Source organism: Lolium perenne, chromosome 4, assembly GCF_019359855.2.
Source record: "Lolium perenne isolate Kyuss_39 chromosome 4, Kyuss_2.0, whole genome shotgun sequence".
Taxonomy (NCBI): domain Eukaryota; kingdom Viridiplantae; phylum Streptophyta; class Magnoliopsida; order Poales; family Poaceae; genus Lolium; species Lolium perenne.
The window spans coordinates 73,523,893-73,595,981 of NC_067247.2; the positions used below are offsets into that span (position 1 = coordinate 73,523,893).

The 72,089-nt window shown below is 44.6% G+C and overlaps 2 protein-coding genes across 3 annotated transcripts; both read left to right on the forward strand.

Moving 5' to 3' along the window:
- Positions 1-14,851: 14,851 nt before the first annotated feature.
- LOC127293650 (CBS domain-containing protein CBSX3, mitochondrial-like) lies at positions 14,852-21,769 on the forward strand. Its single transcript, XM_051323293.2, has 6 exons — positions 14,852-15,061; positions 19,714-19,977; positions 20,052-20,133; positions 21,051-21,124; positions 21,225-21,285; positions 21,368-21,769. Exons 2-6 carry the CDS (start codon positions 19,720-19,722, stop codon positions 21,508-21,510), a joined length of 618 nt encoding a protein of 205 aa, XP_051179253.1. The 5' UTR covers positions 14,852-15,061; positions 19,714-19,719; the 3' UTR covers positions 21,511-21,769.
- On the forward strand, positions 17,494-29,864 carry LOC127293647 (uncharacterized). 2 transcript variants are annotated; one of them, XM_051323290.2, is made up of 11 exons: positions 17,494-17,776; positions 26,955-27,284; positions 27,373-27,467; positions 27,947-27,989; positions 28,090-28,122; positions 28,205-28,302; positions 28,433-28,539; positions 28,617-28,707; positions 28,850-29,029; positions 29,219-29,346; positions 29,426-29,864. In XM_051323290.2, exons 1-11 carry the CDS (start codon positions 17,548-17,550, stop codon positions 29,532-29,534), a joined length of 1,443 nt encoding a protein of 480 aa, XP_051179250.2. In that variant the 5' UTR covers positions 17,494-17,547; the 3' UTR covers positions 29,535-29,864. The 2 variants fall into 2 exon arrangements, with proteins under 2 accessions (XP_051179250.2, XP_051179251.1); XM_051323291.2 differs by lacking the exon at positions 17,494-17,776 and adding an exon at positions 25,239-25,558.
- Positions 29,865-72,089: the final 42,225 nt, after the last annotated feature.

Here is a 72,089-nt window from a genome sequence, read left to right on the forward strand (position 1 = left end):
CGCCTCTCGCTCTCTCCGAGCATCTTCGGTTTCAACTAACGCCATTTCCCCCTAGTCCTGTAACAAAGAGCGATTACTCATAATTACACCATGCAAATGCTTTCTGAGCTCAACTCATTGCCCAGAACTAGTCACACAATGAAATCAAGAAGCAAATCCAAAGCAAACATTTATTATGTATATACACCGTATATTACATAACTTACACACATATATTACATGTGGTACTTATATAACCACTTATTTGGCTTCAAGCCCAAGCCAACGGAATTTAAAATACGTTCTAGTACAATACCACCTATACTACTTTATTCTTCCTTGGAGCTCTACTCCTCATCGTCTTCGTTCGCCTCCGCATACATTCCTGGGGTCCATCCGGTACAGCGACTCGTCTTCCGAACACCGTCCGGAACAAAGTTCCTTCCAGTAGGTATGTAATCTGAATCGGACGAAGTGCCGAGACAGAGATCAGTCATGCCAAAGTAACTGGACAATGACTCGTATGTATCCCCGGTAGGATACATACCTCCTTCATTGGTCATCCATGAAGGGTTTCGATTCACCTGCCCCCTCATCTTCTTCTTCTTCTTCTTCACTCCGGAGCTTTCACCTTCCTCGTACTGTGATGGTTTTGAGAACCCCATCTCCAAGTCTAAAGAAATGGAATCAGTAGCTTTCTCTTCCTTCCCACAGTGTCGGTTAATATACTGGTTAACCCCGCCACTTTCATCTCCAGTGTCACATGGAATAGGTTCTTCCTCATCTCCAAAAGGTTCCCCGAAACGCCAACCGGTTGAGTTTTCGATTGGTGACTCGGAGCAGTTTAGGTTCCATGAATTATCTCCCCCATATCCGGAATCATATGATGCTGACACATGTGGATAATGTGGGACAAAGTTGGGTGTAAGTGGATCTCTCTGGGTTGCCTGGCCACTCCAATCTACAGGGTTGTTTAGGCTAAAGAAGGGTGTTGTATATTGGGGTTGTGCCCTCAGATCATGCATCCGAGCTTGAACTTTATCAGGGTCCGTGAACTCAGCTAGCATGTGGTCAATCTCACCCACCATCTTCACGTGTAGAAGGTACATCGTAGTCAGTAAAGACTTACAGCTGTCCATGTGCTGCGCTGCAACTTCAGGATGTTTGTTTGCCATCAGCAGATGATTCAGAGCGGGATCCTCATCTTCCTCGGCATGAGGTATATGAGAATACTCCGAACATAGCAGTTCTACTGACTTGTGCTGCCTTATTTCAAGGATTGCCTTGAATATGGCCATGTGAAAGGCTGTGGTAAGGGTTTTGGCTTCTCCGTATGGCATTATACGGCTCATCTCCAGTTGCATAGGTAGTTGAACTGAAACTCTGTATTTGGCTACTATCTCTCCATCATAATAGATGTACTTGAGAACAGGTATCCGAGTTTCACAATGAAGTTCCTTCAGCATCCCACGCAGGAGATCTGTAAGTGGTCCCTCATAATCACCGAGCCAGCCCTCAACCTGCCTCAAAGTCCTCTTGGGAAACGTGTACGCCATTATGGCTATATACAAAAGCAGAAAATTAGTAGTGATAGTGTATAATAATAGCTATAATAAAGAATTATCGCACTAAAATATATGATTTTTCTATTCTCAAGTGAATAAACATCATATTTTTAGAGAATCCTTTACTATTTCAACTTGACTCCTACAGGTTTCTTCCCTATACTAGGTTTTTCCAACCTAAGGTCGCAACATTTGCTCTGATACCAGCTGCGGTGACCCAGCATACCACTGCATGTTGTAGTATACAAGTCGTTGATATGATCTTCATGAAGGGACTTCTTCACAAATATCACATCCCTCAGAGTGGTACAACAGAAACATTGCAGGTCATAACACTCGATAATATATTACAATCATGGTCTTAACAAGTTGGTATTCTCACAGGTCCGATGAGAACACCCTACAACATTAGGTACTATTACAAACCAACATAGATAAGAAAAGAGCTCAGCAACTTATTTAAGTATGCCACTACGCTGCTCGGCTCTATACTACTAAGGTATATCACTACTCCTCCACCTCCATGTCATCGGGTCCGTAGACTATCCCATAGTCTACTCCTTCAACTCCTCCGGTAAGATCAGGTTCCTCGTAGACCAGCTCGTAGCTTCCTTCTGGTGCTCCATCGGTAATGGCCTCCACTTTCGTATCACAGTCTAGCAAGGGTGTCGAAAGAAAGTGAGTACAGGGGTACTCAGCAAGTTCAAAAGAGTAAAAGGTGTTTGATGCACTAGCTACGACCCTCGATCAGAAAATCTTAGGTCAATGCATGTTTCGAAATCATTTCTTCAAAAGGTTTATTTTATTCTGAAAACTATGCCCGTCAGTCTTCACAGGTTGACTAGAACTTCACGGAGTTCCTTTCCTGCCGCGTTCGCAGTTCCCTTCCCAGAACAGGGAGTGACAGCCACAATTTAATACACTCTGCAGAGGTGCGTTACTTTTCCCATAAGAGATCTCACCCTTTTTGCCATCCGCAGGGACTTGCCCCCGTTCACACTTCCTTGGTGTGAGGCCAGGTATAAAGATCCAAGCCCACACCGCCTTCTCCGCGACCCTGCAAACCCACCCTTTTGTCCATCCGTACACCCCCGGTAGACATCTCCCGATCATACGGCTTTACCCACGGTGTGCGTCGGACAATCCTTCATAGACGGTAGAGCCTCTCATCCAAACGTCCGGATGGGGATTTTAAAGGATTTCCCAACCTACGGCAGTGCCTCCAGCACCCCGCCAGGCTCTATCAAGTCCGTTGGCGTGCAGGAGGGAAAAGATACAGCTGGCTTCCCCAGAGCCATTATAGATCTTATGGTCAACGCGATATGTACGGCGCTAGAATCACTGGACGGCATTGGTACTTAGTCCTAGATGGATAGTACCCTTGCAATGGAACCTCCACCAATCAACACTTACCATGGTTCCATTGCCAGCCACATAGTCATATTCATAATTGGAAAAGTAACATTTCATTTTCAATGCAGGAATGATAAGTCATATAGCTTTGCATTAAATTAATAGAAAATACTCAAATTGACATGAGCAAGGGTGAACTTGCCTGTGGACTGCGAGATAGTGCAGTTCAATGCGTTGGATGGAACCTGGACCTCGGGTTCTGTAAAGAAGCATCATTGTCCGGTAAGGACAATGTTATAAAATCCAAATGATGCATGCATGGATGTATTATTTTATGTTGAATTCCTTTACCCCAATGATTTATTACAATTTAGGGTTGAGTTAAGACTTATGCCTTTGGCAATAATTTGCAATTGTTTTAATGTATAAACCACTTTAATTCACATAAGGTAACATAATTCAAAGTAAAACTACTTTATTTTGGTGATTCATTATTTATTCCAAAATAATTTGAAATAGTAGAGTTGTCTCTATATTTTTGAGAATAAAGAGGAATAGAATATCTTCCTTTGGAAAATACCTTTTTCAAATAGAAATGACTTGGAATAATAGAATTTCATTTTGAAATATTTAAAAATAAGTATTTGAACTTATTTGGGATTTTTCCTTGATTTTTAAATACAAGGAAATAATAGTTTGAAATTCCAAGTAATTATTTTAAATTCTTTAAATCCATAATTTTGAATTTGTTTCTTAAATTTTATTTCATATTTTATTCTGGTTAAGATTTATGTTTCATTCACTAATCCAATTTTTAATGGATTTTTAGAGTTGTATTTTATTTACTAAAAATTGGTGAAATTATGGCCTTTTTCTAAATTGTGAAAAGACTAAAATACCCCCTGGACCCATATTGGGCCCAGCCCAATAACCTAGACCCATGGGACAGCCCACTAAGGCGTGCCCCATAGTGGCTCAGTGGAGCCGAACGGCCCACCGCTCTCACTCACTCGGCCCTCTCTCACTTTTCGTTCCTAACCCTAGCTTCTCTCTCGCGACGCCCTGGCGATGGCGTCGCCGCCGTGGCCGCCGCCTCGCTCCGGCCATCGCCGTGCTCCTCCGCCGTAGCTACCTACCAAACCTGAACCGCCTAGTTTTCCCCTTCTCTTCTTCTCCTGGCGAATCGCCTCCGATCTAGATCTCGTGGAGAATCGCCTCGACGAACTCCGGCGAGATCTCGTCCTCGCCGACGATGGGTACGCGCCTGGAGTTGACCTGGCGCGGGTGCTGCTTGCAGTACTCGTGCCGTCGCCTCAGGTGCTTGCTACGGTGGTGCTGGTTCGTGTCTGGGTTCGCCGGCGTAACGTCGGCGCCTACCCTGGAATTGCAGCTGTTAGGGCCGCGCGAGCACTGCCTCGCCATGCCCTAGCCTCTGCTTCCAGGCGCAAGTAAGTGTTGCATCTCTTCCTTCTCTTCTGTGCGCCTCCCCTTGTTACTGTTCTTCTTCCTCCTCATGCTCTGCTGCTCTCTGGTGATCCTGTGATCACACAGAGCCATGCTATTCCTATGCAATTTGTCTGTGCTTTGATTAATTGCAAGTTCAAGGTGTACTTGTGTTGCATCTGTGACACTTGTGTGTGTGCCAGAGGTGCCTGTGATATGCTTCAGTGCTACCCCTGCAAGCCAATGATCCATTGGATCATTCTTTGCTTGTTGGCTAACCTCTCTGTGTAACTTGGCTTGCTATAATTGATCCATTTGATCAATTGATTGTCAGTGATGGCTTACTGGCTAATATTGTGGCTAAATGATTCAATTATCTGGTGATGCTGATGCTCAAGCATCACTGTGTTGTTGCTTACTTGTGCTGTTTCTTATCTTAGCTACCTAGACTTGCTCTAGTGGCTATAGATTAACTGTGTTGCTCAACAGTGTGCTACTGTCAGTACTTAGCATGGATCTGTGATAAATTCATGCTTGTATTAATTAGATTATGATGAACTGCTTATGCAGTGATGATTTAATTACTTGTTTGTGTCTGAGTTTGTTGTTCATGATCATTTTTACAAGCACTTAGAGTCTGAATCCATTTCTGGATAGTGATGCTTTGTATTTGGCTTTCTCTTAATTGGTGCTAAGTGTGATGTGACCTCAGTAGCCTTGCTACTGACTGGTTGCTCACATGGTTGGTTGGATCTTGTTGGCTACTCATCTTTGCTTGTATATTTGGGGATCATAGTAACTATGAATGCCAATATGCTTGCCTGTGAAGAAATCTAGGGTTTCTGATGGTTGTATGCTTAGGATTTATTGTGTAGTCTTAGCTGCTAATCCTTGCCATCTACTGGTGCTATCTATGCATCAAATCTGGCTAGTGTGTGCATCTGTGCATATGTGCTAGTTTCTGTGTATAAGATCTGTACCTAGATGCTTTCTATTTTAGTGGCTTTTGGCTGGCAGTAATCCTTGGGGAAAACCAGGTGATGATCTACCCATATGAGCATCTGCTCATCCCATGCTTATTTCATGCATATGATGGATTAGATCCATGGGATCTTTTCCAGGAACTAGGTATACCTTGTTCCAGCTCCTAGAAAGAAATGTTTTGTTGATGCAGACTTGGGTTTGTGTCACAGCCCTTCACCTCCAGGTCTTGGATGATCTTCTCAGGTCACCATGATTTCTGGTGGTTGAGTTGGTGTGTATGTGTTGGTTCTGTTCTTGCTCAAGAACTGGATGAACTGAGCTTGTTCTTGCTTCACCCTTACCTGGTGAATCTTTATCTGGTCGACTGGTTATGATTTCTAGGGTTTGTGCCCCTTTTATATAAACCCTGCTTCTATCCTTGCATTGACACACAAGCCTGGCTTGCTTTGGTGACTAAGCTGATGCATGGACTTGCTGTTACTGCCCAACACACTTGAGCTGTGTGCTCTCATATGCTGAAACTTGAGCCCCTGGTGTGTGCTCAGGTTTGGTCTGCTGCTGCCCTTATCTTGTGCTGTCCATGGTTTTGGACCAGCACAAGTGTGCATGACACTTGGTTCTGTCCAAACTGAATTATTTGACTAACACTAACATTCTGGCTAGTGTTGGTGTTTTACTTTGCAGGTTTTTGAAGATGGACATGGCCATGAAGAAATACTTCAAGTCATATAGTCTAGATTTTAGTTTAGGAATAATATTGTAATCTTCATTTTTATTTCTGTTTATTATTCATCAATTCTTGTATCAAGAATTTTGTAAAGACAATGTAATTTGTGTTGTGATATCAATAAAGCCCAAGTTTTTGTTTATGAGCTTTTGATTTATGTAATATTTATTTTCTGGAATAAACATTGTATTTATGATTCACTTTGAAATTCAAAGTTGTTTGAATTCATAAGTTGTGTTTAAATTATGCATTCCTTTTATATTGTTCAATGCTTATTGTTAAATGTATTAACACTTGTCAAATGAAATCAATTCCCCAAATCAACAAGATACAAAAGAGATCATGTCGAAATTTCCCTAACTCACATTGCCTAAACCTAAGTGCAAAATGAGAGAGAACCTCGATCCCTCTTAGGTTTAGTTGCAATAAGGCGCGAAAATTTCCCCATTTTGCGATGAAATGCACATCCCATTTCTAAATCTACCCTTCGTTGTTCCTATGTTCTGGGTTATTACAGTTTATAGCACCATGTTCCCGCGCAACAAGATGCCAGAAACCCTTCCTGCTCTGATGGACAAGTTTCGGGATGCCCCTCGAATCCATGGCTTTGTGCGGGCCCAATTATCTACCGGCGCGAGATTTGCTATGCTTATGATACAAATATGCTATCTGAAGTTAAACATGAGTCGAATTGTTGCCAAGTGCCTGGCCAAAATGTCGAAGAGGAAGAGGAACATTGGCAAAATTGATGATGTTGTGACCCCTGTAGCAGAAGAGATGATGGATGAACTTCTTCGGATGGACGCTGAGTTCTTCGTGAAAGGTAGCTATGCTGAACATAGTACTCGTGCTGTAAATAATGAGCGAGTAAACATATATGATATTCTTGGCAGCGACTGAAAGTTTTTCCTTTATTTTGTCGATTTTATCTCGGTAGTTGCATAATCTATATTGTAAAGCCGCTGGATATATTTTTCTTATTTTTTCTCGTCAAGCCCCCAAGCATTTCGGTAGCTAATGTCTATATTTTTATTTGTGTTTGCGAGGTTTTTTAAACCAAGGCAAATAAATTTTTACTGAGTGTATACTGTATTTGCGGGTGATAGCCCCCGGGCGTATCGTTGACCTGTAGTTATCTTTTGTTTGGCGAACTATTTTTCTGCCGAGGTAAATAACTATATTGCGCAAGAAGTTATATATTTTGTTTATGTGCCCCCCGGGCCTGTCGACGATAAAAATATAGGTCATCGATATCTTTATTATATTGCAGCACCGCGAGCCCGCCTCATTAAAAACCTTTTCAGCCCCACTCGGTGCCCTGAAAAAGAAAAGAGTGCGTCTGGAAGCTCGCGGGCGTTTCAGTACATTGTATGTTTACAAAGAAGACTATATTTCGACTCTAGGCATAGAAACGCCTGAGTTGCGCCACGTTCCAAGAATTTGGCTCGGCGACTCCTGTCTTCTTGTCCTTGATTCTGTATGCTCCTCCTTCGATTACTTCTGTGACGATGTAAGGGTCGAGCCACGGTGACTCGAGTTTCTCATGGCTTTTTTGTGTGAGCCGAAGAACTAAGTCGCCTACCTGGAAGGATCTTGATCGCAAACGTCGACTGTGGTAATTTTTCAAGTCCTGCTGGTACTTGGTGACTCGGGACAGTACTTCGTCGCGAGCTTCATCGAGTGCATCGACATCGTCCTCCAAAGCTTTTATTGAAGCTTCTTCCTCATATTCCGTTACTCTTGGAGAGTTATGCTCTATTTCTATCGGCAGTACGGCCTCAGCTCCATGGACCAGAAAAAACGGATTTTCCTGTGTCGCTGTATTTGGTGTTGTTCGAATACTCCATAACACACTGGGCAACTCTTCTGGCCAGGTGTGTCGAGCTTTTTCCAATGGTGCTAGCAGACGTTTCTTGATACCATTGCATATGGTACCGTTGGCTTTCTCGACTTGACCATTGGTCTGCGGATGCGCAACGGAGGCAAAGTGTAATTTGATGCCTACCTCTGCGCAATATGCCTTGAATTCATTGGATGTGAAATTACTACCATTGTCCGTGACGATGCTGTTAGGGACTCCAAATCGAAAAACGATACTTTTCACGAACTTGACTGCTGATGCCGCATCTGGTGAATTTATTGGCTTTGCTTCTATCCACTTCGTGAACTTGTCGACAGCTACGAGCATATACTCGTATCCTCCTGGCAAAGCTTTGTGCAATTTTCCCACCATATCAAGGCCCCACTGAGCGAAAGGCCATGACAATGGTATTGGCATTAACTCTGCTGCCGGAGAATGAGGTTTGGCGGCAAACCTTTGGCACGCGTCACAAGTGCGTACTATGTCTTTGGCATCCTCAATTGCTGTTAACCAATAGAACCCTGCTCTGAAAATCTTGGCTGCTATAGCTCGACTCCTTGCGTGGTGTCCGCACACTCCTTCGTGTACATCCTTCGGAATTAACCTCCCTTGCTCAGGTGTGACACATCGTTGTAATACTCCCGAGATACTTCGTTTATACAGCTCTCCTTTTACCACAGTAAAGGCTTTGGATCGCCTAATAACTCGCCTTGCTTCAACTGGATGATCGGGTAGTTCCTTTCTCGTAATATATGCTATATACGTCTGCATCCACAGAATCTGTATCATCATCACTACCTCAGGTTCATCCTCTTCTCTTGATAGTATTTCTTTAGCCCCCGAGGGTTTCTCTTCCTTCTCCTTCTTCTGCTGTTTCTTCGGCTTGGTAGATCTCTCAGATATCTCTTCCCAGAATACACCAGGTGGTATTGCGAGACATTGCGACCCAATGTTTGCAAGAACATCGACTTCGTCATTACTTAGCCTGGTGATGTGATTCACCTCACACCCGTCGAACAGCTTCTCGAGCTCGTTATACACCTCCTTGTATGCTATCATACTGTCATTGACTGCGTCGCATTGATTCATGACTTGTTGAGCCACCAATTACGAGTCGCCAAAGATTTTTAATCGAGTTGCGCCACAAGCCTTCGCCATCTTCATCCCATGTATAAGAGCTTCGTATTCTGCCTCGTTGTTAGACGCGTTTGGAAACGTCATCCGTAAAACATACTTCAATTTGTCGCCTTGTGGTGATATCAGTATTACGCCTGCTCCAGCCCCCTCCAATCTCTTGGACCCGTCAAAGTTCATAGTCCAAGTTCTCGATAAATCCGGGGGTCCCGTATTTTGTAGCTCCATCCACTCTGCAATAAAATCTGGTAATATTTGCGACTTTATTGCCTTTCTCTTTTCATATGTGATGTCCCGAGGGGAAAGCTCTATTCCCCAAAGGGAGACACGACCCGTAGCCTCTGGATTGTTTAATATATTGGACAAAGGCGCCTCGTTAACCACGATTATCAGATGCACCAAAAAATAGTGTCGTAGTTTTCTTGCTGTTGTAAACACCCCATATGCTAGCTTCTGGTACTGTGGGTACCGTTGTTTGGAAGGCGATAAAACTTCGCTGACGAAATATACCGGCCGTTGCACTCCATGGAGTTTCCCTTCTTCTTCTCTTTCAACCACAAGCACTGTGCTAACCACCTGAGGTGTGGCTGCAATATATAACAGGAGAGGCTCCTTTTCCTTTGGCGCCACCAAGATTGGTGGTGTCGAGATTGTGCGCTTGAGATCCTCGAAAGCTCTATCCGCTTCTTCGTTCCATTGAAACTTCTCTCCTTGCTTGATCAATGCGTAGAACGGCAATGCCTTTTCTCCTAGCCTAGCGACGAATCTGCTCAAAGCTGCGACTCGCCCAGTCAACTGTTGTATTTCTTTTAACTTTGTTGGCTTCCTCATTGTTACGATGGCTTGGATTTTCTCTAGATTGGCCTCGATCCCTCTTGCTGAAACTAAGAACCCGAGAAGTTCTCCCGCAGGAACACCAAAGGAGCATTTTGTCGGGTTCAACTTAAGGCAGAACTTGTCAAGGTTGTCGAAAGTTTCCTTCAGATCCTCGATCAAAGTTGACCCCTTCTTTGTTGTTATGACGATATCGTCAATGTATACTTGTACGTTTTTACCAATCTGTGTTGCCAAACATTTTTGCATCATCCGCTGATATGTTGCTCCCGTGTTTTTCAGACCAAAAGGCATTGTTCTATAACAGAACACACCATAAGGTGTTATAAAGGCTGTTTTGACCTCGTCATTTTCTTTTAGTCTGATCTGGTTATAACCAGAATATGCGTCCAAGAAGGAAAGACGTTCACATCCTGCCGTGGAGTCGATAATTTGATCGATCCTCGGGAGGGGAAAGTGATCCTTTGGACAATGTTTATTTAGACACGTGAAGTCGACGCACATGCGAAGGACTTTCGTGTTTTTCTTCGGGACCAGTACTGGGTTAGCTACCCATGTGGCCTCCGTGTGCAGTTCTTTGATAAAGCCAGCTTCTCTGAGTCGATTGATTTCTGACAGCATAGCCTTGCGATTTGGTTCCGAAAAATGCCGCAAGGGTTGTTTGACTGGTTTCGCCACTGGATCCAAATTGAGGTGGTGCTCGGCAAGTTCCCTGGGTACTCCTGGCATGTCAGCTGGACACCATGCGAAGATTTCCCAGCGCTCACGGAAGAACTTGACGAGCGCGCTTTCCTATGCGAGATCCATGTTTGTTGCGATGGAGGTTGTTTTCTTGGGGTCTGTCGATGAATCTGGACCTCCTTAGAATCCTTAGTAGTGTCGAAGGTTGGTTCCCTGAGTGGCCTCCCTGTATCTGGCAACACATCATAATCCGTTGTTAACCTTGATGCCATGTATTCTGCCTGCATCCCGAAAGTTTCTGACAGTCGATGAAAGTCCTTGTCGCATTTATCGGCTAGCACAAAACTGCCTTTTACTGTAATTGGTCCCTTGGGTCCAGGGAGCCTCCATAGCAGGTACGTATAGTGTGGTACCGCCATAAACCTGGCATACGCTGGTCGCCCCAATAAAGCGTGATACTGCGACGGGAAATCCACGACTTCGAACTCCAATCTCTCTATCCTGTAGTTTTCTCGGGTTCCAAACTGAACGTCGAGATTGATTTTTCCCAGTGGATAATTTGGCTTATCCGGTGTGATTCCATGGAAACGTGTATCAGTTGGCTTTAAGTTCGCCATGGATATGTTCATCTTCCTTAGTGTATCTGCATACATAAGGTTTAAACTGCTGCCTCCATCTATGAACACTCGAGAAACGTCGAATCCTGCGATCACCGCTGGTAAAATGAGCGTTGATTGCCCTGGTCGAGGAACTTGCTGCGGGTGGTCCGCTATGGTGAAACCAATGTCCTGTCCCGACCAATTTAGGTACTCTATTGTAGGTGGCGGCAACTTCTCTGCCATAAAAACTTGTCGCGAGATCACTTTCTGAGCTCTATTGGATGGCCTAGCCTTCTGAATCATCGAGACCGCGCCGTTGGCGTTGGGATCGATATATGGAGGTGGGTGTGGTGTTGCCGCTATTCTGAGCTGGTGCCGATTTTCGTCCGTAATCGCGGGAGGAGGTGGGAGGTGGATCTCACTCCTTGGCCCCTGGGGGTTTCTATTCGTTGCTTGAGCATTAGCTTGCCCTGCAAATCTCAACATTGCTTGAAAATTTCGACAGTCCTTCCGCAGATGCCCTGACTGTCTCTTCCTGTTGTTATCAAGATAAAATGCATCTGACACGGTCCGTTCATCATATCCCCGGGAGACCACATATGGTCTCTGGAACCTTGGTCCACTATTTTGTCTATTATTACGGGGATCACCTCTGTTGTCGCCTTGCTGTTCGCTACTTCTTTGATAATCATCTCGACGGGTTCCTCCAGTATTTCCTCGGAACCCAGCCGATATTTGGCCAGGAGCGTCATAACTCGAGAACTGTCGAGAGAATCGTCGTCTATTTTGGAAATTTCGACTGTGGTCCTCCTCTGGTGACCGATGTCGCTTGTTGTGAACAACATCTTCTCCATCTGCCCACCTGTTCGCTATTTCCATTAATGCTGATATTGTTCTTGGATTGGTTCTCCCCAAATCTTTGACAAAATCTCTCCGTCGAATTCCTGCCACAAACGCATCTATTGCCCTCTCGTCAGATATGTTTTCTGCCGAGTTTTTGATGATATTCCACCTCTGGATGTATTTTCTCATTGGTTCGTCGTACTTCTGCCTGCAAGCCCTCAACTCCTCTAGTGACGCGGGTTTTTTGCATGTGGATCGGAAATTCTTCACAAAAACATCCTCGAAACTAACCCAACTGTCGATGGACCCCGGAGGTAACTTCTTTATCCATGATCGTGCTGCTCCACTCAAGTGCACTTGGATGCTCTGCATGGCTGTTGCCCTGGTTCCGCCTATCAACTTCACCGTCTCGAGGTAATCAACGAGCCAATCTTCAGGATCCTGTAGACCATCAATTTTTTTGAAATTGTCGGGTAACTTAAACCCTGACAGGACTCGAGTTTTTCGAACTCGTCTCGTGAAACACGGAAGTCCACACATATCTTCCTCATCGACTTCTGGTGAATGCCGATGTTCTCTTCTGTCCTATCGCGCTCTATCCACCCTTGCCCGAGTCGCTGAATCTCTTGCTCCACTTGCTCTCGGTGGATCCTGCACTGCTGCGGTAGGTCGCGGACTATTTTGCCTTGCAGCTCCTTCGGGAGGTGTAGTTGTGAACGCTGTTCCCATGGCTCCAACTCCTGCCATTGCCATGTTATACAACGCTTCTCTCGGATCCTCAGGAGGTGGTCTGGACGCGAGGATGAAAGCTTGCGTTGCCATGTACCCAGCTTCCGGTGTTTTGGGAATAATATTTCCCCTTGTGTCGATTGACATGAAAGACATGTCGAGGTTTTGAACTAAATTCTCCCTCTCTGCTTCAGGTATATTTTGCAGCCGAGACCTTGCTCTCCTTCGAGCTTCTCTGTGACTATCTCCCGAATTTCCTGATTGTCGACTTAAATCTGCCCTTCGCCTGCTTGACGCGGAAGCTGCCTCCTTTTTCTATTTAGTGCAGCTGTCTGTTTTTCTAACTCTCTGCTAACACGAGCGAGTCTGTATTGGTAAGCTTGCAATTCTTCTACCGTAGCAGTTGTGGTCATTGGTTCTGTACCATCCATGGCTCTTGCGGCTCTGTCCCACGCTTCTTACGGGAGTTGAACCCTTACACGCGGTGTAAGCCCAACATATTTAGTGCCCAAACCTCGCCTGAGATCAGCGGGATCGACATATGGGTTTCCCACATCGTCGAAAGCCTCTGACGTCTCCGGCTCTGCTCGGTTTGTTTCTTCAATTGCATAGATCTGATGATATTTTGAATTTTGATTTTTGTCAGGATTGGTGACACCATCGTATAGATTGGTGAAGACCTTTCCAATAACAATAGATCTGTCGATGAAATTGAAGCTGTCGACGCTGTTTGAGTCGCTGCTTATATCAGAGTCCGCAGACGACTCGAAGGACATGTCGCTGAAGATCTTGGCGAGCTTTTCGCTTGCCATGGTGTTGATGAAGCGTGACGACGAAATCTCCTCTTCGCCTGACGAAAAGTCGGAATCGACCGCTGATAATCCCGACGAGATCGGAACTTTTAGACGATACGATCCTTTTTTCTCGACACAGAATCGGAACTTTCCGAACGTCATCTCCATGGGCTCCTCCAGATACGCATATGCATCCAAACGGGAGGGCGGGTGAGGAACAAAATCAACTAGATCAGTTTCGATCTGTTTACCTCGATCCATCGCGTTGCTTGCTACCGACGAAGTCGACGATCTTGAACGTGCCATCGAGATCAGCTCCTTGTCTCCTCTAATCCCCACGGTCCCGCCAATTGACAAGGTATTAACTTGTCAATGCCTACGTATTGTAGACTAGGGTTTGGTTGGAAGTAGAGGGCAAGTAGATCTCGAAGGTTTCAGCCGAAAAGTACTCGACGATTAAGAAACTAGGGTTATGTTGACAATGGATTCGATCCTCTCTTTGTCCCTCGTCTCCCCCTTATATAGGAGGCGGAGCCGAGGGATTCATAATACACAAGTTACAGAGTCCGGGAGGGTTTCTAACCCGTCCTGTAGAATTACAAGTCTCTATATTTCCTAATACAACTCTAACTTTCCTTAACATTAACTGGGCTTCCGAACTTCATATTCTTCGACTCGTGGGCCTTCAGTAAACCCTGGGTACCATCTTCGGTAGGCCCATTGGGGATACCTATGTCACCAGCCGCCGCTTGTAGCGGGCGGGGGGAACTGGGGAAGAGACGGCGAGCCCCCACCTATCCCACATCCACTGGAGCCGGAGGAAGGAGGCAGGCGAGGGCACTCTCCTCCCCTCACCCAAGGAGTCTGGAGGAAGCAGCGGTGCCGGGCGTACCTGGAGGAAGCAGTGGCGCCGCGTCGGGGTGATGCCGCCGCTGGAGCTGGAGGAAGCAGCGGCTCCGGCGAGGCGTCCGCGCCGGGATGGCACGACACGGCCGGCTGGAGGAGCCTTCGGCGGCCGCGTGCCTTGCTCCGGCGCTGCGACGGCTGGAGGTGCCGACGCGGCCGGGCGCTCCGACGAGCCATCCGTGCCGGCGTGGCACGACACGTTGGGCGGGCTGTCAATCCGGACCCGATTAAAACACTCCAAAATACTTAAAAACACTTGTGGGCCGTTCGGTGGACCGGTTTCGGCCGAGTAAGAGCCCAGAAAACACCCGGAAACCGGTCGGGCCGGAGTGGAATCGAGACGCCCCACCCCCCTCGCGTTTTCCTGATTTCCTCGCTGCGACGAAAGGCGAGCGACTCCTGTTCGCCACCGCTGCCGACGCCCGAATCCGCCGCCGCGACTCCCGTTCGTCGCCGCTGCCGACGCCTAAATCCGCCGCCGCTGCTGCCGACGCCGTTCCGCAGCAAGCGACCCACACGGAGCTCGTTCCGCCGCCGACCCGGAGATCCTTCTGCCGCCGGAGCTCCTTCCACCGCCTACACGGAGCTCCTCTCGCCGCCCCTCTTCTCCGGCCAAGCTGAATTCCTTTGTGAGTATGCACTACCCACCTTACCGCCCCCTCTCTCCTTGTATTGCTAGATGCGCATGATGTGAGATCTATGGTTCTTGATGTGACATTTAGGGTTCTTGGTTCATTCCAGTAAGTTTCTTGATTGCCCAATCTTGTTAGTTAGTAATTTTGTGGCTGCGATGCTCTAGCAATACTTGCAATTCTGTGTGTGTGTGGTCTTCCCTGACATGTGGATGGTGGAGACTTGGACTCACTCGGGTAGTCCAGAACGGGTGAACTATTACTTGTTAGTTGTTACACATGTATGCATCAGTTCAGTGTGCATGCACTTTTACCTAATGTATTGCGTATCTGAACCAAGAGTAAGTATCAACTACAGATGGAACAATACTGCTAATTTGAAACATCGAATACAGTAGCATGGTGCACATATGCATTCTAGATATGATTTATTGCAAAACCAAGTTTAATAGCATTTGTTTCAGCTGATTGTTTTGATCGTTCAAAATTCTCTGAAGTTAATCTCAATTACAAGGAGAACAATATGTCCCATCGATACACTGGCACGTACTGTATTGTGCCAAGCATGTTAATTCGAAAATTCAGGTTTGTCCTGTTCATGGTTTGCGAGTCGTTCTGAGCCAGCGACTCGTAGACTAGTCTACAGTAGTCTCGACTCAGCAAGACTCATGTTTAATAAAAATATATAATTTAGGATAAAATCATAGAATGGATCGTAGCCTTCAGTAGCTTCAGCTTCAGCTTGACCTGACCGAATGACTTGGGATATCTCTGGAGGGGCCATGTTGCTTCCTATGAATGAGATGGTGAACAGATCATATCAGTTGTTATCCTAACCGAGCCCTAAACCCCTATGCGGAAGCACTGGAGCAGATCAGAGGAAAAGGGAAGCAGAGAGGAGGAGCTTGTTACCTGGTACCTGCAGCAGCCGTGGAGGAGAGGACCAGCCGACGAGAGTAGACCAGCAGCAGCTGCCGGCGGAGGAGGAGCTCGTGGCGGAGGAGGAGCTGCCGGTGGAGGAGGAGCTCGTGGCGGAGGAGGAGCTGCCGGCGAAGGAGGAGCTCGTGGCCAGGTTCTTGCAGAGGCGGCGGCCAAGGGAGAGGACGCCAAAAGGAAAGGGTCGAGCGGGGTCTCGATCTAGGTTTCACGGGCCAAAAGGAAAGGGTCGAGCGGGGGGGAAATGGGAAGGACAGGAATTTTTTTGGGTCGACCGACTCAAAAATTGCGACTTACCATGACTAGTCTAGACTAGTCCATCGACTCGATCGACTCGTGCCATGAGTCTAGTCGACAGGCTGAGTCGGACTTTGCTGGGCGACTCGTCGACTAGTCGACGACTAGTCGTGACTAGTCGTTCGACTCGAAAACCATGGTCCTGTTTGACATCCCGTGATACTCTTTTACTCGATCAAAAAATTAAACGTCTAAAAAATTCAGTTAAAACTTCAATTAACTCTCTTTTACTCTGTTTTTAGGTTTTAGTTAACTCTTGTTTTTAAGAGACTTTCATTTGTATAGACTTACTGGCACATTGTCTTCAACACTAACCAGGCTACTGTTTACTATTTGCTGTTCAGTTTTGGTATAGTTGTTATATGTTCTTAGTTGGCTGTTAGTAGGTGGCAACTTGAGAAGTTCAGGTTTAGTGGTCGTTGTAGTTGGTCGGGTTTTCAGAATTCTCTTTGTTTTCTAATCTATACTTTGGCCTTCACTTCTTCATCCATTTCTTCTTCATAGTATAACTCGTCCTTGTCCGTGTTCACGAGGAGGAACTCGTGAAGATCCTCGCGTACGAGTCAAGCGGACAAGTGCGGAGGAGGCGACGGGGGGCTGATCCTTTGCACCTCACCATCCCAGGGAGCCCAAGCGGCATAGGTGCCCCGCCCTCCGCGAGGGAGCTGCGTACGGTGACGGCGGACAGCGGACGGCGAGGGACAACCGGGGAGAACGTATGCGTAGGAGACAAACCGAGATCTTTTATTTCAGATTGTAAGGATCCCAATGGAGAAGATTTGAAGTGACGAGGGATTTTTTTGTAAATATGCAGTTGTTTAAACCCTCACGGATGGAGGGAGTTCAAGTTTAGTTTAAACTGTCAAAAAAGATTGTCTTGTTATCCATTTGCGTTGAATATATTTGAATACACTAGTTTGTAAAACCAGTCTTCCAAACAAGTGTTTTGACAAGTGATTTGAGTGAAAGGGGGTTTGTAGTGTTTTGGGTGATTGGTGTTTTCACCCAAAACACCCCTCAAAACACTCCTCAAAACACACAAAAACACTGGCACCGAATGAGGCCGAAAGGTTTCTTTCCCCCCCGCTCTGTATTTCTTCTTGCCCCGCTCTTCTTCGTTGTCGTGAACTCACTTTCTTGGCTTCTCCCTGCCCTCTCTTCTTCTTTCCGATCGATCAGCAATGTCTTGTTCCACTTCTAGTCCTGCTCTGGCGAGCTCTCCGCCGTCTTCTACTGCATTCCCGGCGGAGATGGCCGGAAGCCGGGGAGAGCTGTTTCTACCCTGGCGTCAGGGCATAATCTTGGAGCTGCAGCGACAAGAAGCCCAAGAAGCGACGATGGTCCAGATAGAGGTTTCTGGAGCTTTCTATCCAGACAGGATTCGACACCTTCAGACCATTGGAGGGCTCAAGTTCCAGGGCCCCGTCCACACGGACGAAACCATCACGCAGGCCTCACTTCTCGTCAGAGACGACGCAGGTCAGTTTCTTGCTATCTTTCTTTCGCCCCCAAATGTCACCTCTCCTCTTCTTTCTGTTCTATGCTTCTTGCTGCGGCACAAGCTTGGTTGATTGTACTGGGCGATGCTGCAAGTAGGCTTCCGATGGCTGTACTGGGCGATGCTACATGCTTATTTCTTGGTTCTGTTCTTGCTGAATCTTTGTTCTGCCAGTAACAAACTGAGAATGTCAATTAGGATTCAAGTTCATGAATCTTGCTGCAGCAGCTAGGTTTTGCAGAGACAAAATATGTTAACGTTGCCAATGCCACTGTCTGAATTATTATTACTGAACATACTGTAAGTGTCTTTCTGTTCTGTGTTTCTTGTTGCTGCGCAAGTTTGGTTTGGCAGGACTAAAAGGTCCACTGCAGCCTTCTGATGGCTGCACTGAGCGAAGATGCTACAAGCATATGACGTTCTTGGTTCTGATCTTGCTTAATCTTTGTTTTGTCATTGAAAAATAACTAGTCCAACTTAGAATGTCAATTAGGAGGCAAGTTCATGGAATCTTGCTGCAGCAGCTAGGTTTTCAGGACAAAATATGTTAGTGTTGCCAATGCCACTGTCTGAATTATTATTACTGAACATACTGTAAGTGTATTTCTGTTCTATGTTTCTTGCTTCTGTGCAAGTTTGGTTTGACAGGACAAAAAGGTCCACGGCAGCCTTCTGATGGCCTGCGCTGGGCGATGCTACAAACATATGATCTTCTTGGTTCTGATCTTGCTGAATCTTTGTTTTGCCAGTAAAAAAACTAGTCCAACTTACAATGTCAATTAGGAGGCAAGTTCATGGAATCTTGCTGCAGCAGCTAGGTTTGTCAGGACAACATGTGTTAATGTTGCCAATGCCACTTTATTATTACTGAATTATGATTGTGCATGAAATGCCAGAGCGACTTGTAAGTGAGATATTCTAACCAATATGGCTTATTTACCTGATTTGTCATGCATACTGTAAGTGTCTAGGCTGCCTAGTAGGGTGAAATGTTCATCTAACCTTTTACTATCTCATCTAGTAATCTATCTGGCCTGATTAGAAAAGAAAACATTGTAAGACATGAGATTATCAGTTCCCAGGTTTTTTTGGTCAAGTGCAACAGTACTGTAGATACTAGTCATAATTGTTGAAGATCACATTTTTTGAATGTCTCCAGCGAAGTAGGACTTGTAAACTCACAATATTGTTGACACGGCAAACGATCGTTATCATGTGGTTGGTCAACACCAAACGATCGTTATCATGTGGTTATGAACTCTTGTTGCGGCTGTGTGCATCTTGGTTATGGCTGGGTATAATCGTTAAACCTATTAAGTATAAAGTGCCCTTCATCGAAAAAATTGAGCTAATGTCTTTACTTTGTCTGACAGCATCCTTAGTTTTAGCCAAGCCCACCTTTTGAAGTCATGTAATCTGACTCTAGTTCCCTTGAGGCAAAATGTGTGATGCAAAATAACTTGTGAACACTTCTTTTTTACTGCCACTTAGCTTCCTTCACTCATGGCAGATGTTGGAAAAAACTTGTCGTGTTAGTGTTACCTCCACTGCTATTTCTGCTACTTTCGACAACTCAGTTACATGTCATGAGCATAGCCCTATGTATTTCCGTATCTAGTTTACCTCCTTTTCACATTCTATCCAGTTACTGTTCCCCAATAATGTCGTTACCTGTTACAAGAGTTGATCTACTCAAAAGAACCAATTTCTGATATTATTTACTAGTTAATTTTGGTGTTGATTTTTGTGGATCTATCGAGAATCTAGGTTCGTCTGTATTATTCAAATTTTGAACTTTTATACTATCTGAAAAATCTCCGGTCTAACTGAAAAAATTGTTCTGTTATATAAAAGAAAGTTACAAGTCAATTATTTCCTTCGTTAAAATGAAGTATTTTTTCCATGTATGATCTGACAGAAGAAAATGCAACGCGCAATTCAAGCTATCGGATCACATGGCAGTGTGCTTAAATCTGCTGTTCTGAAACACATCAGTGTTGCAAAGCCTGCTATGCTGCCTGCTGTGTTTCCGCGCTTCATGTCAGTGTCATCTGCTCAAATAGAGGAGAGTGGATTTGAGTGCGGCACTATTGCTGATATTCTGAAGTCTAAAGGGAAGAGTGCTGATGGATCGTGGCTCTGGTGCACCACGGACGATTCTGTCTATGATGCTGTCAAATCGGTATGATTTCTTACTGGCCATATTACTCCCTACATAGGCATTTTTTAGGCTTCGAGTGATGATAGTTTTAACAGATGACTCAACACAATGTGGGAGCTTTGGTGGTGGTTAAACCTGGACAAGATAAATCAATTGCTGGCATCGTCACTGAGAGAGGTAAACTGCTATCTAAACTCCTTGTGATGCAAAAGGACATAATCATGTGCTAAAAGAATAAAAGATAAACATTAATGCTAACTTCCACTTTTACCTGGTTTGTGACATGCATTTTTCTTGGTTAATGTCCCTGTCTTGTTCTACAGTAAAGCTGCAAATGCTTGATAGAAGATAACATCACTTATTTGTCGTTTCTTACATGCATTATAATTCTTGGCAATAAAGAGCCTGAAGACTGACGAGTAAACCTAATATATTTTTATTTAAACGTATCACGCATCAAGAACCTGCAGATTGTGTGGCACATGCCCGCATCAAGTAAGTGGGAAAAAGTATATATGCTATTGTTCATATGCTGAAATTGCAGTGACAAAGTTTACCACGAGTTCACAGTAAAAAATCATTAATTTGGTTTAGGCTGTCCTATGGTGCAATGGAGAGTTCAGGTATAAAAATGAAGTTTGTGCTCTGAACCATTTCTTGTTGTGCCCTTAAATGTTCGAACTCTTATCCTGGACCTCCAGCAACTATAAACGCTCAGAACCAGTTATTAATGTTCCCTTAATGGTTGAATTCTGAATTTCTGACTCGGGACCTCCAGCTACCACAAACAATCCATAACTTCTACGAAGTCATATGAACCATTAAGGTTTGCCAACTTCAGGCCCACCACTCTGACACTCACAAAGTCACAGAGATCTTGGTCATTACCTACTCTGGTTGAGCCATCGTCCTAATGCATAGTATCCACGAATAGTATCAACCAGCATCAGTACCTACTCTGGTAAGATATATGAAGATGCTCCTGAGAACAAAACGAATACACATGATCAAAGAACATGACAGCAAACATGTCTAGCTTGTAAGCAAGATTGACCTATGTGACTAACACTTTATTCTGATACTTGCCTGTTCAGATTATCTCCGGAAAATCATTGTGCAGGGTCGATCCTCCAAGTCAACGAAGGTTGGAGATATCATGACTGAAGAGGTACTTAGTACAGAACCTCTAGTTGCAATTGCAAGCATGTACTCCATTGACAAATCATCATTTGCCGCTGAACTGCATTGACATGTCATCATTTTGACAGAACAAGCTGATCACGGCGAAACCTGACACTAGCGTGCTACAAGCAATGCAGCTGATGACAGGTAACTCATGAGTTCTCTTGTCTGGATACGAGGTGTGTGTAAAGCACTGAACTTAACCAGTCATGCCCATCGCTGTTTGCAGAAAAGCGTATTAGGCACATCCCAGTGATCGACGGCACTGGCATGGTGGGGATGGTCTCCATCGGTGACATCGTCCGCGCGGTGGTCAACGAGCACAAGGAGGAGCTGAACCGGCTCAACGCCTACATCCAGGGAGGATACTAGGACCCTGTCCGGCCAGCGTTCGCTGGGCGTCCCTTTGAACTCTAATAATGATCAGGGTGATGATGACAAAATGTAGGCCGTGTTTTTCTGTAGACAATGGCCGTTGTTGAACTTATATTTGTGTGCGATTTCCCCCGCTTTGTTCATGTTATGTGTATATGGCCGCGACTGTGGATCGATTGGTTCCATAGCCAGCGTGCAGACCATCTCAATCTAGCAGTAAGAGGCACTGAATAAAGTGTTGGAATGTCTCAAGACAGGATACCGAGTTTCATTTCTTTCCGATGTTTGTTGTTCTAGAGATGCAAAATCTTTTCGGTGTATGAACGCTTGTGAACTGGGACAGCATGGTTGCGTATCTGTTCTTGTGAATAAATCGTCGATTGTGCTCGAATGTGTTTTCTGTTCTCTGGTGACGACATCCCAGTTATGTGCTTTTGCCTATGCTTTTCCACCAGAGGACTGAAGAACAGATGAAAGAGTAACACCGCCTGAGCTCTACAGCTTCATCGGCAGGAGGACTCGGAAACGAGCGCATTGTTTGATATTGGTACATGTCGTACATGCACAATGGGGTTTCCCGATTTGCTGGGTGAATGAGCACCACGGAGCAAATATGAATGGCCCCGGAAGCGCAGCAGCCAGCACCAATGGCGCAATGCAGCGGTGCTCAGGTACGAGCCTTAGAGCATCTCTAACAGAACCCGTAAATAACTAAAAACCGAATAATAACGGCTAGTTTGGTGGTTCGGTTCGAAAAGCCGAAAATCGAATAATAACTGCTAGTTTAGTGGTTCGGTTCAAAAAGCGACGCAGATCAGTGAATGTAAACTAGTCAAAACCGAAAACGGGCTGAAACCGAAACCCGAACTTGGTCTGTATTTGTATTTGTAGGGGTCAAACCAGCGAACCGAACACAACCCGAGCGAAACCTCTAGTTTGCGCGCGACAGACATTTCACCTCCTCCCAACTGCCACCGCCGCCGCCGATATGCGCACCCTCATCGTCCCCTGCGCCGCTGTTGCCCGATCTCGCAAGCATGAGTCTTGAATCGACCCCGCCGGCTGCCGGAGCTAGCTCGCAGGCCCTGCCAGCCTATCCCGTGGCCGCTGGAGCTCCCGCCACCCTCGCTGACATCGTGAACCTGGTCGCGTCCACGAGCTTCCTCAAGCGGCGGCGCGCTGCAACGCACGTGGTCCCGCAAGCAGGTGTTGCAGCCACCGGTGCTGTCTCGGTTGTCCCCAACCGGGCCAAAGGGGCTACCGCAGCCAAGCCAACGACGGCGCCGAAGACATCCCGCGCCAAATCGAAGACTTCGGCGCTGAAGAGGACGAAGTCGAATACCACGATGAGCTGTGATGGCCCGGTCCCGCTCCTAGCCCCATGGCCGCCGGCGGGTGCCAACGCGAACGACGCCCACGACGTGCTCGACGACGGGTCAACAAGGTAAAAATGAAATTTCAACTCCAAATCGGTTTAAATTGTGAGCAGAAATTGAGCCCGATTATTGGTAGGAACGGCAACGCCTCGTACATGGAGATGTTAGAGGAGGTTGACATTGCTCCACTCGCTCGGTTCGACGCTGGGATGGACATAGATGGGGAGGAAGACGAGGATGGAGGGAAAGAAGGGGAAGAAGAGAACGAAGGGGAAGAAGATGAAGGTGAGGAAGGTGTGGTTGATGCCGAGGCCAATGGAAAGAAGAAGAAAAGAAGGGCCCACAACTACATGGAAATAGAAGACACAATGTTGTGCCGAGCTTGTGCGGCCGCGGGGATGGATGCAGTCTTGGGCACCGATCAAACCGAGAAGCGGTACTGGCATGTCCTCTAGGACAAATTCCATAAACTGATGCCTCGCGTTCGCCATCCTGTTAATCGCACGTACCGATCCCTCTAAGGTCGTTGGGACGCGATTAAACCAACATGTAGCCGTTGGGCAGCGGCAATGGATCAAGTACAGTGGATTCCTCCTAGCGGCGCAACTGTTGACGAATATGTGAGTGAATTTGCTTACTTTGTGTTTGCACAATTTGTATTTGGTTTGGTGAGCACACATAGACGGTTTCATCTTTGTTTTGCAAATGTAGGACCGCATCGCCGATGCTAGGTTTATAGACATGGCTGGCAGCAAGGGCAATAGCGTCACAATAAGACATTGCTTTGATGTGCTCCAACACCTCCCCAAGCGGCAATTGAGGGATGAAGAAACCACACCCAAGAAAGGTGTAATGGTTGCGTTGGACAATAACCGAGGATGAGAAAAAAAGCCGGAACAATGACAAGCCCGAGGGAAACAAGAAGGCCAAAGAGAGGCTGAAGCTTGAGGGGGAGGCATCATTGTTGAGGGACAAATTTGATCAAATGATGAAGTTGAAGGAGGTGATAGCGACGAAGACTTTGGAGGCAAAACTTGTCATTACCGAGAAGAAGAATGAGGTGAAGTTTGCAAAGATTGAAGCCAGCCGAGAGAAAGCAAGGAACAAGATCAAGTTAGAGGAGATGAAGATTAATGTGAAGAATGTCAAATCAATGAAGCAAATATTGGCCGAAGAGAGGAAGATCATGATGATGAACACAAGACATTAATGAGCAACAAATGGAGTGGTGGAAGGAGGCCTCGGCGGAGATCATGGAGAGACGAAGACTAGCTCATGAAGGGGCAAGTGGTGGTGCATCGGCTACGCATGAAGGTGGTGACGATGATGGTGATGACGGTCCTACCTCCGTTTGATGCAGGTGGCGAGAGGAGATGGTGAGGAGATGCAACACTTTTTGCTATAAACTATGCACGATTTGCTATGATTGTGTCGTGATGATTTGATGTAAAACTATGAACTATGTATTTGGTAGTTTGATATGCCGAATCTGTGAAAAATTCCGCGTTTACGGGTTTGGAAGCTGCTGTCGCGGATTCTGTTTTACAGTTTTGGTTTACGGTATCTGTTCCGCGCTACCTCTTTCTCGACTCATAAATATGAAATCTGTGAACCAAACTCGTCTTTTTCAGTTCGCCTGTTTACGCACTCTGTTAGAGATGCTGTTAGTTCAGTAATAAACAGTACTCATAAGCATCAGCATTTCAGCCGAAACCCTCACCCAAAGGCACAGCAAAAGCAGCAGGCTGACCAGCCGCCGCCTGTAGCGGGGGGAACTGGGGAAGAGACGGCGACCCCCCATCCACTGGAGCCGGAGGAAGGAGGCAGGCGAGGGCACTCTCCTCCCCCTCACCCAAGGGGTCGGGGTGATGCCGCCGCTGGAGCTGGCGGAAGCAGCGGCGCCGGGTCGGGGTGATGCCGCCGCTGGAGCTGGAGGAAGCAGCGGCGCCGGGTCGGGGTGATGCCGCCGCTGGAGCTGGAGGAAGCAGCGGCTCCGGCGAGGCGTCCGCGCCGGGATGGCACGGCACGGCCGGCTGGAGGAGCCTTCGGCGGCCGCGTGCCTTGCTCCGGCGCTGCGGCGGCTGGAGGTGCCGACGCGGCCTGGGCGCTCCGGCGAGCCATCCGTGCCGGCGTGGCACGGCACGTTGGGCGGGCTGTCCCGAGCCCGACGCGGCCCGAAGAATGATGGGCCTTCATGGGCTGAACCGGCCCAAGCCCAGGTAATTTTTCCGTCCCCTCGTTGGGTCCAACCCACGAAAGGTTTCTTTTCCCCCCGCTCTGTATTTCTTCTTCCTCCCCCGCTCTTCTTGCCGTGAACTCACTTTCTTGCCTTCTCCCCTGCCCCTCTCTTCTTCCTTCCGATCGATCAGCGATGTCTTGCTCCACGTCTAGCCCTGCTCCGGCGAGCTCTCCGCCTTCTTCTACCCCATTCACGGCGGAGATGGCCGGAAGACGGGTAGAGCTGTTTCTACCCTGGCGTCAGGGCATACTCTTGGAGCTGCAGCGGCAAGAAGCCCAACAAGCGACGCTGGTCAAGATAGAGGTTTCTGGAGCTTTCTACCCAGACAGGATTCGACACCTTCAGACCATTGGAGGGCTCAAGTTCCAGGGCCCCGTCCACATGGACGAGGCCAGCACGCAGGCCTCACTTCTCGTCAGAGACGACGCAGGTCAGTTTCTTGCTATCTTTCTTTCGCCCCCAAATGTCGCCTCTCCTCTTCTTTCTGTTCTACGTTTCTTGCTGCTGCACAAGCTTGGTTGATTGTACTGGGCGATGCTGCAAGTAGGCTTCCGATGGCTGTACTGGGCGATGCTACAAGTAGGCTTCTGATTGCTGTACTGCGCGATGCTACATGCTTATTTCTTGGTTCTGTTCTTGCTGAATCTTGCTGCAAGTAGGCTTCCGATGGCTGTACTGAGAATGTCAATTAGGATTCAAGTTCATGGAATCTTGCTGCTGCAGCAGCTAGGTTTTTCAGAGACAAAATATGTTAACGTTGCCAATGCCACTGTCTGAATTATTATTACTGAACATACTGTAAGTGTCTTTCTGTTCTGTGTTTCTTGTTGCTGCGCAAGTTTGGTTTGGCAGGACTAAAAGGTCCACTGCAGCCTTCTGATGGCTGCACTGAGCCAAGATGCTACAAGCATATGACGTTCTTGGTTCTGATCTTGCTTAATCTTTGTTTTGCCATTGAAAAAAAACTAGTCCAACTTAGAATGTCAATTAGGAGGCAAGTTCATGGAATCTTGCTGCAGCAGCTAGGTTTTCAGGACAAAATATGTTTGTGTTACCAATGCCACTGTCTGAATTATTATTACTGAACATACTGCAAGTGTATTTCTGTTCTATGTTTCTTGCTGCTGTGCAAGTTTGGTTTGACAGGACAAAAAGGTCCACTGCAGCCTTCTGATGGCCTGCACTGGGCGATGCTACAAACATATGATCTTCTTGGTTCTGATCTTGCTGAATCTTTGTTTTGCCAGTAAAAAAACTAGTCCAACTTACAATGTCAATTAGGAGGCAAGTTCATGGAATCTTGCTGCAGCAGCTAGGTTTGTCAGGACAACATGTGTTAATGTTGCCAATGCCACTTTATTATTACTGAATTATGATTGTGCATGAAATACCAGAGCGACTTGTAAGTGAGATATTCTAACCAATAGGGCTTATTTACCTGATTTGTCATGCATACTGTAAGTGTCTAGGCTGCCTAGTAAGGTGAAATGTTCATCTAACCTTTTACTATTTCATCTAGTAATCTATCTGGCCTGATTAGAAAAGAAAACATTGTAAGACATGAGATTATCAGTTCCCAGGTTCTTTTGGTCAAGTGCAACAGCACTGTAGATACTAGTCATAATTGTTGAAGATCACATTTTTTGAATGTCTCCAGCGAAGTAGGACTTGTAAACTCACAATATTGTTGACACGGCAAAAGTTAAATTCATTTAGATAATCACAGTAAACTTCAAATCATTGCAACCTACCTAAGAACTTTTTTTTGGTGGGACCTACCTAAGAACTTCTGAATTACATTATTTCCTTCTTTTGCTTTTATGTAGTACGGTCTTGCCGCTGTTGCAGTGATATGGACGTCCCAACTCCACCCTTCTCATCGACCATCGAGGGGATGGCAGTCCGTTTCTCCGAGTCAGAGCCCCACACATTTGAGGCGACCATCCTGACAGTAGAGAAGCAGCCCACTCTTAGTGTTGTACACCTTGAGCCAACCAGTGTGCCTCCTTATTCTGCATGCATAGGTGACAGAATTATGCTAAGGTCTGGCTTGATTACTTGGGAAGGAACTGTCATATACTTTGGAGATCACCAAACACCGCCTGATGTAACAGCCTTGGAAAATAGAATATGCATTCATGTGCTAGATCAGCATGGTGAGTCTCCTTTCTTCATTTATTGTGTTTTATTTATCTGTTTGTTTGTTTTCTGCAAGAAAAATGACATTGCATCTCTTTGTGGCAGTGCCTCAAGGACCAAGATGTCTGCCTCACCCTCACTGTTCAGTATTTGTCCGGCCAGCCCAAGGACCTCCAGCTAATATTGCCATCAGCCATCTGGTGAGACAGTTTTTTAGTTCTTATTTCCTGCATGTGTTGTATTATGAATTGGTGGTATGTAGGTTGCTATGTCTAGTATATATCTACTTCAAAGGTTCAAATTTCACTGGTATCAAGGAGAACTTGTGAGTAGTGACACTGGAACGTACCATGCTTGACCAGGAACTTTGCCAGTGTTGGACTTGTATGTTTAGGGGTGTTAAATCTGGTGTCATGTACTATGATTTGGATGCCTGTCTATTTTGTTACGATTGTACAAATAACTAGATAGTGAAGTTGCTTCTTGTGTATCCTGGAAGTGTTTCCCAATTATGCTAACCGTGACACCGATTATTGAATTGCCGTACAATGTACTCAGATAGCTCATAGTCTTAGTGCATTCATGCTCCGAGTCTGATTTTACAACAGATCTTTGTCAAAAAAATTGTTATTGAAGCATACCATTCCAGTTGATTCAATTTCCTAATTTTGACTTATAGGGCAAGGGGCCCCAGAGAAAACGCAAGCAGAAACAAATTGAGGGTAAGCATCGAACTGATAATTCAATAGCATTACTAGCATCATATATGACTCTGATACATATCCCCCTCATCTCCATTTCATTCTGATTCCAATGTTGCAGCGATCCAAAAGAAGATTAAAGTAGCAATAAATGGTAAGCTTCTAGAACTTAGATCATATACTTATTGTGATTAGCTGAGACCTATGAGAGACATATGATAATTTTCTTTTCTCAGGTTACAGTGACATAGGGAGGGCTCTTGCAAGAGTTGCTTTGGACAGTGAAGATGTTGAACTTGTTGCTATCAATGACCCCACAATCACAGATCAATTGGTAAGTATCCTAACATGTGGTGCAAGTTTCCCTTATTTCCTTATATGAATAGATTGCATATCTTCCCTGAAAAAAATGCTGCATGCTAATCGAAATTTTGTGACCACTGCTTACATATACTGGTATGCAGAGTTGTATGTTTAGTGATTCCAAATGTGACTTTGAAGTGAAAAGCGAAAGCCGTAACCCCGGTATTCTTTCCTTTGGTAAAAAGGAGGTCAATTTCTTCGAGGAAAGGTATAGAATAATCTGCACATGTTGTATATTCATTTCTGATATGTTTTATCTAATATTTGGTGTATTGTGTGTTCTAGTGATCCTGGGGCTGTCCCTTGGTACATGGCCAGTACCAAGCTTATTGTGAAAAGTAGGAACTCTAGTCCGGAGGAAGAAGTTTCCTGCAGGGTATAATCTATCCTTCAATATTACTTACTGCAGATTCGTGGCTTTCACAATATCTTTGATTTTATTTTCAATATGGCCCATGTTTCTGTTCTGCCTGCTGTTTTTATCAAATGCTCATGATTTGCGCCAATTTTTTGTTCAGGAGTTTGCTGCTGAGCACGGCCAAGATTTGGACGTTAACCTCTCTGGTCCTCTTGAAGAGATGCTCCACAGTTGCAACCCATTCTGTACCACTCCAAACAGTTCGAGGTTCCCAATTCTCTACATCAGGCCCATCACCCCAATTCTCTACATCAGGCCCATCACCGCAAGTGATGCTAAGGTGTGTCATTTGCTTGATCCGTTGTTGCCTGCTGGGAACTTCCCCCATATTTCTATCAATGTCTTCATGTAACACAACCTCTTAACATTACACCACTGAATCCCCAATCCTTTGCCTGCTGTGCAGTGACAGTTCCTTTTAGCCAGCTTTCATTAGAAATTACTTACTACAGATTTGTGGAAATTACAGGCTGTGAGCGATTGTTTCCCCCTCTGGAGGGGCAATCAAGCTGCCTCGGTCGTTCGGTTTCAGGGGGTAGATGTGATCTTTGCGCTGGGAGCGTATGCAGACTACCATCAATTGCCGACTAGCACCTTGTAAGTTTCTTACTTTCTTGCCTTCTGTTACTCATTTCACACCGTATCTTATCGATTTTCTTGTTTCCTTTCTCCACAGGCCTAGTATCAACATGAAGCAGCTTGTGAGATGGTGCTTGCATATGCTCAGCCAGACCCCTGCAGGACTTTGTAATGTTGAGATCAGCAAACCGTCAACATACTTTTAGTCTATAGCCTCCTGTACACATGTATGGTCACACGATAAAACATAGTCAGCTGGCCCTTGGATAACTGCGAATATTCTCTTGTTCGCTGAAGCTATATCGCTAGATGAATATATGTCTGCAAATATTCTCATTGTGACTTTGCAGTCTGTCAACCGTTTTGTAGTAGTATATATATACCTGCAACTTCTGTCGGTTCCGTGCGGGGCTGTTACCGATGGCATACATGTTTTTGCTTGAAGTCATCAGGCGCAATGGTCGAGATGTACAGGATTGGAACAGTGGAAACATAAAAGTTCAACCATTTATTTATATAGAGTTACTTGTGCGTTCTGTAGCATCTCAAACCCATGTTGTTTCTAGCAAATGCCCCTCGACAACAACTGTGGTTCTGAAAGCAGTCGTACTGTTATGGACTGGAGTGAGGCATATATAGTAGAGAATTTTATGTACAAAGTGCTAGCTCGAGCGTCCTATATGCATTCTGAATTTCTGGTGCCTGGATTGAACTTTCACAATTGCTCTTCAAACTTTGAAGACTGGTCCGCTATATCTATATGTCAGGATGCAAATGGACACCCGTGGCGTCCGTTGCATTAGCCGTAATATAAGCCGCATTAACTAGTTCACCTGTCTGTTGAGATCAGCAAACGGTCAACATACTGATTTCTTGCTCTTGTTAGTCTATAGCCTCCTGTACACATGCGGAGGGGCTAGCTACTTTGTATACAATGACATTTTTCTTGCAGAAAACAAACAGTATTGCATCATCGAGTCAACAAAGATGGATTGCTAAAGGCCCACAGTAATTCCGCAGCAGCCCGAAAAGCCCAGGCCATCTTCCGCGATCGCTGTTTCGCCCGTGTGGCGCCGCCTGCGAGCCCATTGCACGGACACAGTCGCTCTGGCTACTTCCGGGAAGCTCCGGCGTGCACTCCACCACTACCTCCGCGCGTACCGGCATACCACGCACTCTTGCTGCTCGGCGTGGCCGCGGGAATATCGTCTGTGCGCACGCGCACACTGCTTAATTGGTATTCACTAATGCAGTTTGGAGCCTTGCTCCGGTACAACCCCTCCCCAAACTCAGTTTGGGCTTCTAAGCCCATATCCAAACTCGGTATTGTATACCGAGAGCTGTCGATCACGATCTCCACAGTCTGATACACGTACGTCCTCAACGAGCCACCGCTGCTGATCCTCACCTTGACGCCGGCCATGTGCTGCTCCGCCGCCAGACAACGTGAGTCCTAGCTCGACCTTGTTGTAGCCCCGTGGACGACGTCGCCCCGAGCTTCTCCTACCCCGCGCCCCCGAGCTCATTCCACCCCCACATGCCCACGAGCTCCTCCCGCCCCCACACGCCCCCGAGCTCCTCCATCATTCTCTGCAACCTCGCCCAACAATGGTAGGTTTCAATGTCGCAGCTCACAGGCTATGGCAGGTACATAGCCAGACATGTCCGGTACCATTCGCTGGCCTGTCCGGCATGCATCAGACACACCAACAAAATCATCATATGTTAATACATAACAAGTGTATATAACAATGGTTTTCCTAAGTGAATCCCATATGTTAATCGCCGGCCTATACAACTCAAGGTTGTGACTTTCCTAAGTGAATTATTTTTCAACTAGCCAAACAATATTGAGCACCCAGCTTCGAGAACTTGAATCTTTCATGCTACATGCTGCGGCATAAAATCACAGTTGAACAAGCCGGCGGTCACAACCGGCCAGGTCGGCAACTCCTTGCCCGGACAGGCCGGCCACCATGGGCAGACAGGCCGGCTTCCCGTTGCCGCTCCTACACGCCGCCGTGCCGCCGATCTTGCCGAACAACATCTCTCGTTGTGCCTCATGGCCGGCACAACGTCGTGTTGCCGAGCCCTCTGGCCCACCGGCCATGAACGCCATCGCCCGGAAAAGCCGCCATCGATGAGCGACAACATCGTATATGATGTTCTACGTACATTACAACACACGTATAATTTAGTTGGGCCATACGGGTTTTACAGGGCTTCGTATATCTGTTTTGTTTTAATGACGAAGGGGTATCAAACGATCTCAACCGTCCTTGTGTTTGAGTTTGCTCTGAATTTAGAGGGAGGGGGTTGTACTGGAGCAAACGTCTGCAGTTTGATAGCTTGCTTATATGGCTTGCTGTTACGATGTTTGCTACTAGCTTCGTATTACTGAAAAACCGTGAGATATTCATATTTTCAATCCGGGTTCTGGGATTTCAAATGCTAACTGATATAAATACCTAGGATATTTAATCATCTTAACTTTCAATCTGGGATGTCAAATGCGAATTGACAGAAATACCTAGGATTTTTAATTATTAAATTGCAAGTCGCTGAGTGACAAAAACAAAAAAAACAAAACAAAAGATTGCAAGTCGCTGAGAGCATTGGTGGGAAGCGTTTTGGTTAGAAGCCTTGGATGGTTACCGATGAGGGGAAGAGGACACACGGACTCCGTGGAATTCGTGCCCATTTGCATCCTGATTCCCCCCCCCCCCCCCCCCCCCCCCCCCCGTCGTTCCAAGCCGAAAATCTCATTGGGTCATGAGGAGCTGTTCCGAGAGCCCGCGTCAAACAACATAATTTGTCACTGGGGAATCCTCTCAAGCTTTGCCCTCTTTGTTTTGTTCTTCACGTCCACATATCCATGTCATATCCGCACCTCTTCTTCTCTTTTCCCAAGCCACTCATGCTTTCTCCACCCTTCTCCAATCTTGCCACCTTCTTATACTTTCTCCCGTTCCTCCCACCCTTGGTATCACCTGCACTCTCGCTCGGTCCCTAGTTTGTGTTGTCCTGCATCTCGTTCACCACCCTCGTGCCAGTAAGCACCTCTTCTTCCTTCCCCATGCGCCTTGTTTGGGATCATCTCAGTTGTTTATGTTTCCCTTCTTTCACCATCACCGTCCCTAAACCTCCTTGAGCTCTCCGGTATAACGCTCTCCTTCTCATTTAGACATAGGTGTTTTTTCGGACAGACCTTAGATGCTCCCTCCACATTACCCTTACCATCACCCATCTTTTGCGTTCCATCCCCCTTCTTCCCCTTTGCTGTCAACTTGAGCCGTCTTGTCACCTCCTTGTCACCATTCTCCCCGTCACCCTCAGGAGCACTATTTTTGAACTAGTATCAGGCTTCCTCCACAATGGAGCAACGCTGCCGGATCCACTCCCACCCTCAGGACCACTGTTTTACAATCGATGTCCAGGACACATGAGAAAATTACAAAAAACCACCACATATGAGGCAGAAGTTTCAAAAAACCACCACTCTACGGTTAAGCCGTTGAAAGAAGCACTGATTCACGCCCGATCAGATTTTAATCAGGAAACTGACATGCCGGGCCTAGTGACAGGCTGACGTGGCACCAGTTAGACGGTTCAGTCGGAGCGCCGACGACGGCCGTTAACGGCGCAGTGGGGCCCACCGCTGGGTCGTTCGTTATGGAGGTACCTATCCATCCCGTGTGGCATTGACCACTTCACTCTCCTCCCTAGCTAGTGAGCTCTTGCTCGTCGCCGTTGCTGCACTGGAGCAGCGCTGCCGCCTGGAGACGTGTCGTCGTTCATGCGACCCGCGGCGAGGGACGCGATGCCGAGCTAGCACGACGGGTCGACGAGCTCAGAGAGGCTTCCTGTAAGTGTTCGATTTGAAATTCTAGGATTTCCGATTTGGGAATTTTTATCGATTAGTCGATTTACTTCGAATTCATGGTCATTTCTTGCTCAATAGGACTTCAATGACACTCAGTATGCTCCTGACACCATTGAAGATCCGACATTTCGCGGAAAAGCGGAGGGATATGACGAACGTTGTGGCATCCACAACCTTGAGCCTGTGAAATGTATGGCTTTTGAAGGGACGAACACGGGACGTCGATTCTATCTGTGGTCAATTGAAAATGTGAGTGTTGTTCTTTGCAGTTGATCAACCATTTTCTTTATGCCTCAACCATAGCTAAATATATTTTCAGCGGACATAGTATGTGCTCATGGTATGTTCCTGACATAGTATGTGCTCAACCATAGCTCATTTTACTGTGTAATTCTATCTATGTAATTGTAGATTGAGTACATGGACATATATTAATTTAATGTTGCATAATTTACATGATCATGTCTGCGTAATTCTAGTTTGAGCAAATGGACAAATATTTATTTACTGTAGCATAATTTACAGAATTTACACCAAATATTTGCCCTGATTGTGCTCATTTTACTGCATCATGTCATGAACTGTGGGTTCCATGCATGGGGAGATAGTGATGCAGCCCGACCTTTGGTCTTGACCGCATCATATGCTTCATCGCCAAGACGACACGCAAAGGTGAATCTTCTCCTTTATGCGTGCCTACAATCGCCTATGTGGAATGATATATTACTTCATACTCCGTCATACCTTGATGCTAGGAACTCGACGACAAGTACGGAGGAAAGAGAGGATGCCATGGAGACCCGAGGACGCAAGGCTGATGTCACGGAAGCATGGAAGAGAAGGAGGAAGAAGCGATGGACGCTCCAGGCCGGAACTTCCGCCCAACATCACCGGAACTTCCGCCCAGATGCTGTCAAGACGGAAGATGCCAGCACAGAAGAGCTGCGGCCGGAACTTCCGCCCCTGATGGCCGGAACTTCCGCCCCCAGGAGCCGTAACTTCCGCCCTGTCGAACCTTAGCCAGATCTCATCCCCCTTTGGCTTGTAACTTACCCCTTCGCCCCTTACCTATAAATAGGCACCTACCCCCACCTTCATGACGGAGAGATGATGTTTAGATGAATTGGCTTATGCCTCTATTATCCCCTAGTGGATTTGGGAAACCCTCACCTTAGATTAACCATCTATTGTATCCCTCCGTATCGAATCCTTTTGATCTCTTTGGTGACTTCTACTGATTGTTGGTCTTTTGCTTGCACTTCTACCATTTGGTCTTTTGCTTGCACTTGTATCAACCTTCCGGTCTTTTCACCCTTCTAGATCTCTCGGGTTCGATTCGTCGATCTCTTTGCGGGACTTCTACCGGAAGGTCTTTTCTCGCAACCTCTATCGAGTTGGTGGTTCGGGCCAATGAGGATAACCGATTTGTGTTGTGTGCGTGTGTTTGTATCGTGTTCTTCGCGTTCATCCACTTCCCCGCGAATCCCCCTCCGCAATCACACTCACCCGGGTCAATTCGTGAGATCGGGCAACCCACACGGGCTCAGCCCGTATCATATGGTATCAGAGCAAAGGTTGCCACGGATTTCACCCTCCAATTTCACCAATTTCGCCCAAAAATTGCCCCAAAAATAGCTCTAATTTGGATCTCAGGATTTGTTGCATTTTTTTGTGGTTTTGGTCCATAGATCTATTGTCTTTGGTGTTGATCTATCATCCCTCCAATTTTGACCGGCCAATTCCACCTATTCCTCTCGAAATCGACGATTTTCTTCTCAGTTTTCCGCCCCCGAGTTCGTGCTGTTCTTCGCCCAGATTCAGATCCAGATCCAGAAATCCTGGCATTTACGGAACTTCCGGTCCCAACCACCGGAACTTCCGGTCCCAACCTCCGGAACTTCCGGCCGTAACCACCGGAACTTTCGGTCCAGCGGAACTTCCGCCCAACTTCCGGAAACGGCATTTTTCGTTGCAGTAGCCCCTGGACCCAAATCGCACATTTCCGGAACTTGGCCGGAAGTAGGCCGGAACTTCCGCCCGGACCACTTTTTGACCCCAATTTTCACCAACTTTTGACCCCAACTTTGACCCAACTTTTGTCAACTTTTCGGAGCCGTTTGATCAAATTTTGACCACTTCGATCGCTCGTTTTGACCCAACTTTTTGGGCATTGACTTTTGTGTTCGGATTTCCTTGTGGAGTGCATTGGTTGTTTAATCCGCTTTCACGCCTACACCAACACCGCGACGACACCTTTGGCACCCGGATTCTGGTGCAACTTCGACACCATCATCGACACCCCTTCGATCATCGCAAGTTAGTGTGCTTGACACCGCCTAACATCGATAGGTATAACTTGCCCCACCCCTTGTAGCCCCTTTCTTCCTTTGCGTACCTATCCTATTGAGAGTGGTTTCCGAGTGTTGCGAAGCATTGCACAAGTGTCACGACCGTGAGAGGGTGTGTATGTGCGCTGTGTTGAGCAAAGCTCCGAAGCAAGCTCGGTGAGAAAGATACACAAAAGAAGAAAAGGTGTGACATATACATAGAGAAAAATAAAGCTTCTAAGCATATAAAAAAGAGAAAAAGAAAAAGGAAATAGAAAAAGAGTGTGTGTCCACCAATACAAAGGAGTGCAAAGCGTGTACGCACTAAGAGAGAAAAGAGAAGAGTGACATTTGTGCAAATCTAGTTGCTTCTCTCATATGCAACCAAGCTACGGTCTCTCTTGTGTTGGCGTGACAACGAGCTTATAGTCTCCGTTAGGACCATTTTGTTACTTGCTCACTTTCTTGGTCGCGCTAACCCCATTGTTCTTCCTTGTGTGTGTTTCCGTGTTTCCTTGACATAGATCATCGCTTTTGACATTTGACTTTGGATCTTACCCACATTGACAATAGACATTTTCTTTGGTTCTTTTCGTTTGCTATCCACTTCCTCACCTACCACCATATAGAGTTCTTAGCCTTTTGCGTGTGCTTTGAGTGTGTGTGTGCGTACATATCGGTTATTCTCTAACTTGAACCATTTTCTCGATTTTTTTGCTAGTTTTGACATTTTGGTAGTTCTCCTTCCACCATATATACTCAATCCTAGAGACTAACATGTATAGTGAGGATGAGCCTACGGAGTACGACATGGAGTACGATGAGGGTGATAGCTCCGCAAGCACCGCGGATATGGAGGACCATGTGGAGCCCGACACCGACTATGGCTCCGCAAGCTTTGGCGACGTGACCGACATCGAACATCTCTACACCGACCATGACTCGCCAAGCATGGACAACATGGTGGACCACCACTCCGAGCTCGACTACAACATCGACGACATGGTGGAGCACCACCTCGACCACGACTACGACTACGACGACAGGGTGGAGCACCACCTCGAACACGACTACGACTACGACGACATGGTGGAGCACTACCTCGACTACGACTACGACACCATGATGGAGCACCGCACCGAGCACTACCTCGAGCATGACATCGACACCATGGTGGAACCTAGCTTCGACTCCACCTTGAACAAGACCGGTGCCTACAAGTTCCCCATCTTGGCCAATGGAACTACATATGAAGATAGAGGATCTTCAAGACGGCGAAACCATGAGAGTGCTTATGCACATGATCATCTACATCGAGCTCATCATATGGAACATCAAGAGCGCCACCATCATGATCGCCATCGACACTCTCCTCCGAGCTTAAGAATGCGCCACAAGCAAAGTGCCAAGCTACATGAACCATCATATAGGCATGCCGAGGATCGTCATCGACACACGTGACCTCATGATCGTCGTCGACCATCACCACATCATGACCACCATCGACATGCGTCATCACATGATCATCGCCGACACAAGTCACCTCATGTTCGCCATCGACCAACTAATCCCAAGGATCTTCGACGACACCCCCAAGACATGGTGATGATGCAAGAAGACGAGAGCCTTGACATGAAGCGGCCAAGGCTACAAAGATCAACAACACCAACCATATGGTGTCTACAAAGCCTAGCGCCACCACCACAATGGCATATCCAAGACCGCCTACACATGAGAAGATCTCCAATGGTGCGAGACAAGGCGCTACACCAACAAGCAAGATGGTGCCAAGTGCAAAGAAAGAGGAACCACATCTTATGGTGCTTCCCTCTCCTACCGCCACCACCACAAGGGCATCTCCAAGACCTCCTACATATGAGAATATCTCCAATGGTGCAAGACAAGGCGCTACACCAACAAGCAAGATGGTGCCAAGTGCAAAGAAAGAGGATTCACATCTCATGATGCTTCCCTTTCCTACCGCCACCACCACAAGGGCGCCTACAAGAAGCTCAAGCCCCAAGATGAAGACCATGGAGTCTACACTTCAAGATGAAGGACAATCTACCCATCTTTATGCCAACATGACAATGGTTCGTCCTCCAAGACCACGTAGCTCCCAATGCTTTCGTTGCACACAAGACAATAATCATCTTTGGGAATGCCCCAATCTCCAGGTGTGATGTGTGCACATCCAACAAGCACATGGCATGGGAGTGCAACACACCTCAATCCCAAAAGCTCTAGTTCGCCCAATTGGATGCCCAATTCGCCAACAAGACAGTTCAAGATACCATCGTGTTCAAAGAATGGTGCAAGGAAATGGACAAGATGACGACTATGAAGACCACACTTCAAGATGGAGCACGAGAAGGCCAAGGCAAGAGTGACGTTGATTCGAGCCTAGCTCTCAACAACACCATAGCGCCATCAAATGGTGTCAACATGGGAGGCGATGGAGTTGAGAAGGTTGAGCATGAGATTTTCCATTCAACCAAGTGATACGTCTCCGACGTATCGATAATTTCTTATGTTCCATGCTTTTATGACAATACCTACATGTTTTGTTCACACTTTATGATGTTTTTATGCGTTTTCCGGAACTAACCTATTGACGAGATGCCGAAGTGCCAGTTCCTGTTTTCTGCTGTTTTTGGTTTCAGAAATCCTAGTAAGGAAATATTCTCGGAATTGGATGAAATCAACGCCCAAGATCTTAAAATCCCACGAAGCTTCCAGAACACCCGAGAGCCACCAGAGGGGAGCCCTGGGGGGCCCACACGCCACCCTGGCGCGGCCAGGGGGTGGGCCGCGCCCCCCTACTGTGTCGCCGCCTCGTCGACCTTCCGACTCCGCCTCTTCGCCTATTTAAAGGTCCCTGACCTAAATCTTTGAGACGGAAAAGCCACGGTACGAGAAACCTTCCAGAGCCGCCGCCATCGCGAAGCCAAGATCTGGGGGACATGAGTCTCTGTTCCGGCACGCCACCGGGACGGGGAAGTGCCCCCGGAAGGCATCTCCATCGACACCACCGCCATCTTCATCACCGCTGCTGTCTCCCATGAGGAGGGAGTAGTTCTCCATCGAGGCTAAGGGCTGTACCGGTAGCTATGTGGTTAATCTCTCTCCTATGTGCTTCAATACACTGATCTCATGAGCTGCCTTACATGATTGAGATTCATATGAGTTTTGTATCACTATTCATCTATGTGCTACTCTAGTGATGTTATTAAAGTACTCTATTCCTCCTGCACGGTGTAAAGGTGACAGTGTGTGCATCGTGTAGTACTTGGTGTAGGTTATGATTGTAATCTCTTGTAGATTATGAAGTTAATTATTGCTATGATAGTATTGATGTGATCTATTCCTCCTTCATAGTGTGATGGTGACAGTGTGCATGCTATGTTAGTACTTGGTGTAATTGCAATGATCTATCATGCACTCTAAGGTTAGTTAAACATGAATATCGAATGTTGTGGAGCTTGTTAACTCCGGCATTGAGGGTTCGTGTAATCCTACACAATTAGTGGTGTTCATCATTCAACAAGAGAGTGTAGAGTATAGCATTTATCTATTTATTCTGTTATGTGATCAATGTTGACAGTGTCCACTAGTGAAAGTATGATCCCTAGGCCTTGTTTCCAAATACTGCTATCACTGCTTGTTTACTGTTTTACTGCATCTGTACTGCCTGCAATATTCCCACCATCAACCACACGCCAGTTGTAGCATCAAGTATTTTCTGGTGCCGTTACTACTGCTCATATTTATTCATATCACCTGTATTTCACTACCTCTTCGCCGAACTAGTGCACCTATTAGGTGTGTTGGGGACACAAGAGACTTCTTGCTTTGTGGTTGCAGGGTTGCATGAGAGGGATATCTTTGACCTCTTCCTCCCTGAGTTCGATAAACCTTGGGTGATCCACTTAAGGGAGAACTTGCTGCTGTTCTACAAACCTCTGCTCTTGGAGGCCCAACATTGTCTACAGGAAAAGGAGTGCGCGTAGACATCAAGCACTTTTCTGGCGCCGTTGCCGGGGAGGAAAGGTAAAAGGTACTCACACTCCGGATCTCGGCTACTAAGCTATTTTCCGGCGCCATTGTAAGTACTCAAAGCTATTTCCTTTAGATCCTGCAATTGCATCTTTTTGTTTCTTGTTTATCACTAGTTTGGCATAATGGAAAGCAACATGGAGCTTTTTATTCTTTTTCCTGAGTTAAGACATGGATGGTTTGATCCGAAAATTAAAAAACCCATGGAACATATTAGTATGAACACTTTGAACACCATTGTTGCAAATGATATAGAAAATTCTAAGCTTGGGGAAGCTGGTTTTGATGAGCATGATCTTTTTAGTCCCACAAGCATTGAGGAGAAAATTTTCTTTGATGATACTTTACCTCCTATTTATGATGATTATAATGATATTGGTCTTTTGGTGCCGCCTGTTATGGAGGATAAATTTGATTATGATTACAATATGCCTCCTATATTTGATGATGAGAATAATAATGATAGCTACTTTGTTGAATTTGCTCCCACTATTACTAATGAAATTGATTATGCTTATGTGGAGAGTAATAATTTTATGCATGAGACTCATGATAAGAATGCTTTATGTGATAGTTATATTGTTGAGTTTTCTCATGATGCTACTGAAAGTTATTATGAGAGAGGAAAATATGGTTGTAGAAATTTTCATGTTACTAAAACACCTCTCTATGTGCTGAAATTTTTGAAGCTACACTTGTTTTATCTTCCTATGCTTGTTACTTTGCTCTTCATGAACTTGTTTATTTACAAGATTCCTTTTCATAGGAAGCGTGTTAGGCTTAAATTTGTTTTGAATTTGCCTCTTGATGCTCTCTTTTGCTTCAAATACTATTTCTTGCGAGTGCATCATTAAAACTGCTGAGCCCATCTTAATGGCTATAAAGAAAGAACTTCTTGGGAGATAACCCATGTGTTTATTTTACTACAACAACTTTGTTTTATATTTGTGTCTTGGAAGTTGTTACTATTGTAGCAACCTCTCGTTATCTTTGTTTTATTGCATTGTTGTGCCAAGTAAAGTCTTTGATAGCAAGGTTGATACTAGATTTGGATTACTGAGCAGAAACAGATTTCTGTCTGTCACGAATCTGGGTTGAATTCTCTGTAGGTAACTCAGAAAATTCTGCCAATTTACGTGAGTGATCCTCAGATATGTACGCAACTTTCATTCAATTTGAGCATTTTCATTTGAGCAATTATGGTGCCTCTTTGAAATTCGTCTTTACGGACTGTTCTGTTTTGACAGATTCTGCCTTTTATTTCGCATTGCTTCTTTTGCTATGTTGGATGGATTTCTTTGTTCCATTAACTTTCAGAAGCTTTGGGAAATGTCCAGAAGTATTAAGAATGATTGTGTCACCTCTGAACATGTGAATTTTGATTATGCACTAACCCTCTAATGAGTTGTTTTGAGTTTGGTGTGGAGGAAGTTTTCAAGGGTCAAGAGAGGAGGATGATACAATGTGATCAAGAAGAGTGAAAAGCCTAAGCTTGGGGATGCCCCGGTGGTTCATCCCTGCATATTTCAAGAAGACTCAAGCATCTAAGCTTGGGGATGCCCAAGGCATCCCCTTCTTCATCGACAAATTACCAGGTTCCTCCCTTGAAACTTTATTTTTATTCGGTCACATCATATGTACTTTACTTGGAGCGTCTGTTTGTTTTTGTTTTTGTTTTTGTTTGAATAAATGTTTGTGTGGGAGAGAGACACGCTCCGCTGGTTCATATGAACACATGTGTTCTTAGCTTTTAATGTTCATGGCGAAGGTTGAAACTGCTTCGTTAATTGTTATATGGTTGGAAACGGGAAATGCTACATGTAGTAATCGGTAGGATGTCTTGAATAATTTGATACTTGGCAATTGTTGTGCTCATGTTTAAGCTCTGGCATCATATAATTTGCACCTATTAGTGAAGAAATACATAGAGCTTGCTAAAATTTGGTTTGCATGATTGGTCTCTCTAGAGTCTAGATATTTTCTGGTAAGGTGTTTGAACAACAAGGAAGACGATGTAGAGTCTTATAATGCTTGCAATATGTTTTTATGTGAGTTTTGCTGTACCGGTTCATACTTGTGTTTGATTCAAACAACCTTGCTAGCCTAAGCCTTGTACTGAGAGGGAATGCTTCTCGTGCATCCAAATCCTTGAGCCAAACACTATGCCATTTGTGTCCACCATACCTACCTACTACATGGTATTTCTCTGCCATTCCAAGTAAATACTTCATGTGCTACCTTTAAACCTTCAAAATGCTTCTCAATTTGTGTCAATGTTTTATAGCTCATGAGGAAGTATGTGGTGTTTATCTTTCAACCTTGTCATTTACTCTTGACAGACTTTCATAATGGACTAGTGGCACATCCGCTTATCCAATAATTTTGCAAAAAGAGTTGGCAACGGGGTTCCCAGCCCCGATTAATCAAACTTCATTAATAATTCTCTTCACATGTTTTGCTCTGATTCATCAGTAAGCAACTTAATTTTGCAAATAGACACTCCTTCATGGTATGAGATTGTTGGAAGGCACCCGAGGATTCGGTTAGCCATGGCTTGTGTAAGCAAAGGTTGGGGGGAGTGTCACTCATAATAAAACTAAAATACGTGTGTAAACAAAAGAGAAGAGGGATGATCTACCTTGCTGGTAGAGATAACGTCCTTCATGGGAGCCGCTATTGAAAGTCTGGTTGGCGAGGTAGTTAGAGTGCCCACTACCATTCGTTGACAACAACAAACACCTCTCAAAACTTTAATTTTATGCTCTATATGATTTCAAAACTTAAAAAGCTCTAGCACATGATTTAATCCCTGCTTCCCTCCGCGAAGGGCCTTTCTTTTACTTTATGTTGAGTCAGTTTACCTATTTCCTTCTATCTTAGAAGCAAACACTTGTGTTAACTGTGCATTGATTCTTACATACTTGCATATTTGCATTCATTATATTACTTTGCATTGACAACTATCCATGAGGTATACATGTTACAAGTTGAAAGCAACCGCTGAAACTTAATCTTCCTTTGTGTTGCTTCAATACCTTTATTTAGAATCTATTGCTTTATGAGTTAACTCTTATGCAAGACTTATTGATGCTTGTCTTGAAAGTATTATTCATGAAAAGTCTTTGCTATATGATTCAATTGTTTAACCATTGTATTTACCATTGCTTTGAATCACTTCATTCATCTCATATGCTTTACAATAGTATGATCAAGATCATGTTGGTAGCATGTCACTTCAGAAATTATCTTTGTTATCGTTTACCTACTCGAGGACGAGTAGGAACTAAGCTTGGGGATGCCCAACTCGCCAACAAGACAGTTCAAGATACCATCATGTTCAAAGAATGGTGCAAGGAAATGGACAAGATGACGACTATGAAGACCACACTTCAAGATGGAGCACGAGAAGGCCAAGACAAGAGTGACGTTGATTCGAGCCTAGCTCTCAACAACACCATAGCGCCATCAAATGGTGTCAACATGGGAGGCGATGGAGTTGAGAAGGTTGAGCATGAGATTTTCCCTTCAACCAAGGAGGCGAATGGAGTTGAGAATGGTGAGCATGGGATGATACCTTCACCAATGGAGGCGCATGGAGATGAGAAAATCGAGCCTACTCCAATATGCTTGAATGAGGAGATGGTCCCAATCCCATGTGAGCATGAGAGCCACTTATCCCACTTGAGTGAGAGTGATAGTGAGTTGAGTGACTCCCACCCCATATGTGAGTTTGAGTGCTTCCATTTGGAGGACATGAGTGATACACCGAGTGAGTTGAGAGAGGTAGTTGATAGGTCCATGGAGGCCATTTCAAATTCTAACAACTTAACCTCTACCTCTAGTGTGTTTTCTCATGTTGCAATAGGTTCCATGGAGGATGAGTTCCCGATCATGGAGAAGATGTACATGGTGCATGAAGATGATGCTATCACACCATGCTTGATTGAAGATGAACATGGATGCCACATGGAGCCTACCTCTTCCACAACACCCACTTCAAATGAGTCGGACTACAAAGGTACCTATATGGGTGTTGATGATGCCATGAGCCCACTAGTGGACATGATGATTTCTGAGTTCATGCATGATGATGATGATACAATTGCTATGTCATATGCTTCGTTCATTCCTCCATGTGATGCTTTGCTTGATAACATTGTTGATCATGTGGAATTACTTGCTTCTGACAATATGATCATGCCATGCGATGAATGTTTCAATATATCTCCCATTGCATGCAACTTGTCGAACAATTTCTCTTTCCCATGTGTTGCTTGCAATGGCGATAATGAGGATGCTAATGCTTGTGTTGTGACAACCTTGATGAACAATTGCTCTTTCCCTAGGTTTGTCGACAACAATGCTAAAATCTTGAACATGTTTTGTGAAAAATGCTTGCAATACTCTCCCATTAGTGCAACCAAAATGTTGAACACTTGCTCTTTCAAATGCTTGGTTTGCCATAAGGTTAATATGCTTGTAAATGCGATTGTCCCATAGCTCTCTCAAATTTTGGAGACTTTGCCTATATCCATGATGAGCATGTTCATTTGTTTACCCCGCATATTCACCATATCTATTATGATGCTTTGCTTAACGCTAATGGTGATGTGCAAAAGAAATGGAACATCATGATGGATGATGTGTTCATATACCATGCACACATGTTCTTTGCTTCGCCTATTGTGTGTGTAGGTACAAGAATGCCAATGTGAACCTCGATTGAGCACGAGTTGACAAAGAGAGCTCTTGAGAGCATAATACAAGTAAGTTCAAGATCGAACCCGGCTCTAATACCTTTCCCATGCTTTGCATTAAACATGTCGAACAATTTCTCTTTCTCTTGGTTCTTTTGCAAGCATGATGATGTGATTCTTACCATTGGTGTTGCCTCAAACAAGTTGACCAATTCCTATTTCATTTGGTTTGTTGGCACACACGGTTGTGTAAATGTTGTTTTGGTGAATGTTTTGGAAGATATGTTGTGTGTTGCACCAAATATGAGGACCAATTTCTCTTTCCAATGGTTTGTGTGCACACATGTTGATGATATTTTGGACACTCTTCTGTATGTGTTTTTGCCAAATTATCCACTTGTTGCTTCAAGGATGTTGAACAATTTCTCTTTCCGATGCCTTGAGAGAAACAATGAAAATGAGTTTCTACATGAGATTGACACCACGGTCGTCTCACAATTGGGAGTTTTTGTGTTTCCACATTTGGAAGTTGTTCATACGGAGTTCTTACACATTGACCTTGCACATGCCTTATTCTTGATAAATTTGTGTTGTGCTAACGGTGCTGTGAACATGAAAGGACATGTCATCGATGATGTGCTCCAATATCACACACAAACATACTTTGCTTGGTCTTTGTTGTGTGAAGGTAAACGTGACTTGAGAATGAGCGTCAACGAATGGGTTCAACCCCATACATCTACTACACAAGATCTCTCAATGAGAGCACACCGACATTATGCAAAGGCGACCTCCTTCTACTTACGCTCTCTTGCTAAACCCGTGGAACATTGGCTATGCTTTGAGTGCTGTTTGGCTTTTCTTGTGCTATTCATAGGGCTCTTGACAAGCGAAGCGACATTCAACCGTGGTTGTCATCTACCTCCTATACAAGTTCATGAAGAGCTATCGTCGAGGACAACTCTTTTTCAAGTGGGGGGAGATGATGCAGCCCGACCTTCGGTCTTCACTGCATCATATGCTTCATCGCCAAGACGACACACAAAGGTGAATCTTCTCCTTTATGCGTGCCTACAATTTCCTATGTGGAACGATATACTACTTCATACTCCGTCATACCTTGATGATAGGAACTCGACGACAAGTACGGAGGGAAGAGAGGATGCCATGGAGACCCGAGGACGCAAGGACGATGTCACGGAAGCATGTAAGAGAAGGAGGAAGAAGCGCTGGACGCTCCAGGCCGGAACTTCTGCCCAACATCACCGGAACTTCCGCTAAGATGCTGTCAAGACCGAAGATGCCAGCACAGAAGAGCTGCGGCCGGAACTTCCGCCCCTGATGGCCGGAACTTCCGCCCGACCGGAACTTCCGCCCCCAGGAGCCGGAACTTCAGCCCTGTCGAACCTCAGCCAGATCTCAGCCCCCTTTGGCTTGTAACTTACCCATTCGTCCCCTTACCTATAAATAGGCACCTACCCCCACCTTCATGAGGGAGAGATGATGTTTAGATGAATTGGCTTATGCCTCTATTATCCCCTAGTGGATTTGGGAAACCCCCACCTTAGATTAGCCATCTATTGTATCCCTCCGCGTTGAATCCTTTTGATCTCTTTGGTGACTTCTACCGATTGTTGGTATTTTGCTTGCACTTCTACCGTTTGGTCTTTTGCTTGCACTTATATCAACCTTCCGGTCTTTTCACCCTTCTAGATCTCTCGGGTTCGATTCATCGATCTCTTTGCGGGACTTCTACCGGAAGGTCTTTTCTCGCAACCTCTATCGAGTTGGTGGTTCGGGCCTGATACGTCTCAAACGTATCTATAATTTCTTATGTTCCATGCTAGTTTTATGACAATACTCACATGTTTTATATACACTTTATATCATTTTGATGCATTTTTCGGTAATAACCTATTAACAAGATGCCGAAGCGTCAGTTCCTGTTTTATGCTGTTTTTGGTTTCAGAAATCCTACACAGGAAATATTCTCGTAATTGGAAGAAACAAAATCCCACGGTCTTATTTTCCACGGAGGCTTCCAGAACACCGAAGAGGAGACGAAGAGGAGCCACGAGGTGGCCACCCCACCTGGCGGCGCGGCCAAGAAGGGGGGCGCGCCCAGCTATGGGGTGAGCCCCTTGGGACTCCACCGACATCGCCCCTTCGCCTATATATTCTTCCGTCTCCGAAAACCCTAAATCAATCGGTCTTCCTCCACGAAAAGTTACGTAGCCGCCGCCATCGCGAAGCCAAGTTCGGGGGACAGAAGTCTCTGTTCCGGCACGCCGCCGGGACGGGGAAGTGCCCCCGGAATCCATCTCCATCGACACCACCGCCATCTTCATCGCCGCTGCTGACTCCCATGATGAGGAGGGAGTAGTTCTCCCCCGAGGCTGAGGGCTCTACCGGTAGCTATGTGGTTCATCCCTCTCTCCCATGGTGTGATCTTTATGTGATCATGAGCTTTGTATCACTATTAATCTATGTGCTACTCTAGTGATGTTATTAAAGTAGTCTATTCCTCCTCCATGATGTAAAGTTGACAGTGTGTGCATCATGTAGTACTTGGCGTAGGTTATGATTGTAATCTCTTGTAGATTATGAAGTTAACTATTACTATGATAGTATTGATGTGATCTATTCCCGCTTTCATAGCTATTGGTGACAGTGTGTATGCTATGTTAGTACTCGGTCTAAATTGCAATGGTCTATTATGCACTCTAGAGGTTACTTTAATATGAACTCTGGACGTTGTGGAGCTTGTTTACTCCGGCTTGAGGTGTGCTTTTGTAGCCCTACACAATGAATGGTGTTTTTTTATCCAACAAGAGAGTGTTTAAGAGTAGCATTTCAGTTATGTGATTATTGTTGAGAGTGTCCACTAGTGAAAGTATGATCCCTAGGCCTTGTTTCTAAGCATTGAAACACCGTTTCCAACAAGTTCTGCTACATGTTTGCTTGCTGCTATTTTTATTTTAGATTGCAATTACTACTTACAATCATCCATATTACTTGTATTTCACTATCTCTTCGCCGAACTAGTGCACATATACATCTGACAAGTGTATTAGGTGTGTTGGGGACAAAAGAGACTTCTTGTATCTTAATTGCAGGGTTGCTTGAGAGGGATATCTTTGACCTATACATCCCTGAGTTCGATAAACCTTGGCCGATTCACTTAAGGGAAACTTGCTGCTGTTCTATAAACCTCTGCTCTTGGAGGCCCAACACTGTCTACAGGAATAGAAGCGTGCGTAGACATCAATCTATTTTCTGGCGCCGTTGCCGGGGAGGTAAGGTAAAAGGTATTCACATCCTCCGACTACTAAGCTATTTCCTAGCACTGTTGCCGGTGTGTGAGTGCTCGAAGCGATTTCCTTTAGATTCCGCAATTATATCTTTTTGTTTCTTGTTTTTATTTCACTAGTTAGGCTTAATGGAAGACAACAAAAAAATTAGAGATCTTTATCAAATTTATATTGAATTAGGACATGAGGTGTTTGAAGAGAAAATTAAAAACCTATGGAACTTTATATGCATGCTAATGGCAATGTTATTAGTATGAATGCTTTGAACACCATTGTTGCTAATGCTATGGAAAATTCTAAGCTTGGGGAAGCTGGTTTTGATGAGCATGATATTTTTAGTCCCCCAAGCATGAAGGAGAAAATTTACTTTGATGATACTTTGCCTCCCATTTATGATGATTATAATGATAGTGGTATTTTGGTGCCACCTACTATGGAGGATAAAGTTTATTATGATTATACTATGCCTCCTATATTTGATGATTATGGTGATGATAATAATAATGATAGCTACTTTGTTGAATTTGCTCCCACTACAATTAATAAGAATGACTATGCTTATGTTGGGAGTAGTAATTATTTTATGCATGAGACTCATGATAAGAATGCATTATGTGATAGTTATATTGTTGAGTTTGTTCATGATTCTACTGGAAATTATTATGAGAGAGGAAAATATGGTTGTAGAAATTTTCATGTTACTAAAACATCTCTCTACATTCTGAAAATTTTGAAGTTACTTGTGTTTTATCTTCCTATGCTTGTCACTTTGTTCTACATGAATTTATTTGTGTACAAGATTCCTATGCATAGGAAGTGGGTTAGACTTAAAAGTGTTTCTTATTTGATTTTGATGCTCTCTTTTGCTTCAACTCTTATTTCTTGCGAGAGCATCATTAAAATTACTGAGCCCATCTTAATGGCTATAAAGAAAGAACTTCTTGGGAGATAACCCATGTTTTTATTTTGCTACTGTTTTGTTGTGTCTTGGAAGTTGTTGCTACTATAGCAACATCTCCTTATCTTTATTTATTGCATTGTTGTGCCAAGTAAAGTCTTTGATAGTAAAGTTGATACTAGATTTGGATTCCTGCGCAGAAATAGATTTTTGGCTGTCACGAATTTGAGTTGATCTCTCTGTAGGAGAGTCTAAAAAATAAAAATTCATGAGTGATCCTCAGATATGTATGCAACTTTCATTCAATTTGAGCTTCTTCATCTGAGCATGTTAAGTGCCTCGAAAAAATTCGTCTTTACAGACTGTTCTGTTTTGACAGATTATGCCTTTTCTTTCGCATTGCCTCTTTTGCTGTGTTTGAGTGGATTACTTTGCTCCATTAAATTTCAGTAACCTTGGGTAATGTCAGAAGTGTTGGGAATGATTGTGTCCTTGCTGAACATGTGAATTTTTGATTATGCACTAACCCTCTAATGAGATTGTTTTGAGTTTGGTGTGGAGGAAGTTTACAAGGATCAAGAGAGGAGAATGATATAATGTGATCAAGAAGAGTGAAAATTCTAAGCTTGGGGAGGCCCCCGTAGTTCATCCCTGCATATTTCAAGAAGACTCAAGCATCTAAGCTTGGGGATGCCCAAGGCACCCCCTTCTTCATCAACAACTTATCAGGTCACCCCTAGTGAAACTATATTTTTATTCCGTCACATCTTATGTGCTTTACTTGGAGCGTCTGTGTGTTTTATTTTCGTTTTGTTATTTTCATTCTCTGAATAAATTCGGATCCTAGCAATCCATGTGTGGGAGAGAGACACGCTCCGCTTTTTCATATTGAACACTAGTGTTCTTAGTTTACTTTTAATGTTCATGGCAAAAGTTGGAAGCTACCGTACTTATTGTTATTTGGTTGGAAACAGAAAATGCTTCATATTGTCTTGAATAATTTGATACTTGGCAATTGGTTTGAGCTCTCAAATAGATCATGTTTAAGCTCTTGCATCATGTAGTTTAAACCTATTAGTGGAGAATTACTGTAGAGCTTGTTGAAATTTGGTTTGCATGATTGGTCTCTCTAAAGTTTAGATATTTTCTGGTAAAAGTGTTTGAGCAACAAGGAAGACAGTGTAGAGTCTTATAATGCTTGCAATATGTTCTTATGTAAGATTTGCTATACCGGTTCATACTTGTGTTTGCTTCAAACAACCTTGCTAGCCAAAGCCTTGTACTGAGAGGGAATGCTTCTCGTGCATCCAAAACCTTGAGCCAAAACTTATGCCATTTGTGTCCACCATAACTACCTATCATGTGGTATTTTTCTGCCATTCCAAGTAAATTGCTTGCGTGCTACCTTTAAAAATTCATTCCTTGTCTTTGCAATATATAGCTCATGGAAAAGTAGCTTAAAAACTATTGTGGTAAAGAATATGTCGCTTATGTATCTTATTTCTTATAAGTTGCTTGTTGAGCGGTAACCATGTTTCTGGGGACGCCATCAACTGTTACACTTTTGTTGAATATCATGTGAGTTTCTATGCATGTTCGTCTTGTCTGAAGTAAGAGTGATTTGCCATGAGTTGAATGGTTTGAGTATGCATATTGTTAGAGAAGAACATTGGGCCGCCAACCAAAGCCATGTATCATGGTGGAAGTTTCAGCTTGGACATTAATCATCAATCTCTTATGAGAATATTATCTGTTGTTGAATGCTTAAGCATTAAAGAGGAGTTCATTATCTGTTTTCTATGTTGTCCCGGTATGGATGTCCTCAAGTTGAGATCTATCAAAAACGAGAAATCAAATGCGATCTATCTCCTTGGACCTTTGTACAGGTGACATAGAGGTACCCCTTTGTGACACTTGGTTGAAACATATGTAATGCAATGATAATCCATGGAAATCCGAGCTAATTAGGACAAGGAGCGGGCACTATTAGTATTCGATGCATGAGGCTTGCAACTTATAGGATGTTTTATGCATAACACATATGAATTATTACTACCGTTGACAAAATTGTTTCCATGTTTTCAAAATAAAAGCTCTAGCACATGAGAAATCCCTGCTTCCCTCTGCGAAGGGCCTTTATTTTACTTTATGTTGAGTCAGTTTACCTACTTCTTTCTATCTTAGAAGCAAACACTTGTGTCAACTATGTGCATTGATTCTTACATACTTGCTTATTTGCACTCATCATATTACTTTGTGTTGACAATTATCCATGAGATATACATGTTGAATTTGAAAGCACTGCTGAAACTTATATCTTCCTTTGTGTTGCTTCAAAACCTTCTATTAAGAATCTATTGCTTTATGAGTTAAATCTTATGCAAGACTTATTGATGCTTGTCTTGAAAGTACTATTCATGAAAAGTCTTTGCTATATGATTCAGTTGTTTAGTCATTATCTTTACCATTGCTTTGAATCACTTCATTCATCTCATATGCTTTACAATAGTATTGATCAAGATTATGATAGTAGCATGTCACTTCAGAAATTATCCTTGTTATCGTTTACCTACTCGAGGGCGAGTAGGAACTAAGCTTGGGGATGCTTGATACGTCTCAAACGTATCTATAATTTCTTATGTTCCATGCTAGTTTTATGACAATACTCACATGTTTTATATACACTTTATATCATTTTGATGCATTTTCCGGTACTAACCTATTAACAAGATGCCGAAGCGCCACTTCCTGTTTTCTGCTGTTTTTGGTTTCAGAAATCCTACACAGGAAATATTCTCGGAATTGGACGAAACAAAAGCCCACGGTCTTATTTTCCACGGAGGCTTCCAGAACACCGAAGAGGAGATGAAGAGGAGCCACGAGGTGGCCACCCCACCTGGCGGCGCGGCCAAGAAGGGGGGCGCGCCCAGCTATGGGGTGGGCCCCTCGGGACTCCACCGACATCGCCCCTTCGCCTATATATTCTTCCGTCTCCGAAAACCCTAAATCAATCGGTCTTCCTCCACGAAAAGTTACGTAGCCGCCGCCATCGCGAAGCCAAGTTCGGGGGACAGAAGTCTCTGTTCCGGCACGCCGCCGGGACGGGGAAGTGCCCCCGGAATCCATCTCCATCGACACCACCGCCATCTTCATTGCCGCTGCTAACTCCCATGATGAGGAGGGAGTAGTTCTCCCCCGAGGCTGAGGGCTCTACCGGTAGCTATGTGGTTCATCTCTCTCTCCCACGGTGTGATCTTTATGTGATCATGAGCTTTGTATCACTATTAATCTATGTGCTACTCTAGTGATGTTATTAAAGTAGTATATTCCTCCTCCATGATGTAAAGTTGACAGTGTGTGCATCATGTAGTACTTGGCGTAGGTTATGATTGTAATCTCTTGTATATTATGAAGTTAACCATTACTATGATAGTATTGATGTGATCTATTCCCCCTTTCATAGCTATTGGTGACAGTGTGTATGCTATGTTAGTACTCGGTCTAAATTGCAACGGTCTATTATGCACTCTAGAGGTTACTTTAATATGAACTCCGGACGTTGTGGAGCTTGTTTACTCCGGCTTGAGGTGTGCTTTTGTAGCCCTACACAATGAATGGTGTTTGTTATCCAACAAGAGAGTGTTTAAGAGTAGCATTTATTTATTCAGTTATGTGATCATTGTTGAGAGTGTCCACTAGTGAAAGTATGATCCATAGGCCTTGTTTCTAAGCATTGAAACACCGTTTCCAACAAGTTCTGCTGCATGTTTGCTTGCTTCCATTTTTATTTCAGATTGCAATTACTACTTACAATCATCCATATTACTTGTATTTCATTATCTCTTCGCCGAACTAGTGCACCTATACATCTGACAAGTGTATTAGGTGTGTTGGGGACACAAGAGACTTCTTGTATCTTAATTACAGGGTTGCTTGAGAGGGATATCTTTGACCTCTACCTCCCTGAGTTCGATAAACCTTGGGTGATTCACTTAAGGGAAACTTGCTTCTGTTCTACAAACCTCTGCTCTTGGAGGCCCAACACTGTCTACAGGAATAGAAGCGTGCGTAGATATCAGGGCCAACGAGGATAACTGATTTGTGTTGTGTGCGTGTGTTTGTATCGTGTTCTTCGCGTTCATCCACTTCCCCGCGAATCCCCCTCCGCAATCATACTCACCCGGGTCAATTCGTGAGATCGGGCAACCCACACGGGCTCAGCCCATATCAGATAGTGAGTGGCCTGAGCCACTACAAAATGCTCTAAAGAAACTATGGGGAATGTATTACTCTAGCAATTCAGGTAGAATTGATGACAAGTTAGAGCATGCCAGATTTGTTGAGGAGCTTTCTGGAGAGAAAAAACAAGATAGAGAAGAAATATGCAAGCCTTCTAGTTGATGTGAAGAAATTTGCAGATGAGACTGAGAAAAGTGTGCTGAACCAGAATTATAAGAGGATAACTTCTGGAGCTGCTGATAAAATTCATGAGCTGCAAAAGGAGGTTGGTGAGCTGAAGAAATTGCAGAAAACCCAGGATAAGGTCCCCTTTATTTGCTTTATAACTCTGCAGAACAGGAATTCCCTGTTTCGTGTATTTTCCACTTTCAGAGACCTATACAGAGTCAAATTGACCTGGGATTTTTGGAGCGTTATTTTTTCAACGGGAGAAGCACCCTGGGATCTAGAAGCACACTTTCAACACCCGGATTTTTAAGTCCAGATGCCTATTATGCCTTTCATCGCAATCCTAGGAATATTGTTTTTGCGAGACATAATAGATTGATATCACAGAACATCATTCATTACAACATCATAATAGTCTTACAAATAAAAGGATCACATGATCCATTCTCATTACAATAATAGTTGATCTATTGATCAATTACAAAACACATAGCGGAAGCGAAGTAGCGGTTGTGGTCCATCTGTTCCACATGCAATTGTTGACGTCAGGAGTGGTCCTAGTTGTCGTAGACGTCCTGCTTTCCTTCTTCCTGGTTCTGATACTCCTCGTCATAGTCTGGCCATTTGAATAGCCAGGGACAAAGCCATGAGTACTTTAAAGTACTCGCAAACTAATACTAATGTAAGTACTATCACTATGGTAAGGGGGTGCTAAGCTCTAGTTTCATTTGCATAAAGCCAGTTTTATTTCATAAGAACTTTAATAAACAAAATCTCTTCATTGGCCTAACTTAACTCAAGTTGGAACATTAGTGTCATTCCCACAACTCTGTTGTGATTCAATTCAAAATCACCTTTCAAATTCAATTCACAAGTCATATTTGATATAAATTTCTGATGACGGAACAGTATGGCCTTTCCAACTGTCCATGACCGCGGACGCGGCTATTCGAATAGGTTTACACTCTGCATTGGTTGCACACTTGTGCCACAACATTTGATTTCATCGTCAAGGATAACCTTGAATAATCGTAACTTAGTACGCGGATCATCAACCGTTAATCTTTCACTTACACACCCTAGTATAGGCACCTCTTCCCATGAGCTTGGCCTCCCGGTGAAGACAAACCGTCAACCCGGGAGCTGCACAGGGCTTGGGTCGTACATTCACCTCATTTCACGTCATTTCACTTTCAATGGAGGCAGCCTCGGCATAACCTCTATGACGCTTGTTCAGAGGGAACCCATACTAAGATACATAAACTTCCAGTTAAGCCCTACCCATAATCAGGTATTGTGGGGGTACTCAAAAATTGGAATGGTATCGCATCCAACTCGATCATCAGTTTTATGAAGTTCACCAATTCAATTCAAGTCACATTCACCTTCAAAACCTTTCAATGGAATAACTCATCATTCCAAGGTTTTCAAAGTCATTTCAAATCACATGTTCCCATCTAGAGTAGTCATTTTTAATTTAGCACTAGCAACTAAGTATGAGGGGTGCTAAGTAGTTTGCATTGCTTCTAGGCTAACTTTGATGCTCTTTTACTAATCCAATACTAACCAAGCAAATCATGAATCAAAAAGTAACTTTGATAAATCAAATTCAATAAGGCTTGTAAAGTAAAAAACTTGGATAGGACCATTAAGCATAGAGTAAAATGGGGTGATGCCTTGCTCTTGTTGAGCTTTGCACTTTGCAAGAATGTTAGCTTGCAATAATACAACTTGCATTAGTCTAGCTTGCCTTGGTTGGGGTAGTGATCAAAGTTCTCTTCTTCTTCTTGGTAGAAATCCTCCTCCTCTTGATAGTCTCTGGTACTAGCGTCTATAAACGAATACGAGGATACAAACACCAAATCAATACTCAAGGAACCTAAATAGCCTTAATGGCTCACTCAAGATGATCTAGCATCATCACCTAACATTACTCAACATTAATCTAGGGTTTTCTTATTTAGTGTTAGGAAAATAATTTTCCTCTTATTGAAATATAGATTAGGGTTTCTTTTTAGTTTGGAGAACTAGTTTCCTCTCATTGAATCTTGTCAAGATTTAATCTCCTAAAATAACAATGTATGGTCACATGTTGACCAAGGTCAACAATTCACACTTATCATTTGAGAAACATGATTTAAATGAGGTTCTATACCTCATGCAATTTGAATCCTATTTGATTTAATATCCTCAAGTGAGCAAATATGAGACCATGCAACAAGGGTCATCACATTACTTCATAACACTTGAGAAGATGATTTAAATGAGGTGCTACACCTCATAGATTTGAAATCTTAAATTTTGAAATAGTTTAAAGGGGCTAGTATTAACTACATAGCCAATTTTTGATTCTAGCCCATGATCATACACAGTAACACTATCATATTTTGGCATAAACAATTAGAGTACTTGAAATGTGAATTATGAGAATTTGAATCACCTCAAAACTCCTCATGGTTGATTTTATAAATTTATTTTAATTCTGAAAACTCTCTGACTTGTTATTTTCACTATTCAAATTCTGCAATAGATCTTGATTTGAATCTAGTGGGGTTGGATGGAGCCTATCATGATCTTTCTACAAATATAAAATTCATCGAATTTGGTTCAGTAGAATTGGTTCGATGTAATTTTGAATCAAACACCAGTATTGAATTTGAAAAACATTAATTAAACAGAATTCAAACTGGTGGGCTAGGCGGGAAAGAGTTTGGGCCGTAGAGGGGGAAAATTAAATGGGCCGGCCCAGCTGCACGTCTCGCGTGAGTGGGCCGCCTGACAAGGTGGGGCGAGGCTGTCAGTGCCACTTACTAACCGAAGCGGTATGAGCGAAGGGGGCCGCACGATTAGATCGCGATCGAACGACCGAGGGCCTTCGTCGTCAACAGCGAGAGGGAGGCTCTGGCGCGGGGAGGGGAGGGGGTCGGCGGCGATCCTGGGCTCCGGCGATCAACTGCGTAGATGCTGCTGGTCGTTGTCGACGAGGGCGAGCTCAACGGTGGTCGTGGGAGCTCCGGGGATGGACGAAATCGACGACGGCGTCTTGCTACTGCCGCGGATGCTCCGGTGAGATTCCGGCGGCTGAGGGGGCAATGTGGGGCGGAGAGGAGTCAAGGCGAGCTACTGAGAAGAGGGGAGGGCGATGGTGTGAGGAATTCGTCCAGGGCGACCTGCTTTTATAGTGGCGAGTGGTGGCCGAGGGTGCGGGGCAGGTCGACGGTGACGACGGCGAGGGAGGTCATGCGGGGCCAGGGAGATGGTGGCGTCCTGTAGGCGACGTCAAGGCGGTGCTAACGCGCGTCGTGGCACAGCAGGGGAGGGACGGGAGCAGGCTGGCGACGTCATGTACTGGCGCTGTACCGGCGGATGTCATCGACAAGCTCGTCGCGTACGGGGTTCCCGCGGTCCCATGGCGTTGTCTGGGAGGTAGAGGGTACCGTGGTGAGTGCCCGTGCAAGAGGAGAGGTCGAGGGAGGGTCAGACGCGATGGGGCGACGACGTGCACCGTCGTGTCCAGTGGCATGTCCTAGCGCGCTCTGGCGCGTCGGGATGTCACTGGGCGCGTCACGTTCCAGGTGATGTCGTGCTCTTCTTCAGCCAGGGAGGGTACAGGCGTGCTCGGTAAAGAAATGAGAGTCTCTAGGACATGGGGATGCATGCTGGATGGGAGTGGAGAGGGAAATGACATGATGAGTGACATGCCATGCCACGGCATGGCCAAGTTCTTAAATATTTTGCACAAATAAGTGATTCTCCAGTACTGGAATGATGCAAGGAGAGAAGGAGGGTACTGCTGATGACCTAGGGTCGATGGTTTAGGCCTTTGTCCACTGGTTTTTAGAAGGTATGGAGTTGGCAGCTCGAGGCACACAAGGTGCTCGGCCAAATGGCCGCAAGAACTCTACTTTGAAATTTTTGCATGAATTTTGGTGGGTTTCAATTGAATATGTTTTGGAGTAGAGTGGTGGTGGTGGTGGTCAAATTTGAAGTGGTTTGAAAAATTTCAAAATGCACATAATGTTGAATCTGTTTCAAAGTCCTCACTTTGCTTGATCACCATTTGAAATTGAGCAAGAATTTGCAGGGGTTGTTTTGGGCAAAGTTGTTCACCTTGATGTTGTCTTAGATGAGGTGCAAAGAATTAGCAGGGTTTAGTTTAGAAATTTTCCAAAACAGGGGCTCAAAGAGGGCATCAGGCTAACTTTTGCCAAAATGACCATGAGTGCATGTGAGCTTGTTTTGATTTCAAATTTGATTTAATTTGAGTTTCTTTGATTCCAAAAATTCTAATAAGTGTTTAGTAACCATTTACACCCAATGGTGCAAGCCAAAATGGTCTAGGTTAAGGATTTGCAAAAATGGCATAAACCATATGTGAGTGTGATTTGCATTTTTCTCAATTTCTTATTTTCCTTTTCTTTGCTTTACTTAGGCATGTTCTAGGGTTTATTTAGTATTAGAATGAGTTTGGTAAAGGTTTCAAACCATTAGGGTAAGGTAGGAGGGCATAGGTCAAAATTTGGTAATATGGCTATGTGCCACATATGCCTCTATGCATATGTTTAGTTGATTTTTGTTTCTCACTTGATTTGGTTGGAAATTACTAGGTTAGGTTTGTTGATGTATTCAAAACATCTAAACAAGGTAGAAAAGCCTAGGTAAAAGTTTTACCAAAAATAGCCATAGGCACATAGGCCTTTTCTTTTTAATTTACTTTCTTTTTATTTTGATTATAATGGATGGTGAGAAGAGGGGTGAGGTTTAGGGTTTAGTGGGGTTTAATAATGGTTCACCATCATTTAGAAAGGTAAAAAGGGTATTAGTAAGGATTTTCATATTAGGGCCACATGCCCACATATGTCTTTTTATTTTCTTTTAGTTTCTTCATATTTGATCTTATTTGGTTTTGAGAAAGTTAGGGTTTAGGGTTTTAGGTTATTTCAAAATACTTCAACAATCAATCAATGGCAATAACACAACATATAAGCATGATCACTATGCCTCAAACTTAATTTAATAAAAGTTTTTGTTGGTTCCAAAATTTGGAAAAATGGAAATTTAATTTCTTCTTTGTTTGAAAATTTGGGATGTTACACACACCTGGATGGGCTTGAGGCCCAAAAGAGATCAGGTGGCACAGCCTACATGTCAGGGCGCGCCACCTAGGCTCTTTCAGTTGTCGATCGCCCAAATCAGTTGATTCTTTCACCCACAAACGTATTTTGACCTAAAAATCACTATATATATGGCCCCTAAGATTTCTCAGGAGGAGAGCGTCGTAGAAAGACAGAAATACGAAAACGGAGGCTGCAATAGAGAAGATTGGAGGGGGAAACTCCGCCGGGATCACCGCCGGAGGGATCTCCGCCTTCTCCAACTTCATCATCATCATCATCATCATCATGATCCAGGTAGAGTAGTCCACCTCTGGACTACGGGTTTATGGCAGTAGCTTGATCTATTTCTCTCATGTTCTTCATAGTTCTTAGTGTCATATGCGATGCTCTACATGATTATGACCATATTTGTAATACCTATGTGGCGGATCCTTATTCTATGATATTGTGCTATGATATCTGATTGTATTATGTGTAAGATGTATTGATAGATGCATATTATTTCCCTGTTCTTAAGTATTTGTTCAGATTCAACATCTATGTAAGAGCGTGTGTGGGGTGATGTGTGTATTAGATGAAGTAGCATGGTTTTAGTGATTCAATAGTGACAACAAATTCATGATCTATTATGACTTTGCCTTTTCTTTTGCTACCTCACTAGGGATAAAGTGATTGCATGTGCTATGTTTGTCAGCGTGACAAAAGTGATGATCTTGTTTGGTGAAGGTAGCATATTTGATATTCAAACACCATGTGAAAGCACTTATGGCTATACTCTGTTAATTCTTAATACAAGATTGCATGGAGTTTCCCTTTCTTGTGAATTATAATAGAGATGTGCTGCATCATCTCTATGTTAGGACGTGATGCCCATATGGATGCTTATCTTACCCATGTTATTGTTTTGCATCCTCATATCTCATTGTTGAATTACTATATGTCCACTACAACTTAAAAGAGAGAATAGTCAAGTGAACCCATGAACCCCGGTCCACTTTTTATAATAAGAAACACCTTTATATTGCTTTTATCTTATTTTTTATTTGCTGCACTATTTTAATCCAAAAATACAAAAATATTTCCTTATCTTATTTGCATCCAAAACACCAAAAACAATCAAACCCTTTACAGTTTTTTACTTAGTTACTTTATTTTATTTAGTTTTACTCGCTTTATTTTTACTTATGTTTTATTTGCTTATGCGAAACCTTGTGTTTGACAACCACACGGTAGAGTTGGGGACACAAGGCTTTAATTTTACTTGCAGGATTGCTAGAAGAAGGGAGAAGAGAATACCCATTGCTCAGTTCCCCGAGAGTTCGATTTAAACCCTCGAGTCACCCTTGTGGGGAAAATATTCTGCTGACATAACACTCTACACATATGGAGTTCCAACGTATCAAGATTATTTTCTGGCGTTGTTATGAACCATCATCAAAGCCTTGTTCAGGTTGCAATTTACTCTCATCATACCAGATCCTAGGGTCCATATTCTTGGCCATGCCCTTTCTTCCCTTTGGGAGAGCCCATGACATTGTCTCAAAACCATCATCATCATCAGTATCTGAATCACCATCCTGCTCTTCATCATCAGATGTCACATAATCTGCCGGTGTTGTGCTCTACTGGCTATAATGTGATCTGGTGGTAGGCCCTTTCCCCACTGGCAAATTCTGTTTCATCACTGCAACTGTCTCTTTCAGAACCTCACAGTCACTGTCATCACTAGAAGATAATGAATCACAAAATATGTCTTCAGCCTCCTCATCCTCACATAAGTGGTTGCTAGCACCTCTCTTTCTCTTCTTCAAGTCAATAATTCTCTCATTCAGCTCACTTTATTCATAAAATTCACTGTCAACTTCATCCTCTTCCATGAAACCTCCATCTTCCTCCATATCATCTGCAGAGCCTTCTCTGTCTTCTGCGATTTCTTATTGCTCATCAACAATCTGCTTGCTATTGTTCTCATTATTGCTTTGCTGGGTGCACAGGTAGAGCATAGCTAAATCTTCACATAACTGAACAAACTCCTCCTGGCTGGGTATAACCACACCATCATCATCCACTGTCTAAACAAATAGGGTTACCTATTTCTGATATAGGAATTTGGTCTTCTACTGCTGCTTTGTTGATGTTTCCTGGCAGTGTGCTACCTCTTAATTACAGTTAAATTTATGCATGTTTTCTCCTCATAAAGCTTAATCATTTGCTCCACCTTGCTCATTCCATCTAGTACTTCCATTCCAGCAATCCTCCTGTCCTTTTCTTTCACAAAATACATGCAGTCATTGATTTCATACCCCTCTCCCTCAATTAGAGCTAGCAAATACATGTATGTGATGTCTGATCGGCATAAAGAGCTAGCGCTCTAAATTGTCCTGTCCATCTAAATTCAACCTTACATCCCATATTCCGTCATCCAGTCTACAAATATTGGGATGAAGAACATTTAATTCTCTATTTTCATTCCAAAACCTAGACCAAATCGGTAACACAGTGGAAAAGATGTGAGAAAAATCACTTACTCGATGCCGCAGAGGAATCCGGATCTCCAATGGGTGCTGTTAGCATGGTGCTCCTTCCAAACCTTGGCCACGGCGGCGGCGGTTGCCTTCTCCGGCGAATAAAACTTGAGGGCCGCCGGATTCGAGTTCCTGCAGCAATCCATGTCCGCCACGAGTAGGCCCCCCTAGATCGACAAAGTCTCCATCACCACCCTCACCATCAACGCCGCAGTATCTTCCAGCTCCGGCGCCGCCGACCGGTGAGGTGAGGCCGGAAGAATCCGCCACCGTGAGTGCCCCCCAAATCGGCAAACTCTCCGTCGCCACCCTCTCCCTCAACGCCACCGCCACTTCCAGCTCCGGCGCCGCCGACTGGTGAGGTTAGGTCAGACGAATTCACCGCCGCCATGGCTTCCGTGCGTGAGCGGGAGAGGGAGAAGTGAGGTGAACTTTCTCCAACCCTGTCGGAACGGGGGATGTCAGGGTACCGGCCGCGCCGTTAAGGGACGTTAACGCCCGCCCATCAGGTGGTGCCACGTCAGCCTGACACTGGGCCCGACACTTAAGTTTCCTGATTAAAATCTGACCGGACGTGAATAAGTGCTTCTTGCAACGTGTTAACCGTCGAGTGGTGGTTTTTTTAAAACTTTTTCGTATAGTGGTGGTTTTTTGAAGAATCTGCCTCAAATGTGGTGGTTTTTTGTAATTTTCTCAGGACACATCGAAAGGCTTTAACGTGGAAAGGAATGAGAACATTGGTTTTTCCGAGAGATTTCCTCACCCGCGGGAACGATTGGTGACACATTGCCGGGGGAGCGTGTTGATTTATGGTGGATTTCCGGCTACAAGGAACGATGGAAGGCAAGATCCAGATCGCTCCCAGATCGCCAACAGAGCCGTGCGTATTTTACGTCACCGTCACCTTAGGATGGAGATTTTCCCTGATTCTTCGGTTCAAGCAAAATCTCGGGGGCTACTGACATAGGCATCCCCAATGGGTCTGCCGAAGATGGTACCCGGGGTTTACTGAAGGCCGACGACCCGAAGTTTATGAAGCCCAGATGACGTGGGCATTACCCTTCGGGTAACCGACATTGCCCTATCATGTATTGACTAATTGGAGGCCCATGAAGACACCTGGAGGCAAGATGGGCCACCTAGACGCCGCACCAGAGAAATCCTTGACGGGCAAGACAAGGAAGCAGCCGAACAAGGAAAGAATAGATCTAAAACTACAGTAAACCTAGTCGTACTCGGTTAGACCTCTTGAGACCTGGCCTCCTATATAAAGGCCAGGAGAGGGGCTGCCGAGGGACACAATCAATCATAGCAACCTTAGCCACCAGAAAATCTAGAGCTAGGTCGCCGTAGTACTTAGCCTCTCGATGAGATCTCAGCCGAACTATTCGGCACCCCATTGTAACCCATTATCATCATAATCAAGAACAGACAGGCAGGACGTAAGGGTTTTACCTCATCGAGGGCCCCGAACCTGGGTAAATCGCTCTCCCCGCTTGTCTGTGAACCGATGTCTCGTGTCAGCTTGCAGGATTCCGCTAACCCTAAGCCCCAATCGTAGGGCATTGCCGAGGAGTACCCTCGACAATTGGCGCCGTTTGTGGGAACCCTGTCGGCACAAGATCGGACATCGGCGGAACCCGTCATGTCATCAGCAGCTTCATCAACACCATCATCGCCTCATCTGGGAAGCCCGATTTGTTTCAGCTCCTATGAATTCACCCCGCACAGCGATTCGTCTCGCTCGACCTTCTCTGATCTGCAAGGCAACATGGAGATGACCTTCGGGAGCGTCCACTACAACGTCCACTCGGAAGGAATCCTTCGGCTGCTGGAATCACCCATCTCCAGATCGACAAGCCCAAGCGCGTCGTCATCACTCGAACTTTCGGCTGGCCTGACAAGCCCGTCGAGTTCGCCGCCTTCGACTCCCCGTTCGGCATCCTTCATGTCGGTTGGATCCGACGATCCCGCGTCCTTGGAGCTAACCTCGTACTACTGCATGAACTGTGATACCAGACACGGGCTGGGATCGAGCGACACACCGTTCATCTGCAATGCCCATTATTCATCGGGAGAGGACGGCATCGACAACATCGCCCGAGGAGACACCCGAAGAGCGGCGCCCCACCAAGTTTATGTTGCTAACAGGGGAGACGGAAATCGCACCCCCCGTTCCAGCAGGCGAGCTAGTTTTGAGAACAGCGCCAACAACAACAACAGCGACCACACCATCGCAGAGGAGGAGTGGGCAGCAGCCAAGGCAGCCGTGCTTAACAATACGCCACTTCCGGCAGGAACCACGGTTGGCACTCTCAATGCTTACCGCTCCATATTGGAGAAAAATCGGGAGCGACTATCCAAAGAACAAGCCACCCTCGGGAGACGTCTATCCGCGGCAGACCGATCCAGCGAGCGACGAAGGGGCTCGCAAGGAAGTGATGCGCGTAAATGTACACGTCCGTTGGGAACCCCAAGAGGAAGGTATGATGCGCACAGTGGCAAGTTTTCCCTCAGAAAGAAACCAAGGTTGAATCGAACCAGGAGGAGCCAAGAAGCACGTTGAAGGTTGATGGTCGCGAAATGTGATGCGGCGCAACACCAGGGATTCCGGCGCCAACGCGGAATCTGCACAACAAAACCAAAGTACTTTGCCCCAACGAAACAGTGAGGTTGTCAATCTCACCGGCTTGCTGTAACAAAGGATTAAGCGTATCGAGTGGAAGATGTTTGCAAAGAAAACAGTAAAACACAATTGCAGTAGATTGTATGCTATGTAAAGAATAGGACCGGGGTCCACAGTTCACTAGAGGTGTCTCTCCCATAAGATAAAAGCATGTTGGGTGAACAAATTACAGTCGGGCAATTGACAAATAGAGAAGGGCATAACAATGCATATACATGATATGATAAATATAGTGAGATTTAATTGGGCATTACGACAAAGTACATAGACCGCCATCCAACTGCATCTATGCCTAAAAAGTCCACCTTCAGGTTATCATCCGAACCCCATTCAGTATTAAGTTGCTAAGCAACAGACAATTGCATTAAGTATGGTGCGTAATGTAATCGACAACTACATCCTTAGACATAGCATCAATGTTTTATCCCTAGTGGCAACAGCACATCACATCCTAGGGCCTGGGCCGCGCCGCCCTATCATTTGGCCGCCTCGTGGCCCCACTTCGTTATCTCTTCGGTCTTCTGGAAGCTTCGTGCAAAAATAGGACCCTGGGCGAAGATTTCGTCCAATTCCGCGAATATTTCCTTACTAGGATTTATGAAACCAAAAGCAATGAGAAAACAAAGAATCGGCTCTTCGGCATCTTGTTAATAGGTTAGTTCCAGAAAATGCATAAATATGACATATAATGTGCATAAAACATGTAGGTATCATCAATAAAGTAGCATGGAACATAAGAAATTATCGATACGTTGGAGACGTATCAGCATCCCCAAGCTTAGTTCTGCTCGTCCCGAGCAGGTAAAACGATAACAAAGATAATTTCTGAAGTGACATGCCATCATAATCTTGATCATACTATTTGTAAACATATGTAATGAATGCAGCGATCAAAACAAAAGTAATGACATGAGTAAACAAGTGAATCATATAGCAAAGACTTTTCATGAATAGTACTTCAAGACAAGCATCAATAAGTCTTGCATAAGAGTTAACTCATAAAGCAATAAATCAAAGTAAAGGTGTTGAAGCAACACAAAGGAAGATTAAGTTTCAGCGGTTGCTTTCAACTTATAACATGTATATCTCATGGATATTGTCAACATAAAGTAATATAACAAGTGCAATATGCAAGTATGTAGGAATCAATGCACAGTTCACACAAGTGTTTGCTTCTTAAGGTGGAAGGAGATAGGTAAACTGACTCAACAATAAAAGTAAAAGAATGGTCCTTCAAAAGGAAAGCATCGATTGCTGTATTTGTGCTAGAGCTTTTATTTTGAAAACGTGAAACAATTTTGTCAACGGTAGTAATAAAGCATATGAGTTATGTAAATTATATCTTACAAGTTGCAAGCCTCATGCATAGTATACTAATAGTGCCCGCACCTCGTCCTACTTAGCTTGGACTACCGGATCTTTGCATGCCATGTTTCAACCAAGTGTCACAAAGGGGTACCTCCATGCCGCCTGTACAAAGGTCTAAGGAGAAAGCTCGCATTTTGGATTTCTCGCTTTTGATTATTCTCAACTTAGACATCCATACCGGGACAACATGGACAACAGATAATGGACTCCTCTTAAATGCATAAGCATGTAGCAATGATTATTATTCTCATATGAGATTGAGGATATATGTCCAAAACTGAAACTTCAACCATGATTCATGGCTTTAGTTAGCGGCCCAATGTTCTTCTCTAACAATTTTGCATGCTCCAACCACTAAAATGATAGATCCTTCAGACAAGACGGACATGCATAGCAACTCACATGATATTCAACAATGGTTGATGGCGTTCCCCAGAAGCATGGTTATCGCACAACAAGCAACTTAATAAAATATAAAGTGCATAAGTATATATTCAATACTACGATAGTTTTTAAGGCTATTTTGTCCCATGAGCTATATATTGCAAAGGTGAATGATGGAATTTTAAAGGTAGCACTCAAGCAATTTACTTTGGAATGGCGGAGAAATACCATGTAGTAGGTAGGTATGGTGGACACAAATGGCATAGTAGTTGGCTCAAGGATTTTGGATGCATGAGAAGTATTCCCTCTCGATACAAGGTTTAGGCTAGCAAGGTTATTTGAAGCAAACTCAAGGATGAACAGGTGCAGCAAAACTCACATAAAAGACATATTGTAAACGTTATAAGACTCTACACCGTCTTCCTTGTTGTTCAAAACTCAATACTAGAATTATCTAGACCTTAGAGAGACCAAATATGCAAATCAAATTTTAGCAAGCTCTATGTATTTCTTCATTAATGGGTGCAAAGTATATGATGCAAGAGCTTAAACATGAGCACACAATTGCCAAGTATCACATTATCCAAGACATTTTAGAATTACTACATGTAGCATTTTCCAATTCCAACCATATAACAATTTAACGAAGAAGAAACTTCGCCTTGAACATTATGAGTAAAGCCTAAGGACACATGTGTCCATATGCAACAGCGGAGCGTGTCTCTCTCCCACAAAGTGAATGCTAGGATCCATTTTATTCAAACAAAAACAAAAACAAAAACAAACCGACGCTCCAAGTAAAGAACACAAGATGTGACTGAATAAAAATATAGTTTCAGGGGAGGAACCTGATGATGTTGTCGATGAAGAAGGGGATGCCTTGGGCATCCCCAAGCTTAGACGCTTGAGTCTTCTTAAAATATGCAGGGGTGAACCACGGGGGCATCCCCAAGCTTAGAGCTTTCACTCCTCTTGATCATAGTATATCATACTCCTCTCTTGACCCTTGAAAACTTCCTTCACACCAAACTTCAAGCAAACTCATTAGAGGGTTAGTGCACAATTGATAATTCACACATTCAGAGGTGACACAATCATTCTTTACACTTCTGGACATTGCATAAAGCTACTGGACATTAATGGATCAAAGAAATTCATCCAACATAGCAAAAGAGGCAATGCGAAATAAAAGGCAGAATCTGTCAAAAACAGAACAGTCCGTAAAGACGAATTTAAAGCTGGCACCAGACTTGCTCAAATGGAAAAACTCAAAACTAATGAAAGTTGCGTACATATCTGAGGATCACGCTCGTAAATTGGCAGATTTTTTCGAATTTTCTACAGAGGACTGTGCCCAGATTCGTGACAGACAGCAATGCTGTTTCTGCGCAGCGATCCCAAATATAACATCAACTTTGACATAGAAACTTTACTTGGCACAAAAACATGATAAGGAGAGGTTGCTACAGTAGTAAACAACTTCCAAGACTCAACAAAACAAAAAATTGCTGTAGTAAAAACATGGGTTGTCTCCCATAAGCGCTTTTCTTTAACGCCTTTCAGCTAGGCGCAGAAAGTGCAAATCAAGTAACATCGAGAGACGGTGTGTCAACCTTACCTTGGGCTTTATCCTTACCTTTCTTATTGTTTTTCTTTCCCTTTGGTTTAGGAAATATATGATTTCCACCTGGTATAGAGGTGAATTTCAGAGTGCCTTCTCCCACATCAATGACTGCTCCCAATAGTTTCAGCAAGGATCTTCCGAGTATGATTTTTCCTGTTTCAATAACAAGATAATCAAGGGATATTGTTCTTCCAAGAATGGTTGTATGCACACCTGCAGCTATTCCCTTAGGAATTATAATAGAGTTATCAATGAGAGTTATTTCTTCTCCTCCTTCATCGACTCCCCAAAGTTTCAAAGATTTATAAATGCTTTCAGGCATAAGGCAAAATTCATACATAATATCACAGTAGGCATGAAGAGTTCGATCACCGATAACAATTTTAACAGCAGGATCCCATAATGAAGGTTTAGAATTCACTAAGACTTGTTCAAGACGATTACGAACACAGTGATAATTGTCATTCAAGCGAGATGTACTTATCTCGAGATTGTTCAATCTATTATAAATGCTAATAAGGGTTGAATCAAAGTTATTAGCTGAATCATGTGATGCAACCAATTTCTTTATGGCATTAAAAGCTTGATCCCTATTACAATGAAGGAAATCTCCTCCTACTAAAGTGTCCAAAGCATATCTATAGCGAACCATAAGACCAAAATAAAAATTACTAAGGAGCAAACTTAGAGTCATTTGAGGTTCAGTTTTACGATAAGAAGTAAAAATTCTAGACCAAGCATCCTTAAAACTCTCCTCATCCCCTTGTTTAAAAGTAAAAACTAATTCCTCAGGTGAAGAAGTAACAGGTTCAGAGCTAGACATGGTAACAAAAGTAACTAATTTTTTTTTTGTATTTTTAATATAGAGTGCAAGACAATAAATAAAGAAAACTAGATAAAGTAAATGCAAGTAACTAATTTTTTTGTGTTTTTGACATAGAGAGCAAGACAGTAAATAAAGTAAAACTAGCAAATAATTTTTTTGTATTTTGTTTAGGTGCAGCAAACAAAGTAGTAAATAAAATAAAGCAAGACAAAAACAAAGTAAAGAGATTGAGAAGTGGAGACTCCCCTTGCAGCGTGTCTTGATCTCCCCGGCAACGGCGCCAGAAAACAGGCTTGATGCGCGTAAATGTACACGTCCGTTGGGAACCCCAAGAGGAAGGTATGATGCGCACAGTGGCAAGTTTTCCCTCAGAAAGAAACCAAGGTTGAATCGAACCAGGAGGAGCCAAGAAGCACGTTGAAGGTTGATGGTCGCGAAATGTGATGCGGCGCAACACCAGGGATTCCGGCGCCAACGCGGAATCTGCACAACAAAACCAAAGTACTTTGCCCCAACGAAATAGTGAGGTTGTCAATCTCACCGGCTTGCTGTAACAAAGGATTAAGCGTATCGAGTGGAAGATGTTTGCAAAGAAAACAGTAAAACACAATTGCAGTAGATTGTATGCTATGTAAAGAATAGGACCGGGGTCCACAGTTCACTAGAGGTGTCTCTCCCATAAGATAAAAGCATGTTGGGTGAACAAATTACAGTCGGGCAATTGACAAATAGAGAAGGGCATAACAATGCATATACATGATATGATAAATATAGTGAGATTTAATTGGGCATTACGACAAAGTACATAGACCGCCATCCAACTGCATCTATGCCTAAAAAGTCCACCTTCAGGTTATCATCCGAACCCCATTCAGTATTAAGTTGCTAAGCAACAGATAACTGCATTAAGTATGGTGCGTAATGTAATCGACAACTACATCCTTAGACATAGCATCAATGTTTTATCCCTAGTGGCAACAGCACATCACAACCTTAGAACCTACTGTCACGATCCCAGGTGTCAATGAAGGCATGAACCCACTATCGAGCATAAATACCCCCTCTTGGAGTTAAGAGCAAAAACTTGGCCAGAGCCTCTACTAATAACGGAGAGCATGCAAGATCATAAACAACACATAAACAATAGATTGATAATCACCATAACATAGTATTCTCTATCCATCGGATCCCGACAAACACAACATATAGTATTACAGATAGATGATCTTGATCATGTTAGGCAGCTCACAAGATCCAACAATGAAGCACAACAAGGAGAAGACGACCATCTAGCTACTGCTATGGACCCATGGTCCAGGGGTGAACTACTCACTCATCACTCCGGAGGCGATCATGGCGATGAAGAGTCCTCCGGGAGATGAATCCCCTCTCCGGCAGGGTGCCGGAGGCGATCTCCTGAATCCCCCGAGATGGGATTCGCGGCGGCGGCGTCTCTGGAAGGTTTTCCGTATCGTGGCTCTCGGTACTGGGGGTTTCGCGACGGAGGCTTTAAGTAGGCGGAAGGGTAGGTCAGGGGGCCACACGAGGGGCCCAGGGGACAGGGTGGCGCGGCCAGGGCGTGGGCCGCGCCGCCCTATCATCTGGCCGCCTCGTGGCCCCACTTCGTTATCTCTTCGGTCTTCTGGAAGCTTCGTGCAAAAATAGGACCCTGGGCGAAGATTTCGTCCAATTCCGAGAATATTTCCTTACTAGTATTTCTGAAACCAAAAACAGCAGAAAACAGCAACTGGCTCTTCGGCATCTTGTTAATAGGTTAGTTCCAGAAAATGCATAAATATGACATATAATGTGCATAAAACATGTAGGTATCATCAATAAAGTAGCATGGAACATAAGAAATTATCGATACGTTGGAGACGTATCAGGAAGCGCCTCTCGAAGTACTCACGGGGCAGGCAAACATCGATCAAGAATGTCCAGGCTCTCGGAAGACGATGCTAGAGAAATAACATCAAACCTGACCAAGTCCTTCATGACCACAGACACCGCGGGCATGCCGCGGCCAAAGACCGTCGCGGGAGCGTCCGCCAATCTCGCTGCATACCTCATCAATCAGCGCCCTGAAGGTTCCATGGCTCAAGCCCACCGAGGTGCCCTAGAAAGTCTCGCGATATTGGGAGACAATCTGGTCCCGAGAAAGGACAAGACCACGTTACAAGCTAGTGGCTCAAAGCACCATGCGAGAGATGCTCGGGATGAAATTACCCAGAGCAGGATCGACAAAGCGAGGCGGCGACGCGCCGCCAGGGAGGAACACGACAGTGATTCTTCGGATGAGAGTCAGGAGAACGACGGCGAGCTTAGGGGAGCCGATTGTTTAAGCTACAAAATTCGGGAGGCGATGCCACCCAGGAAGTTCAAACCCACCCCTACTGACGCTGCCAAATACGATGGGCAGCAGGAGCCGAGGTCCTGGATAGACGACTATCTGCAGACCGTGATTCTGCAAAAGGGGAACCTGATAGCAGCAATGCAGTGACTGCAGCTCTACCTAAAGGACTCAGCACGAGCCTGGTTAAGAGGTCTGCCGAAGGGTTCCATCAAATCATGGGACGACCTAGTAGAGGCTTCCGTTGCCAACTTCGAAGCAACGCACAAAAGGCCCATCGGGATCGAAGAGTTACGGCATTGCCAGCAAAAGCAGAAGGAATCGATGCGCTCGTACATCGGGAGATTCACCAAACTCCTGAACGCTGCAGAAGACGTATTTGTCGACAGAGCAATCGATGCCTTCAGCGATGGCATCCGACGTGAAAGCTACATAGAAGAACTTGGACGCGAGAAGCCGAAAACCATAACCAAGTTAATGGAAATCGCCAACAGCTGGGCAGATGGCGAGGACAACGTTCGAAAGCCGCGAAAGCGCAGTGATGACGAAGACGATGACCAGCCGAAGCATGACTCGGGTGTTCGAAGGGATCGCAACAAGAGGAGGAAGAACCGCAGCTATGACGACAACAACCTGGTAGCCGCAGGGTATTCTGATCGGCAGGACGATCGGTATGACGACAGGCGAGATGATCGACAAGACGGTAATAGGAACAACTCTGGGAACCGTGACAATTATAAACCGCGACAACAGAGGACTCCCGAACTGCCCTAGGCTGAGCAGATCAATGCTCCCTATTACTTGCACTCGTTTACCGATTCCAAGGACGTTAAAACAAAGTCCAGTCACCTGCTCAGGGACTGTCGGCAGTTCATTGATATGCACAAACTCATCCAGCAGGCAGGCCAGCAACAGCTACCACCACCACCACCACCTCCACCACAACATCAAGTCCAGCAGGCTCGACCTCATCAACCCAACGAGGCATTTCCACCACCACGTGGGTAGATGAGTATGATCCATAGGACAGGTGTTTCAAGGAGAGAAATGAAGAAGCTCACTCGAGAAATCAACCTGGCAGAAAGCATCATGGCAAACATCCCTGAGTATGTCGAGTGGTCGTCTCAGAACATCACGTTCAGCCGAGCGGATCACCCGATGACTATACCAAAACCAGGACACGCTGCCCTAGTGGTCGAAGCGCAGGTAGGAGGATTCAAGATGAGCAAAGTCTTCATGGACGGTGGAAGTGGACTCAATCTGATATTCCTTGACACAATCAAGAGTATGGGGATCACCATGAGAATGCTAGAAGAATCAGACACCCGCTTCCATGGGATCCTCCCTACTTCACCGGCGTACTCTCTTGGCAAAGTTTACCTGAACGTCGTCTTTGGCAAACCCGACAATTTCAGGAAGGAAAAGATCGAGTTCGAAGTCGTGAACTGGGAGTCGCAGTATCACGCTATACTCGGGAGACCATCTTATGCCAAGTTCATGGCTGTACCGCACTACGCATACCTCAAGCTGAAAATGCCTGGGAACAACGGACAAACATTACAGTCTATGGAAGTTTCTCACGCTCGGACAATTGTGATCGGGACTTTCAGAGGATTGCTGCTAAGTTTGGCCTGAGGCAGGAAATTGCTGACCTTCCGTCGAAGACATCGTCACGCAGTATTAAGGAAGAAGAACACGTTAGAGGAGCAAAGAAGAAGTCAGCCGACCTCGCCCTTGAAGCTCCGGCAGCACAAACTTCGGCAGCCCAAGCTTCGGCAGCAAAGGCTTCGGCAGTTGATGATGCAGAAGATATAGGAGCAGCAAGACACTAACAATCGCTGCCCAGACCCCTGGCGAAGTCGACGACGCTTCAAAAAACACCAACACGGTGACCAAGCCAGAAGATGAGAAGAACCCCTTCACTACTTAAGCAATCTACTAGTGTTTAGTTTCCCTTTCCTTTTCAAACAGGGCTCTCCCTTTCTTCGCCCTTTAGTCCCGCGTTTTTTATTAATACGAACTTAAGTTTTGATTCCTTGAAAAGCTTTGCAGTTGACCGGAGCACCTAAACCGCATCTTTGTAAACCTTGTCTACGCCTCGTGGCGAACGATGGTCCAACACAGTACGCGGCAAAGGATCGTGCTCCGAAAAATGCCTCTACGAGTGCTACAGGATGCAAAATAAACAAGGACATTAACCCTTCCCTCTGCTATAGATGCCTCTACGAGCGCCGTAAATAGCAAGAGTCCGGAAGTACACATCAACGCAACCCACGTTCGATATTTTACTTACGGAAATATC

Excerpts from the sequence above, each read along its gene's own strand:
- LOC127293647 (XM_051323291.2), top strand. The coding sequence starts at position 25,261 with ATGTCTTGCTCCACGTCTAGCCCTGCTCCGGCGAGCTCTCCGCCTTCT. Across the intron at positions 28,540-28,616 it reads GTCAATTTCTTCGAGGAAAG|TGATCCTGGGGCTGTCCCTT; the intron begins GTATAGAATAAT and ends TGTGTGTTCTAG. Across the intron at positions 29,030-29,218 it reads TCACCGCAAGTGATGCTAAG|GCTGTGAGCGATTGTTTCCC; the intron begins GTGTGTCATTTG and ends TGGAAATTACAG.
- LOC127293650 (XM_051323293.2), top strand. The coding sequence starts at position 19,720 with ATGCAACGCGCAATTCAAGCTATCGGATCACATGGCAGTGTGCTTAAA. Across the intron at positions 20,134-21,050 it reads TGGCATCGTCACTGAGAGAG|ATTATCTCCGGAAAATCATT; the intron begins GTAAACTGCTAT and ends TTGCCTGTTCAG. Across the intron at positions 21,125-21,224 it reads GAGATATCATGACTGAAGAG|AACAAGCTGATCACGGCGAA; the intron begins GTACTTAGTACA and ends TCATTTTGACAG.